General features: G+C 42.9%; 1 long non-coding RNA gene across 1 annotated transcript; it reads right to left on the reverse strand.

The window, feature by feature from the left end:
* Positions 1-28,207: 28,207 nt before the first annotated feature.
* LOC109737771 (uncharacterized) lies at positions 28,208-45,082 on the reverse strand. The gene is made up of 8 exons (XR_012187915.1): positions 44,739-45,082; positions 44,477-44,639; positions 44,266-44,387; positions 44,023-44,185; positions 42,174-42,253; positions 29,855-29,957; positions 28,981-29,777; positions 28,208-28,714 (listed from the first exon to the last, which is right to left on the reverse strand). It is a non-coding gene; the product is annotated as an uncharacterized lncRNA (long non-coding RNA).
* Positions 45,083-72,089: the final 27,007 nt, after the last annotated feature.

Raw genomic sequence — 72,089 nt, forward strand, 5'->3', positions numbered from 1 at the left:
TATATTATCTGTTTTGAATGTTTAATGGGCTTCAATATACCTTTTTATATTATTTTTTGGACTAACCTATTAACCGAAGGCCCAGTGCAAATTGTTGTTTTTTTGCCTATTTCAGTGTTCCGCAGAAAAGGAATATCAAACGGAATGAAACCTTCGCGAGGATCGTTTTTGGAACAAACGCAATCCAGGAGACTTGGAGTGGACGTCAAGGAAGCAACGAGGCGGCCACGAGGCAGGGAGGCGCGCCCAGGGGGTAGGCGCGCCCCCCACCCTCATGGGCCCCTCGTAGCTCCACCGACCTACTTCTTTCGCCTATATATACTATTATACCCTGAAAACATCCAGGGGAGCCACGAAACCACTTTTCCACCGCCGCAACCTTTGATAACCCACAAGTATAGGGGATCGCAACAGTTTTCGAGGGTAGAGTGTTCAACCCAAATTTATTGATTCGACACAAGGGGAGCCAAAGAATGTTCTCAAGTATTAGCAGCTGAGTTGTCAATTCAACCACACCTGGATAACTTAATATCTGCAGCAAAGTATTTAGTAGCAAAGTAGTATGGAAGTAGCAGTAATGGTGGCAAAAGTAACAGTAGCAGTTTTGTAGTAATTGTAACAGTGGCAACGGAAAAGTAACTAAGCAAAGATCAATATGTGAAAAGCTCGTAGGCATTGGATCAGTGATGGATAATTATGTCGGATGCGATTCTTCATGCAACAGTTATAACATAGGGTGACACGGAACTAGCTCCAGTTCATCAATGTAATGTAGGCATGTATTCCGAATATAGTCATACGTGCTTATGGGAAAGAACTTGCATGACATCTTTTGTCCTATCCTCCCGTGGCAGCGGGGTCCTATTGGAAACTAAGGATATTAAGGCCTCCTTTTAATAGAATACCGGACCAAAGGATTAACACTTAGTGAATACATGAACTCCTCAAACTACGGTCATCACCGAGAGTGGTCCCGATTATTATCACTTCGGGGTTACCGGATCATAACACATAGTAGGTGACTATTGACTTGCAAGATAGGATCAAGAACTCACATATATTCATGAAAATATAATAGGTTCAGATCTGAAATCATGGCACTCGGGCCCTAGTGATAAGCATTAAGCATAGCAAAGTCATAGCAACATCAATCTCAGAACATAATGGATACTAGGGTTCAAACTCTAACAAAACTAACTCGATTACATGATAAATCCTATCCAACCCATGACCGTCCAGCAAGCCTAGCTACGATGGAATTACTCACGCACGGCGGTGAGCATCATGAAATTGGTGATGGAGGAAGGTTGATGATGACGACGGCGACGGATTCCCCTCTCTGGAGCCCCGAACGGACTCCAGATCAGCCCTCCCGAGAGAGTTTAGGGCTTGGCGGCGGCTCCGTATCGTAAAACGCGATGAATCCTTCTCTCTGATTTTTTTCTCCCCAAACGCGATGAATCCTTCTCTATGTCGGTGGAGCATCAGGGGGCCCACGAGACAGGGGGCGCGCCCAGGGGGGAGGCGCGCCCCCACCCTCATGGACAGGGTGTGGGCCCCTGGTCTTGATTCTTTCACCAGTATTTTTTATAAAATCCAAAAATATTCTCCGTGAAGTTTCAGGTCATTCCGAGAACTTTTATTTCTGCACAAAAATAACACCATGGCAATTCTGCTGAAAACAGCGTCAGTCCGGGTTAGTTCCATTCAAATCATGCAAGTTAGGGTCCAAAACAAGGGCAAAAGTGTTTGGAAAAGTAGATACGATGGAGACGTATCAACTCCCCCAAGTTTAAACATTTGCTTGTCCTCAAGCAATTCAGTTGACAAACTGAAGGTGATAAAGAAAAACTTTTACAAACTCTGTTTGCTCTTACTATTGTAAATATGTAAAGCCAACATTCAAGTTTTCAATAAAGATTATGAACTAACCATATTCACAATAACACTTAGGTCTCATGTTTACTCATATCAATGGCATAATCAACTAGCGAGCCATAATAATAAATCTCGGATGACAACACTTTCTCAAAACAATCATAATATGATATAACAAGATGGTATCTCGCTAGCCCTTTCTGAGACCGCAAAACATAAATGCAGAGCACCTCTGAAGATCAAGGACTGACTAAACATTGTAATTCATGGTAAAAGAGATCCAGTCATACTCAATGTAAATTAATAGTAATGGATGCAAATGACAGCGGTGCTCTCCAACTGGTGCTTTTTATTAAGAGGATGACGACTCAACATAAAAGTAAATAGATAGGCCCTTCGCAGAGGGAAGCAGGGATTTGTAGAGGTGCCAGAGCTCGAGTTTTGAAACAGAGATAAATAATATTTTGAGTGGCATACTTTCATTGTCAACATAACAACCGAGAGATCTTGATATCTTCCATGCTACACACATTATAGGCGGTTCCCAAGCAGAATGGTAAAGTTTATCCTCCCCCACCACCAACAAGCATCAATCCATGGCTTGCCCGAAACAACGGGTGCCTCCAACTAACAACAATCCTGGGGGATTTTTGTTTGCAATTATTTTGATTTGGTTTGAGCATGGGACTGGGCATCCCGGTGACCAGCCATTTTCTCGTGAGTGAGGAGCGGAGTCCACTCCTCTTGAGAATAACCCGCCTAGCATGGAAGATACAGACAGCCCTAGTTGATACATGAGCTATTCGAGCATACAAAACAGAATTTCATTTGAAGGTTTAGAGTTTGGCACATACAAATTTACTTGGAACGGCAGGTAGATACCGCATATAGGAAGGTATGGTGGACTCATATGGAATAACTTTGGGGTTTATGGAAGTGGATGCACAAGCAGTATTCCCGCTTAGTACAAGTGAAGGCTAGAAAGAGACTGGGAAGCGACCAACTAGAGAGCGACAACAATCATGAACATGCATTAAAATTAATCAACACTGAGTGCAATCATGAGTAGGATATAATTCACCATGAACATAAATATCGTGGAGGCTATGTTGATTTTGTTTCAACTACATGCGTGAACATGTGCCAAGTCAAGCCACTCGAATCGTTCAAAGGAGGATACCACCCTATCATACCACATCACAACCATTTTAATAGCATGTTGGCATGCAAGGTAAACCATTATAAACTCCTAGCTAATTAAGCATGGCATGAGCAACTATAATCTCTAATTGTCATTGCAAACATGTTTCATTCATAATAGGCTGAATCAGGAACGATGAACTAATCATATTTTACAAAACAAGAGAGTTCGAGTTCATACCAGCTTTTCTCATCTCAGTCAGTCCATCATATATCGTCATTATTGCCTTTCACTTGCACGACCGAACGGTGTGGATAATAGTAATAGTGCATGTGCATTGGACTAAGTTGGAATCTGCAAGCATTTTAATACAAGGGAGAAGACAAGGTAATATGGGCTCTTGGTTAAATCAACAATAATGCATATAAGAGCCACTTCAACATTTTCATCATGGTCTTCTCCTCTCGACCCCCAAAGAAAAGAAAGGAAATAAAACTATTTACATGGGAAAGCTCCCAACAAGCAAAAGAAGAATGAGAAATCTTTTTGGGTTTTCTTTTAATTACTACTACTACAGGCATGGAAAGTAAACTAGCTAAAAGCTACAACTAATTTTTTTTCTTAAGGTTTTTCAAACACACAAGAAGAAAGCAAGAAAAGAAAATAAACTAGCATGGATAATACAATGAAAAAGTATGAGCACCGACAACTAGAATGAGCGTGTGAACATGAATGTAATGTCGGTGAGAAATACATACTCCCCCAAGCTTAGTCTTTTGGCCTAAGTTGCTCTAGTCCCATGGATCAAAGCTGCTCTCTCTGGGGTACTGAGGAGGGTCCTCCGGGAGCCACTGTTTGGCGATCTCCTCCAGATCCCACTGATAAACTGACTGCCGATAAGGGTCAAGTGGTGGCTCAGGCTCAGGCTCTGGAACTTGTGTCAGGTTCCAGTACGCATAAACGGCCTCCGGCAAGATGAGGTACGTGTTGTTCGCGCTGGTCGCGGAGAAAGTCGGTGAGGCCTGCATTCTCAGCCAAATAATAAAAATCATCATGAATCCCGGCTGCTCTCAAGAACTCATCACAAGGCCATTCACACGGACGAACATCCGTGGTGCGAGGAAGATTATATTTGGGCTTCTTATTCTCTTCACTTTGCTTATCCTTCGAGCCTCGGCTCGAAGAGCCTCTCAACAATCTTTTCTTCATTTTCTTTCTCTGAAAAATTTCTGAAATTTTTAGTAACTCAAAACAAAAGTGAACCAAACTCAACAAAATTGATAGCAACTACTCCCACAAGTGCCTAGAGACTATATCATGCATTAGAACTACTTGGGACCAAATAAATTTGACATGCAAACTCAAGAACAGGGTCACCTAAGCAGCAAAAATTTGCAATAAATAAAGCACTAGAACAAAAACTAATTGGACCATTGGAGGAGTCACATACCGAAGAACAATCCCCCAAAGCAGTTTTGTGAGTGGAGCTTTGAGCAAGGAGATCGAAAATCGCAACAAGATGAGCTAGAACACGAGTTTGAGCTGTGTGTGGATTTTTTCTGGACAAAGACGAATTGTGTGGGTGCTGGAATAAGTGGAGGGGGCCACGTGGGGCCCACGAGGCAGGGAGGCGCGCCCAGGGGGGTGGGCGCGCCCTGCACCCTCGTGGCCAGGTGGTTGCCCCCTCTGGTGTGTTCTCAGTGCCAGATATTCTTAAATATTCTACAAAAAATCATATTTCAATTTCAGGGCATCGGAGAACTTTTATTTTCTGGGTATTTTTTTATTGCAAGGATAATTCAGAAAACAGACAAAAAATACTATTTTTGCTTTATTGAATCTAAATAACATAAAGTAAAAGGAGGGTACAGAGAGTTGTGCTTCCTAACTTCATCCATCTCATGCTCATCAAAAGGAATCCACTAACAAGGTTGATCAAGTCTTGTTAACAAACTCATTCCGAATCGCATGAAACTGGAGAATTTTTGAGTAGCACTAGGTTACCTCAACGGGGATATGCACGTCCCCAATAATAAGAATATCATATTTCTTTTCGACAGTAGGACGAGGAAATTCAAAACCTCAAATAGTAATAGTTGGAATTTTTCCAATAGAATTGATACCGTGGACTTGAGGTTGTTTCCTCGGAAAGTGTACCGTATGCTCATTACCATTAACATGAAAAGTGACATTGCCTTTGTTGCAATCAATAACAGCCCCTGCAGTATTCAAAAAAGGTCTACCAAGGATAATCGACATACTATCGTCCTCGGGAATATCAAGAATAACAAAGTCCGTTAAGATAGTAACGTTTGCAACCACAACAGGCACATCCTCACAAATACCGACTGGTATAGCAGTTGATTTATCAGCCATTTGCAAAGATATTTCAGTAGGTGTCAACTTATTCAAATCAAGTCTACGATATAAAGAGATAGGCATAACACTAACACGGGCTCCAAGATCACATAAAGCAGTTTTAACATAGTTTCTTTTAATGGAGCATGGTATAGTTGGTACTCCTGGATCTCCAAGTTTCTTTGGTATTCCACCCTTAAAAGTATAATTAACAAGCATGGTGGAAATTTCAGCTTTCGGTATCTTTCTTTTATTTGTAACAATTTCTTTCATATACTTAGCATAAGGATTCATTTTAAGCATATCAGTCAAACGCATACGCAAAAAGATAGGTCTAATCATTTTAGCAAAGCGCTCAAAATCCTCATCATCCTTCTTCTTGGATGGTTTAGGAGGAAAAGGCATGGGTTTCTGAACCCATGGTTCTCTTTCTTTACCATGCTTCCTAGCAACAAAGTCTCTCTTATCATAACGTTGATTCTTTGATTGTGGGTTATCAAGATCAACAGCAGGTTCAATCTCTACATCATTGTCATTGCTAGGTTGAGCATCAACATGAACATCATCATTAACATTATCACTAGGTTCATGTTCATCACCAGATTGTGTTTCAGCATCAGAAATAGAAATATCATTGGGATTCTCAGGTGTGTCAACAACAGGTTCACTAGAAGCATGCAAAGTCCTATCATTTTTCTTTTTCTTCCTCCTAGAAGGACTAGGTGCATCAACATTAGTTCTCTGAGAATCTTGCTCAATGATCTTAGGGTGGCCCTCAGGATACAAAGGTTCCTGAGTCATTTTACCCCCTCTAGTCATAACTCTAACAGCATTATCATTTGTCTTATTATTTAATTCATTGAGCAAATCATTTTGAGCTTTAAGCACTTGTTCTTCTTGAGTGGTGACCATAGAAGCATGTTTACTAATAAGTTTAAGTTCACCTTTAATGCTAGACATATAATCACTCAAGTGTTCAATCATATAAGCATTATGTTTCAATTGTCTACCAACATAAGCATTGAAGTTTTCTTGTTTAACCATAAAGTCATCAAACTCATCCAAGCATTGGCTAGCAAACTTAGTAGACGGGATTTCAGCTTTATCATATCTATAGAGAGAATTTACCTTTACTACCTGTGTCGGGTTATCAAGACCATGTATTTCTTCAATAGGTGGTAAATTCTTAACATCTTCAGCTTTAATACCCTTTTCTTTCATAGATTTCTTTGCCTCTTGCATATCTTCAGGACTGAGAAATAGAATACCCCTTTTCTTCGGAGTTGGCTTAGGAATTGGTTCAGGAAGTGTCCAATTATTCTCATTACTCAACATATTATTCAATAGCAATTCAGCTTGATCAACGGTTCTTTCCCTGAAAACACAACCAGCACAACTATCCAGGTGGTCTCTGGAAGCATCGATTAGTCCATTATAAAAGATATCAAGTATTTCATTTTTCTTGAGAGGATGATCAGGCAAAGCATTAAGTAATTGGAGAAGCCTCCCCCAAGCTTGTGGGAGACTCTCTTCTTCAATTTGCACAAAATTATATATTTCCCTTAAAGCAGCTTGTTTCTTATGAGCGGGGAAATATTTAGCAGAGAAGTAATAAATCATATCCTGGGGACTACGCACACAACCAGGATCAAGAGAATTAAACCATGTTTTAGCATCATCCTTTAATGAGAACGGAAATAATTTAAGGATATAGTAGTAGCGAGTTTTCTCATCATTAGTGAATAGGGTGGCTATATCATTTAATTTAGTAAGATGTGCCACAACAGTTTCGGATTCATAGCCATAAAAAGGATCAGATTCAACCAAAGTAAGTATCTCAGGATCGACAGAGAAATCATAATCCTTATCAGTAATGCAGATAGGTGAAGTAGCAAAAGCAGGGTCATATTTCATCCTAGCATTCAAAGATTTTTCTTTCAGCTTGGCTAATAATTTCTTAAGATCATATCTATCATTGCAAGCAAGAAAATCTCTAGTAGTTTCTTCATCCATAACATAACCCTCAGGAACAACAGGCAATTCATATCTAGGGGAGAATCTTCATCATCACTTTCATCAATAGTATCAGTTTCAATAATTTCATTCTCTCTAACCCTAGCAAGTTGTTCATCAAGAAATTCACCTAGTGGCACAGTATTATCAAACATAGAAGTAGTTTCATCATAAGTATCATGCATAGCAGAAGTGGCATCATCAATAACATGCGACATATCAGAATTAATAGCAGAAGCAGGTTTAGGTGTTGCAAGTTTACTCAAAACAGAAGGAGAATCAAGTGCAGAGCTAGATGTCAGTTCCTTACCTCCCCTCGTAGTTGAGGGATAAGTCTTGGTTTTTTCGTCTTTCAAGTTCCTCATAGTGATCAGCAAATATAAATCCCAAGTGACTCAAAGAATAGAGCTATGCTCTCCGGCAATGGCGCCAGAAAATAGTCTTGATAACCCACAAGTATAGGGGATCGCAACAGTTTTCGAGGGTAGAGTATTCAACCCAAATTTATTGATTCGACACAAGGGGAGCCAAAGAATATTATCAAGTATTAGCAGCTGAGTTTTCAATTCAACCACACCTAGATAACTTAATATCTGCAGCAAAGTATTTAGTAGCAAAGTAGTATGGAAGTAGCGGTAATGGTGGCAAAAGTAACAGTAGCAGTTTTGTAGTAATTGTAACAGTGGCAACGGAAAAGTAACTAAGCAAAGATCAATATGTGAAAATCTCGTAGGCATTGGATCAGTGATGGATAATTATGTCGGATGCGATTCTTCATGCAACAGTTATAACATAGGGTGACACAGAAGTAGCTCCAGTTCATCAATATAATGTAGGCATGTATTCCGAATATAGTCATATGTGCTTATGGGAAAGAACTTGCATGACATCTTTTGTCCTACCCTCCCGTGGCAGCGGGGTCCTATTGGAAACTAAGGGATATTAAGGCCTCCTTTTAATAGAGTACCGGACCAAAGCATTAACACTTAGTGAATACATGAACTCCTCAAACTACGGTCATCACCGGGAGTGGTCCCGATTATTGTCACTTCGGGGTTACCGGATCATAACACATAGTAGGTGACTATTGACTTGCAAGATAGGATCAAGAACTCACATATATTCATGAAAACATAATAGGTTCAGATCTGAAATCATGGCACTCGGGCCCTAGTGACAAGCATTAAGCATAGCAAAGTCATAGCAACATCAATCTCAGAACATAATGGATACTAGGGTTCAAACCCTAACAAAACTAACTCGATTACATGATAAATCTCATCCAACCCATCACCGTCCAGCAAGCCTACGATGGAATTACTCACGCACGGCGGTGAGCATCATGAAATTGGTGATGGAGGAAGGTTGATGATGACGACGGCGACGGATTCCCCTCTCCGGAGCCCCGAACAAAACTACCAAAAATATTTATCTTATTATCTTTATCAGATCTCACTTTTGCAAGTGGCCGTGAAGGGATTGACAACCCCTTTATCACATTGGTTGCAAGGTTCTTAATTGTTTGTGCAGGTACTAGGGATTTGCGTGTAGTCTCCTACTAGATTGATACCTTGGTTCTCAAAAACTGAGGGAAATACTTACGCTACTTTGCTGCATCACCCTTTCCTCTGCAAGGGAAAACCAACGCATGCTCAAGAGGTAGCAAGAAGGATTACTGGCGCCGTTGCTGGGGAGGTTTACGCCAAGTCAAGTCAAGATTTGATCTCCCGCCAACGTGCGGATTTCTGGCGCCGTTGCCGGGGAGATCTACGCACAAGTCAAGACATACCAAGTACCCATCACAAACTCTTATCCCTCGCATTACATTATTTGCCATTTGCTTCTCGTTTTCCTCTCCCCCACTTCACCCTTGCCGTTTTATTCGCCCTTTTTTGTTCGCCTCTTTTTGCTTGCTTGTTGTGTGTCCGTGTGTTAGATCGTTTGTTTTGCCGTTATGGCTAGTCCTTCTATCATTGTAGTACCCCCGATCATGAAGTTCTTAATTTTAAACAAAGGGAGGGAGAAAATCTAAAAGATGCTTGGTACAGAATTTGCAATGCTCAGAATAGATCCACTAGGAAGCAATCTACTTCCGTTTCTTCTTCGCAATTTTTATGTAGGCATCACTCCTTGGAACAGATATATTCTTGACACCATTACAGGAGGGAATTTCTTGGGTAGCCATACTTTTGATTCTTATAATGCTATGATAGATTTGTTTGGCCCACCTCCTCTTTTGGTTAATGGAACTATTTTAACTTTGGAACACGTGATGCAAAGGCTTGAAATTATTGAAAATAAAGTTGCCACTTTAGAGTAGATTGAGAATTTGGATAAAAAGATCCACAACCAAATTACCCAATATGGATCTAAGGTAGGAGTTACTCTGAAATTTTTTAAAGAAAAAGAACCCATACTTAATGAAAAAATAGATCAAGATTCCACTAGAATTGATAAGCTTGAGGATATTATTACCAACTTAGGGTCTGCCTTTTCTGCCGTGAGAAATACTTCAAATCCTCCTACTACCAAAGTTGCCAAATTTATGTATGTTCCTAAAAATAAGGGTGAATCTTCAAGTAAGGAAACTGCGGATCTCAAATCAATAAGTGTTCACCCCAACTTTTTCGCTATCATTAAGGAACCTTTTGCTACACATGAATTTCTTGATTTCTTGCCGAGGAGCTTGATCATTAATAAAAAGAAGGAATCTCCTAAGGGTTATAAGTGTTCAATTGAAGAATTGCCAACCAAAGATGACAATACCTAGATCTATTCTTGTTTTTATGCCTAGCTAGGGGCGTTAAACGATAGCGCTTGTTGGGAGGCAACCCAATTTTATTTTTGTTCCTTGCTTTTTGTTCCTGTTTAGTAATAAATAATTCATCTAGCCTCTGGTTAGATGTGGTTTTATGTTTTAATTAGTGTTTGTGCCAAGTAAAACCTATAGGATCTTCTTGGGTGATAATTATTTGATCTTGCTGAAAAAGACAGAAACTTTCTGCTCATGAAAACAATTGTTAAAAATCACCAGAAAGTGATAAAATACTGATTCCAATTGCAGTAGATCAATAAACAAATTATCTAGGCCTTCCTGTTTTTTAAGATTTTTCTGAGTTACAGAAGTTTGCGTTTGATACAGATTACTACAAACTATTCTGTTTTTGACAGGTTCTATTTTTCGTGTGTTGTTTGCTTATTTTGATGAATCTATGGCTAGTATCGGGGGTATGAACCATAGAGAAATTGGAATACAGTAGGTTTAACACCAATATAAATAAAGAATGAGTTCATTACAGTACCTTAAAGTGATGGTTTGTTTTCTTACACTAACGGAGCTCATGAGATTTCCTGTTGAGTTTTGTGTTGTGAAGTTCTCAAGTTTTTGGGTAAAGATTTGATGGATTTTGGAACAAGGAGTGGCAAGAGCCTAAGCTTGGGGATGCCCAAGGCACCCCAAGGTAAAATTCAAGGACAACCAAAATCCTAAGCTTGGGGATGCCCCCGAAGGCATCCCCTCTTTCGTCTTCGTCTATCGGTAACTTTACTCGATGCTATATTTTTATTCACCACATGATATGTGTTTTGCTTGGAGCGTCTTGTATGATTTGAGTCTTTGCTTTTTAGTTTACCACAATCATCCTTTCTGTACACACCTTTTGGGAGAGACACACATGAATCAGAATTTATTAGAATACTCTATGTGCTTCACTTATATCTTTTGAGCTAGATAATTTTGCTCTAGTGCTTCACTTATACCTTTTTAGAGCACGGTGATGGTTTTATTTTGTAGAAATTATTGATCTCTCATGCTTCACTTATATTATTTTGAGATTCTTTTAGAACATCATGGTAATTTTCTTTGGCTATAAAATTAGTCCTAATATGATAAGACATCCAAGATGGGTATAATAAAAACTTTCATATAGAGTGCATTAAAAACTATGATAAATTTGATACGTGATATTTGTTTTGAGATATAAAGGTGGTAATGTTAGATTCATGCTAGTTGGGTAATTGTGGAATTGATAAATACTTGTGTTGAGGTTGGCAAGTCCCATAGCATGCACGTATGGTAAACGTTGTGTGACAAATTTGAAGCATGGGGTGTTCTTTGATTGCTTTCCTTATCAGTGGCGGTCGGGGACGAGCGATGGTATTTCCCTACCAATATATCCCCCTAGGGGCATGCGTAGTAGTACTTTGCTTCGAGGGCTAATAAACTTTTGCAATAAGTATATGAGTTCTTTATGACTATTGTGAGTCCATGGATTATACGCACTCTTACCTTTCCGCAATTTGCTAGCCTCTACAGTACCGTGCATTGCCCTTTCTCACCTCGAGAGTTGGTGCAAACTTCGCCGGTGCATCCAAACCCCGTGATACGATACGCTCTATCACACATAAGCCTCCTTATATCTTCCTCAAAACAGCCACCATACCTACCTATTATGGCATTTCCATAGCCATTCCGAGATATATTGCCATGGAACTTTCCACCGTTCCGTTTATTATGACACGCTCCATCATTGTCATATTGCTTTGCATGATCATGTAGTTGACATCGTATTTGTTGCAAAGCCACCTTCATAATTCTTTCATACATGTCGCTCTTGATTCATTGCATATCCCGGTACACCGCCGGAGGCATTCACATAGAGTCATATTTTGTTCTAAGTATCGAGTTGTAATTCTTGAGTTGTAAGTAAATAGAAGTGTGATGATTTTCATTATTAGAGCATTGTCCCATGTGAGGAAAGGATGATGGAGACTATGATTCCCCCACAAGTCGGGATGAGATTCCGGACTAAAAATGAAAAAATAAAATAAAAAAAGAGGCCAAAGAAGCCCAAATAAAAAAGAGGCCAAAGAAGCCCAAATAAAAAAAAAGAAAAAATGAGAGAAAAAGAGAGAAGGGACAATGTTACTATCCTTTTCCACAATTGTGCTTCAAAATAGCACCATGATCTTCATGATAGAGAGTTTCTTATTTTGTCACTTTCATATACTAGTGGGAATTTTTCATTATAAAACTTGGCTTGTATATTCCAATGATGGGCTTCCTCAAAATGCCCTAGGTCTTCATGAGCAAGCAAGTTGGATGCACACCCACTTAGTTTCTTTTTGATGAGCTTTCATACATTTATAGCTCTAGTGAATCCGTTGCATGGCAATCCCTACTCCTCGCATTGACATCAATTGATGGGCATCTCCATAGCCCGTTGATTAGCCGCGTCAATGTGAGACTTTCTCCTTTTTTGTCTTCTCACATAACCCCTATCATCATACTCTACTCCACCCATAGTGCTATATCCATGGCTTGCGCTCATGTATTGCGTGAGGGTTGAAAAGGCTGAAGCGCGTTAAAAAGTATGAACCAATTGTTCGGCTTGTCATCGGGGTTGTGCATGATGGGAGCATTTTGTGTGACGAAAATGAAGCATGGCCAAACTATATGATTTTGTAGGGATAAGCTTTCTTTGGCTATGTTATTTTGATAAGACATAATTGCTTGGTTCGCATGCTTGAAGTATTACTATTTTTATGTCAATAATAAAACTTTATCTAGAATCTTTTGGATCTGAACATTCATGCCACAGTAAAGAGAATTACATTGAAAATTATGTTAGGTAGCATGATAACCCACAAGTATAGGGGATCAATTGTAGCCTCTTTCGATAAGTAAGAGTGTCAAACCCAACGAGGAGCTAAAGGTAGAACAAATATTCCCTCAAGTTCTAGCTATAGACCACCGATACAACTCTACGCACGCTTGACGTTCACTTTACCTAGAACAAGTATGAAACTAGAAGTACTTTGTAGGTGTGATAGGATAGGTTTGCAAGATAATAAAGAGCACGTCAATAAAACCTAGGGGTTGTTTAGATAAAGACACAACTAAGTTAGTTTTAGTAGAGAGTTTTTGTCAACAAGAAAGTTATTTGTCCCTAGGCAATCGATAACTAGACCGGTAATCATTGTTGCAATTTTATTTGAGGGAGAGGCATAAGCTAACATACTTTCTCTTCTTGGATCATGTGCACTTATGATTGGAACTCTAGCAAGCATCCGCAACTACTAAAGATCATTAAGGTAAAACCCAACCATAGCATTATAAGGCATCAAGTCCTCTTTACTCCCCATACGCAAACAACCTACTTACTCGGATATGTGCTTCTGTCACTCGCGCCACCCACCATAAGCAAATCAAGAACATATTGCAAACCCTACAGCGGGGATCCCTCCCACTTGCGCGACACGGAGGGCACCATAGGACAGCACCAATAATAAAACATGCAACTCAAACCAATCACGATCATCAATTAACCCATAGGACAAAACGGATCTACTCAAACATCATAGGATAGCCATACATCATTAAATAATATATAGCGTTGAGCACCATGTTTAAGTAGAGATTACAGCGGGTAAAAGAGGGGTTACACCACTGCATAGAGGGGGAAGAGTTGGTGATGACGGCGGTGAAGTTGTTGGTGTAGATCTTTGCCGCGATGATGGCCCCGGCGGCGTTCCGGCGCCATCGGGAGAGGGGGGGAGAGAGCCCCCCTTCTTATTCTTCTTCCTTGACCTTCCCCCTAGATGGGAGAAGGGTTTCCCCTCTGGTCCATGGCCTCCATGGCGGCGGAGGGGCGAGAGCCCCTCCGAGATTGGATCTCTCTCTGGTTCCTTCTGTTTCTGCGCTCCCCGATTCCGCCCTTTCACCGTTTCTTAAATTCCCGGAGATCCGTAACTCCGTTTGGGCCGAAGTTTGGACACGATTTTTATCCGGATATTGGCTTTCTTACGGCGAAAGAAGGGCACCAACCGCCTTACGGAGTGGCCACGAGGGCCCAGGGCGCGCCCTGCCCCCTGGGGGGCGCCCCTCACCCTCGTGGGCCCCTCGGGCATCATCTCGCGTTGATTCCACTTCCCAAAATTCACATATATTCCAAAAAAATCTTCGTAAGTTTTTATCACGTTTGGACTCCGTTTGATATGGATTTTCTACGAAACAAAAATATACAACAAACAGGAACTGGCACCGGGCACTGGATCAATATGTTAGTCCTAAAAATAGTATAAAAGTTGCCAAAAGTATGTAAGAGTTGTAGAATATTGGCATGGAACAATCAAAAATTATAGATACGACGGAGACGTATCATAGCATTCCACATCAAAAATTCTGTTTTTATCATTTACCTACTCGAGGACGAGCAGGAATGAAGCTTGGGGATGCTTGATACGTCTCCAACGTATCTATAATTTTTTATTGTTCCATGCTATTATATTCATTTACCTATTAACCGAAGGCCCAGTGCGAATTGTTGTTTTTTTTGCCTATTTCAGTGTTTCGCAGAAAAGGAATATCAAACGGAATCCAAATGGAATGAAACCTTCGCGAGGATCGTTTTTGGAACAAACGCAATCCAGGAGACTTGGAGTGGACGTCAAGGAAGCAACGAGGCGGCCACGAGGCAAGGAGGTGCGCCCAGGGGGGTAGGCGCGCCCCCCACCCTCGTGGGCCCCTCGTAGCTCCACCGACCTACTTCTTTCACCTATATATACTATTATACCCTGAAAACATCCAGGGGAGGCACGAAACCACTTTTCCACCGCCGCAACCTTCTGTACCCGTGAGATCCCATCTTGGGGCCTTTTCCGGCGCTCCGCCGAAGGGGGATTCGATCACGGAGGGCTTCTACATCAACACCATAGCCTCTCCGATGATGTGTGAGTAGTTTACCACAGACCTTCGGGTCCATAGTTATTAGCTAGATGGCTTCTTCTCTCTCTTTGGATCTCAATACAAAGTCCTCCTCGATTCTCTTGGAGATCTATTCGATGTAATACTTTTTGTGGTGTGTTTGTCGAGATCCGATGAATTGTGGGTTTATGATCAAGATTATCTATGAACAATATTTGATTCTTCTCTGAATTCTTATATGCATGATTTGATATCTTTGCAAGTCTCTTCGAATTATCGGTTTAGTTTGGCCTACTAGATTGATCTTTCTTGCAATGGGAGAAGTGCTTAGATTTGGGTTCAATCTTGCGGTGCTCGATCCCAGTGACAGAAAGGGAAATGACAAGTATTGTATTGTTGCCATCGAGGATAAAAAGATGGGTTTATATCATATTGCTTGAGTTTATCCCTCTACATCATGTCATCTTGCCTAATGCGTTACTCTGTTCTTATGAACTTAATACTCTAGATGCATGCTGGATAGCAGTCGATGTGTGCAGTAATAGTAGTAGATACAGAATCATTTCGGTCTACTTGACACGGACATGATGCCTATATACATGATCATGCCTAGATATTCTCATAACTATGTGCTTTTCTATCAATTGCCCGGCAGTAATTTGTTCACCCACCGTAATATATGCTATCATGAGAGAAGCCACTAGTGAAACCTATGGCCCCCGGGTCTACTTTACATCATATAAGTTTCCGATCTACAATTTTAGTTTACTATTTATTTTGCAATCTTTATTTTCCAATCTATACAACAAAAATACCAAAAATATTTATCTTATTATCTTTATCAGATCTCACTTTTGCAAGTGGCCATGAAGGGATTGACAACCCCTTTATCGCGTTGGTTGCAAGGTTCTTAATTGTTTGTGCCGGTACTAAGGATTTGCGTGTAGTCTCCTACTGGATTGATACCTTGGTTCTCAAAAACTGAGGGAAATACTTATGCTACTTTGCTGCATCACCCTTTCCTCTTCAAGGGAAAACCAACGCATGCTCAAGAGGTAGCAGCGAGATGCTTGCCGAGTATGGTGCGATGGATGCCATGGAGCCCCTTCCCCAGGAGACCGTCGGGCGCGAGCTGGACATGGAGGCAGCGGCGGAGATCGAGGAGCACCAGCCATAGTAGTACTCTTTGTTTTGTTTAATTAAGAGTGCCGATCTTTAATTTGTTAGAGTAATGTTTAGGTCAGCTAGCTCTGTTTAATTGCTGAACTTGCTCGATTAAGAAGTGTGGGTGTGCTGTAGTCTCCTTTGTGTACCCAAATTATGCAATGACGTGGATGACCACTGTAACCATGGAAATTCGAACCAAAATTTTTGACGTTCAAACTCATCGCACACGGGTTAAGCTATGTGAATCGTTTGTGATGTTCACATATCGTACACAGTTCTGAATAAGGGACCGTGTCTGATGACACTTTGCGCGCCAGTTTTTTCGCTGAAGCGATTCCAAATTTTCGGCTTCTGCGGTTAAATCGTTTCCGCCTCCCTTTCCAAGTTTGTGGCCCCCCCTTACCAAAAGCGATTCCAAATTTGTGGGCCCTCCCTTACCAAAAGCCACATTTCCCCTGTTTCCGCCTCCCTTTCCAAGTTGAAACCTTCACTCCTAGCTTGCAACACCGCCTCCTCGTCGGCGACCCTCCTTCAAGCTGCTCGACCTCGTCTATTCAGGAAGGTAATCCACACCCGACCCCCATCCTCCTCCTCCTCCTTCCACATCCCACATGCCCCGACCGCCGGCGCGAGCGCGACACCTTCCACCCAAATCACCGACCCCTCCACCAAATAAGCGCCGCCCTAAGCCATGGTGCACGCAGTATAGCCAGGATCTCAAGGAGCATTTGGCAGCGGAGAAGCAAATCGCGGCCGCACGCGCGGATGAGGTCGCGATGGCTGCCATTCGTGCCAACCCCCAGATCTTGGAGGAGCACCTTGCCATTTGCTAGCTACGCCGGTTAAGCATGCTCGGTTTACCCGTTGTGTGTGCTGCTCCTGCCTTTCCTTCACAAATTCTAGTGAATTGTGCTATCTAAATTTACCATGCAATATGTTGCTCTAGTGTATATGTTCTATATGTCGTGCAGTATGGTGATCACTTATTAATTGTTTTGTTAATTAGTTGTCGTCTTCAGTTAACTGTTTGGTTCAATTCTGCAAATGTGATGTTCAATTCTTCAGGCTGCAATTTTGTATTGTCTTCCATGTGAGAAATAAATCGAATTTATCTTTACAAAATACATGAGAAACGAATATAATTGCTATATTTCCAAGTTGTCAAGCATGCTTGGTTTGGTTATACATTGTGCAATGTGGTGCTCAGTTAACGTTTGGTTCATCTGTGTTGTGGTGTTTAGTTAACTGTTTGGTTCAATTCTGCAATGCGATGTCCAATAGTTGTGGGTGCATTCTATTATTGTATACCACGTGAGGAATAAATTGCCACAATTGCCACAATTGGCTGTAGTTAACTATTTGGTTAACTGTCTGATCTTCTATTAGGAGTATGTTATATTATGCAATGTGGTGCTCAGTTAATGTTTGGTTCATTTGTTGTGGTGTTTAGTTAACTGCTTGGTTCAATTCTGCAATGCGATGTCCAATTGTCGTGGGTAGAATTTTGTATTGTTGTGCATGTGAGGAATAAATCGAATTTGGCTGCACTTAATACATGAGAAGCATATATAAATGCTATATTTCCTAGTTCTTAATCATGCTTGGTTTGGATAAATGGGTTTTCCATGTGGCTTGAATTAATCTGCTGAATCTGCAATGTGCTTATTTTTCATCAACATATTTTACTGATAGCATGCGAACCCTTACTTAACCTGATGACTAACTACCGTATATGTGTTGCAGGGAAACAATGGGAAGCACTAAGGTTTACAATCGAGGTTAGCACGTGCATGGTCCGTTGTCTAATAGCACATTATTGTGCAATTGTAGGAACCATTCTAATATTTAGGTTTTTAACAATTTGGTCTTGCACATGTAGGTCCTGCTGTCAGAGGTTTTGACCCACTGTTCGACCCTTTTTGCATATGGGGAAATGAGTTGTCCATGAATATCAATCAAATCAAGAAACTCAGAAAGATTGTTAGGATAAAGAAATTAGCGACAAAAAACAACAAGACCTTTGTCTGCACAATGAAGAAGACATCAGTTCACTACAAGATGGTACTAACTATTATACCTTGCCTTTTTTTATTCCTTTGCCCCATTTCCAATATAGAGAAGATATTTATGCACATCCTTGTTTTCAGGCTTTTCCAAAGCAGTTCACTGATGATTACCTCTCAAATCACCTCTATGGTCAAGAGGCGAGGAAGGTTTTTATACAACACCCACGGTTCAATATTGAAGTGTTCCTGAAGAGGATGAAGGACGGACGGTCAATCATCCACAAGAATTGGCCTAAAGTTGCAAAGACCTTCAACATGAATGAAGGCTCAATATTCGCCTTCCGCTTCAGCAGTTTTCCAGATGAGATGCATATGTCTATATACCGTCTATGATACTAATTTCGAAAGGTTCTACATGTTATATGTGAAACTTGGTGCTGGTGCAGTTGTGTAATGGGCTAGCTGAGTGCTAAAGCTATATCATGTTGTACTCTGATGTATTTCAATTATGAAATTCTGCTTTCTTAATATGGAAATGAAATATATTATGTGCTTAATATGAATGTCAATTAGATTAATAAATGGATTATTAATAATAGGGCAATTAGCCTGCTAATGGCGAATTAGCTTGCTAATTGGGTTTTGCTATTGCAAACGGTTATTGAAAAATACCATGGGCGATGACCTCAGGCAACGCACACAGTTTCTAGGAATAAACCGTGTTGGATCAATGAACAATCACACACGACCTTCTCTTGAAAACTGTTTGCGTTAGGCCACCTTGCGCAAACGTTTACCACATAAAAACTGTGTGTGATGGGCAGCCTTTGCCACACAGTTTCTTCTACGGACCGTGTGTGATACATTCAATAACGCAAACGATTTAACGGGAAAAATTGTGTGTGATGTATCTGTGAACGGAAACATTTTCCTTGGAGCGACTGTGTGGGATGTACATACGAACAGAAACGTTTAGCGGGGACTAACTGTGTGGGATGTACTTGCGACCGGAAACAATTTCACCTGTATAATTGTATCTTTTAGCTCTACTATACGTATTTCCGTATTTGAGCGCTCGCCGGTCGCACACGACCTCATTTTGCCGAGCGTGTGTGCCAGGAGGGTATATCCCCGACGGTTTCTGAGTCGTGTGGGAAGGACCCCCATATCGCCCACACTCACTGGGCGACGGTTCCAAATGCCGTCGCGGAAAGGGATTAAAAATCGTTTGTATAGCATCGACGCGTACCAGTGACCACTAAAGAGCACATGTGAGGCGCCTCAAACACCTTTGCATCCCCAGTCAACGGTGGATGGAGGGAAAGGTTTGGGTGTCCGACAGAACAAGGGCCTTGCTAAAGTTTTGGTGGTCATTGCCTATTATGATTAGCATAAGGACTAGCTGAACAAGAACAATACATCTACCATACTACCATGGACTGATCATTAAGTAGAACACACTACCACATGCCATACTAGCATGGAAAACATGTAATACTGGCGCACAAGCATCGATCTACCACATCACCATGAACATCATCATACCGACAAGCAAATCTACCATACTGGAATGGAAATGAAATGGAAATCATGCAATACTAGCACCCAAGCATCGATCTACCACAACACCATTACATCGACAAGCAAAACCTACCATAGTACTGCCTCCATCCTGGTTTATTAGTCCCCTTTGTATTATGTGCCAAATTTTGACCTTAAATTTGATTAACAAAATGTCAATGCATGTCATAAAGAAAAATATAGTTGAAAACTATGTTCAAATACGAGTCCAGCGATATAAATTTTGATGACACGCATTAATATTTTGTTAGTTAAATCTCTAGTCAAAATTTGGCACAAAATATAAAGGGGACTTATAAACCAGGACGGAGGTAGTAGCATAGAAAGTGACATGGAAAACATGTAATACAAGCTCATTATCATCGATCTACCACAACACCATGAACATCATCGTCGATAAGAAAAACCTATTGTACTACCTAAACGATACAACTAGCATATGATCTACCACTTCGTCACACAACGTCACGAGGCAATCCTCGCATAGCCTAGCATACTAACTGCTCATAGATCTAAGCTACACCGAGTAGGAAATGATATAACTTACAACCATCGAAGGAGCGGGCAGAAGGCAAGGATCAACTCAGAGAAGAGGAAGAAGAAGGATCGTCGTCGCCAACCACCGACAAACGGAGAAGATGGTGTCACTTACCTGCTCGTCGGTGAAGAAGCTTCCCAGTATGGAGAGCTTGAAGGGGGAGGGGAATGGTGGTGCGGGTTGGGTGGTGAGCCTATGGGGGGAGGCCTAGGCGGGAGCAATTGGCGGGAGGTGACAAAATTACTCCTACCAACATCTCAGGGGCGCGCGAGCTCGTGTCATCTCCCTGCTCGCACGAACTTGGCGTCGTGTTCCTCCTCCTTGCATGAGACGAGCCTGACTCGCTGGAAACTGATGAGTCAGGAGTTCCTCAAGGGACTGGATGAGCAATGAATTGATATTTGTGTAAACCCAGATTTTGATGGAGCCCAGCTAACCCCAAACAGGTCTTGCCCCCCCCCCCCAGCCTGCATGGGGGATGCAAGGAACCAAAAACATCCAAGATGGGAGTTCATGTCTGTTGCTCTGTGCAGCAAATTGGTGAGGAAACGCACAGCCCCCCCCCCCCCCCCCCGGGCGACTTGGCCGACCCAGGTAGCAACAATAGCGAACCAGCGAACCGAATATTGTAGCGGCATGTTTTCCTAGTATACGTTTTTGTTTACATTCGGACATGTTTTCCTAATATTTGGAAACAGTCATGGGAAAAGTTATTTTTAAAAGTGTGAATACGTATTCAAATTTTGAGAACGTTTTTAAAAAAAAAATTAAAACACATGAACATTCTATCAAATGTTTTTGAACAAATTTTTAAGAACACAAACATTTTTTGAAGAAACACGTTTTTTTAAAAGCTGGACATCTTTTTGAAATAATTAACATTTTTTCAAAAAGAACAATTTAAAAAAAATGGACAATTACTTAAAATTTGAAGAACTTTTGAAAACACAAATATTTTTTGGCTTTGATTTTAATTTGTATTATCTGAACATTTTTTGACATTATTAATATTTTCGAAAATATGATTTATTTATTTTTGAGAATTCTAGTTATTTTCTGAAAAAATGAAAAATATTAGATAACATAAATATTTTTTGAAATTCTATTTTTTGACAAATTAGTATTTTGGCAAACAGGAATATCTTATTACATCCACTATGTCAGTTACATCCAATATACTCACATATTGAATTTAATAAGATCTTATATTATGGAATGCAGGGAGTAAAAATAAAAAAAAGGATCAGAAAAGAAAAACAAAAACAAATAAAAATCTGTAAGACAACAACAAGAAAGATAAAATGAGAAGAGACTGAACCAGAATCTTCTAGAAGATCTGAAGCCGGATCCGTGTAGACACATGATTCCTCCTGACTGGGCTGGCCCATTTACCCTCTTTCACTCGGTCTGCCTGTGAGGTTGTCGGCTATTTGTCGCAAGGAGCGGGAAATAGGGATTGCCATCCTAGATGACTCCATGGACACACAGCTGTAGCTCGCTTTTAGCAAGTTGGAAGGACGGATCGCCTACAACGCTTCCGTATGTGGGCCAAGCGGCCCATTGCACGAGTGAGTCACGCCTCTCTCCTCCCCACGGGCAAATCACTTGTACATGTTATTTTTTGCCTCACTTGTGCATGTTATCTTTCCTCTCTTTTAATTTCATTTTCTTTTTTTTTCAATTTCATTTTTATTTTTATTTTGAAAATTATAAATACATGTACCCAGAAAAATGTCCACCACGAATTTGAAAAAACAGTCTAAATCTTTTGTAAGCGCAACTGTAATTTTATTTGATAGCACTAAAAAAATGGTCATGACATTTCCAAAATCTTCACGTGATTCAAAAACTGTATGTGACATTTTTGAAAAACATTATACAATGTAATTTCATTTTTAGTTATTCAAAACAAAAATTTGCATAACTATAAAAATATGTTTCAGATGTATAAAAATGTATATTGTGCATGGGAAAAATTATATCAAAGCATATTTTTTGAAAAATAGTGTACGTGTATAAAAACTATGTTTGAGATGTGTACAAAAAAGTAGACATCGAAGCAAGTATTTGAAAAAAATGTTAATAATGTATTTGAAAAATGATAAACATGTATAAAAATGAAGTTTAAATGCATACAAAAATGTATAATGTGTATGAAAAAATAGACATTAAGACATGTATTTGAAAAAGATCTAATGATGTATATAAAAATATTAAACTTGTATAAAAATGTTAAGCTTTACGAAACATGTTGATTATGTGTGAAATAAAGTACGTATGTGTTAAAAAGGGAAAAATCAAAATCAAATAAAACCGAAGAAAGAAACATATAATCTGAATAAAGAAAAGAAAGAAAGAAAACCCAAAGAATATCATGCAAAACGGTGAAAACAGATAATTGAGGGGATAACAGATAAAGAACTATAGGATAAAATGTGCGTGCTGCTACTCTATTGGGCCGAGCCAATTGATCTGGCCTATAGGCAAGACATATTACGTCTTGGTACTGGGTACATATAGCAGCCGCGCGGCAACGCAGCGCCACGCCCTCCGCGGCTCTGTGATGCCAGCTCCAAGCAGGAGGCGATTGACTCAGAAAAAAGACCTGGCTATGCGCGGTCCATCCATCCCTTAAAAAGAAAAAATATCCCGAATTTGCAAGCGGGACACACGCGCGGTCCAAGACGTGGGCCCGAGAGATCGACGAAATCAACACATGAGAGTACATGGGTTGTATCTGGTGCACCGGGCAATTGGTGCTATGGGTGCACCGGTCCCCCATTGCACATGCAAAAATGTTCGAAAAATCAAAAAAATTTATTGCGTTGACACATATTAATGCATGTTGGACTTCAATTTTGGCCCATTAGCGCATTGATATCAAATTTTTTTATTTTTGTATCTCGAGCAACATTTCACATTTTGATTTGAATTTTTGTGACACATATATTGATGTTGTGGCAATGCACTAAATGTTTTTTGGATTTTTTTGAACATTTTTAATGTGCAGCGGGGACAGGTGCACCCGTCGCACCAACTGCCCCGATGCACCAGATACGTTCCCCGAGAGTACAAGCTGGCCGTACACTAGCATGCATGCAATATTTTCTAGCCACCAATTCATTATTCCTTAAAAAAATTATAATGTTGATTTTGGTTTAGTTCATATTTCTTTCTTCTTTAAGGGTAATAGAAATACCACTAATTTGTTCATTTTGGGACTTTTTTGTGAAAATTCCACTATCATATGCTTATTCTTGCATATTCTTAAAAAATGCTAAATTTTTTATATTATATGTGCAAATTTTGCCTTTGTTTTGTTTTAGATTTTTTTTCTTAAAGGGTAATATCAATGCCACTAATTCATTCTTCATTAGAAACCCTCATTATTTAGATTTTGTTTTAGTTTTTATTTCATTTTATGTATTTTTAAAGGATCATACCAAAGTCACTAATTCCTTTTTCTCTTGGAAAACTTCATTATTTTGATTTTATTTTAGTTTTTTTATCATTTTCTTTCTTCCTTGATGGGAATACCAATGCCACTAGTTTATTCCTTCTTGTGAAACTTCCATTTTTTGCGAAAGTTTCACTATTATATGCTTATCCTTGCATATTATAAAAACGCAATTTCTGTCTAAATTGTGTGCAAATTTTGTTGTTATTTTTTTTCATTTTCCTTCTTTTTCAAGTTTAATACCAAAGCCACTAATTTATTCTTACTCAAAATTTATTATTTTGATTTTGTTTTACTTTTACTTTTTATTTTCTTCTACTTTATTGGTAATTCTAATGCCACTAATTCATTCCTTGTTAGGAAAGTTACTTTTTGTGAAATTTCACTATTATATTATTCTTGCATATGATAAAAAAGCACAATATTTCTGTAAGTTATGTGCAAAAAATTTCATTATTTCTTTTTTATTTATTGCATTTTCCCTTCTTAGAGGGTAACACCAATACCATTAATTGATTCTTCTTCGAAAACTACATTATTTTGATTTTGTTTAAATTCTGTTCATTTACTTTCTTCTTTGTGGGTAACTCAAATGCCAATAATTCATTCCTTCTTAAGATTTTTTTTTTCGAAATTTACATTATTATATATATGTTTGTAGTTGCATGTTATAAAATAGCGCAATTTCTATGTAAATTATGTGCAAACTTTGGGTAATGCCAATGCGACTAATCAATCCGTTTTTTAAACTTCATTTCTTTCTTTTGTTTTGCGAGGTACTTCATTTCTTTTTTAGTATATGATCGCGCACGCAAACGGCGCACGGCCCAACACACTCTGACGCACGCACACGGCACACCACACAAACATTGGTGCGTGCAAAAAGAAAAGTGACTGGCCCAAATTTCATCTTCAGTCAACTGACCACCAGCTGGCCACGTTTCATGGAGCAGGAGGCTACGTGGTGCTGTAGTGGCAGCAGGATGGCGGACGTTGCTGAAGGCAAATCCGGGCGGCGCGCTTGACGTGACGTGATTTGACAAGCACCACTGCGTCCTTCCGTCTCGTCAACCTCACCGCGTAGCCCGGACGGAGCTGAATGCTCTCCCTTCTTCCCGGTTGAAGATGAAGCATCATCGCATCGAAGCCGGCCGGCCGAGTTGCTGTGAGGCCGGGCACAGCGGGAGGCCAAGGGAAAGCGACGTGGCCGCCGTCGTCGGCATGGTAGGTCGTGCCACATGTGTCAGCTTATTACAAACATCCTACTTACAAATTTGAAAACGACAACTTTTTGTACATGAAGTGTTTGACTGTCTTCACTATTATCACCATACATGTTACTCAGAAAGAATTGTGTTTACTACTCCCTCTGTCCCACAATATAAGAACTTTTTTAATCTAACATAGCTTAAAAAACGTTCTTATATTATGGGACGGAGGGAGTACTAAATGCTAGGCCAAATCACAGTTGCAGGTCACCTACAGGATGCTTGAGCTCATGACTCTTGAGAAACTCACTGGATGATGAAACGTTCCAAGTCACCAACGGGAAACAAAATTTGCACTGCAGGCAACAGCTAGCTAGTTGATAGTAAAAGAAATAGAACAATAATACTACATAAGAACAAGTTACAGCCACGACAAGATTTTTGCTGTGTGTAACACTGGTTCTGACCTGAAACAAGTAATCAACGGATCCTGATACAATATATTGGAGAGTTTTTGGCTGCGACAAGTAAACGAACAAATCCTGGAACAAGAAATCATAGAACTAAAAGGCATTATCAACATTCAGCATTTGGTTTGAATGATTCTTTGATGGGCAAGAATCTGAATGAGCACGTAGCATACTGACAAACAAATACAGCTAAGTGAAAGGCATTGTTTCAACTCGGACATGACAAATACTGCATACCTCAACATCCTTTAGGAAATCGGAAAGCATGCGTACTTGCATTAACATAAAAGAGAAGAAACAGAGCTGAAGATGCACACATGCAAATACTCTTTCTTAAAATGCTAACTGTAAATTGTTGAACTACTGCCAGAAAAAAATTATGCAAAAGGTTCAAGTTGTCCAGGCATATATTCTGAATTTAGACTTTCGCCTGAGGCACTGGCTTCTCGCCTAGCAGGTGCCTCCTTATTCTGTACATGTCTAGAGCTTCAGATAATATAATCCCACACAAATAGTATGTACAACAGAATGGATGATTCAGGCCAAAAACGACAGAGGGTGGTAGCGGGGGTTGGGGTGGTGAGCTTGGGGGAGGGGGGGGGGGGCATAAGTAGGCAGGGCAATCTGCCGGAGGTGACAAGATTACTCCTACTGACTTCTTGGAGACGCGTGCGAGCTCGCACCATCTCCCCGCTTGCACTAGCTCGGCACCGTGTCCCCCACCCTGCACGAGACGAGCCCGGTTTCCTGGAAGCTGCCGATTAGTGGTGCTTTGAGGTTCATGTGGGCCAAGATTTCGAAGCAGCCCAGCTAATCAAACGGGTCAATTTGGTCCCACACAGCCTGCGTGGGGATGTGAGCTACCAAACACGTCCCGGATGGGAGATTGGCGCCCCCACCCTCGACTGGGCCCACCAATGTAGCAACAATATTGATCAATGAACCGGGCACTGTAGCGGCTCGGTATTGTAACCACAGTTTTGTTTTCTAGTATATGTTTTTATTTTCCTTTGGTTCTCTAAAAAGAATCATTGAGACTGTTATTTTGAAATGTGTGGACATATTTCGAAATTTTGAGTTTTTCTAAAATTTGTGAACATTATTTAAAAAGTTTGTGTTTTTTCAAAAACATGAACTTTTTTCAAAATATTTTTGAATTTTTTGAAGAACACAAACATTTTTAGAAAACACGGTTTTTAAACGTGAACATTTTTTGAAAACACAAACATTTTTTAAAATAGTGAACAATTATTTAAAATTTGAAGAACTTCTGAAAACACAAATATTTTCCTAAATTTCAATTTTCTGTAAAACATGTTTTTTTAAACGTCAACATTTTTTTGAAATAATGAATGAAAATCCAAACGTTTTTTAAAATTCTACTTGTTTTTTGAAAATTTGAAGAACTTTTGAAAACACGAATCTTTTTGAAATTACACATAGTTTTGAACATTTTTTCGGAACAGGAATATCTTTTGAAAATTCTAAACAACTTTGAAAATGGATAAAAAAATGGAAACCCATAAAGACAATGACAGGAAAAGAGAAAATGAGGAAAGAGAGAATAAGAACCATCTAGAAGATTCTAAAACTGGATCCATGTAGGCCACATGATGACTCGAGCCAGCCCGTGTACCCTCGTTGACTCGCTTTGCCTCTGCGATCGGTCGGCAATTTGCCGCAAGGAGCAGAAAATAGGGATTGCCATCCCAGTTTTTTTTTTGTTTGAGGTGGTTTGCCATCCCAGATGACTCCATGAACACGCGCCTGCCAGGTCATGGCTATAGCTCGCTTGTAGCCAGTTGGAAGGACGGATTGCCTACAGCGCTTCTGTATATGGGCTAGGCAGCCCATTGCTCGAGGGAGTCCGTGACTCTGCTCCCTGCCACGCGCAAATCACATGTACATGCCTAAAAAAATGTACGTGTTATTTTTCCTCCCTTTGATTTTTTTATTTTTTATATTATGAAAAATTATAAATACAAATATTCCCAAAAATTTAATTATGTCCATTGTGAATGTGAAAAAACAGTGGTTTTTTTGCAACCGTTACTGTAAAGAAATATTCACAACATTAAAAAAGTGTTCATGACATTTAAAATATCTTCAAGCGTTTCAAAAACTGTATGTGACATTTAAAAAAAATTAAAAGATGTTACATTGTAAAAATGATTGTGTAATTCAAATTGTTTTTTGCGTAATTGCAAAATACTATGTTTCATATGTATATGAAGAACTTACAAAACTTATGCAAAAATAGACATCAAAGCCTGTATTTGAAAGAAAATGGTAATCATGTATTTGAAAAAAAGTTGTATATGTATTTGAACTAACATACTACGTACCCGATAGATGATTAGGCAATGAATGGCAAAGAAAAGCGAGAAAAATAATGTGTTCACATTTTTTTCGTGATTGTTTCAGTAGACTAATAATCTCTGAAACTATCTAAATTTTTTCCTTACCATGCCAATAATCATCTACTCCCTCCGTTCGGAATTACTTGTCTTGAAAATGGATGTATCTAGAACTAAAATACATCTAGATACATCCATTTCTGCGACAAGTAATTCCGAACGGAGGGAGTAGTGTGCTTCAAGTTGGGTTTCTACCTAAACACTATAGTGGCTAATCTAAGTAATGACATGTATAGAGATCAAAAGTAGTGCAAATAGAGAAACAAACTTCTACATGTAAACAATGATCACTCTTAAAGAGTTGTTGCTTTAGAACATGTATATACCATTGTTCTTTGCTTCAGCATCACACATGACCAAAGACAACCAATGCCATGGGGTAACAGCACCAAGGCTTACACAGACCATGTACAGCTACTGCACACACACAGAGACACAACCTTTACGTCGCCGGATCAAAGAAGTGACCAGAGACAACACCAGTGCAGCAGTAGCAGTCAGCAGAGCAAGTCATTGTTCCCTGTCTGACTTGGCACCATCTCGCTTCGCTTGTACCCACATGTGTCCACCAGTTCAACAAACATCCTAGTACTGCAGTACTACAAAATTTGAAAACGACAACTTTTTGCAATATGAAGTGTTTGACTGTCTTCACTATTATCAGCATACATGTTACTCAGAATTTAGTTTACTATAAATGCTAGGCCAAACCAAAGTCCAAAATCACCTACAGGCTACAGGATACTTGAGCTCGTGACTGTTGAGAACCTCCTCACTGCATGAAACGTTCCAAGTCAACAACAGGAAACAAAATTTGCACCGCAGGCAACAGCTAGCTACTCCCTCCATTCCTAAATATAAGTCTTTGTAGAGATTCCATTATGGACCACATACGGATGTATATAGATGCTTTTAGAGTGTAGATTCACTCATTTTGCTCCGTATGTAGTCCATAATGAAATCTCTACAAAGACTTATATGAGGAACAGAGGGAGTAGTTGATAAAAAAAAAAAGAACAGTAATGCATAAGAGCAAGTTACAGCCACGAGAAGATTTTTGCTCTGTGTAACACTAGGCAAATTGAAGATCAGGTCCTGAAATAAGTAATCAACGGATCCTGATACAAGATACGTATTAGAGAGTTGTTGGCTGCAACAAGTAAATGAACAAATCCTGGAACAAGTAATCGTACAACTGAAAAGCGTTATCAAGATTAAGCATTTGGTTTGAATGATTCTTTGAACTCGGAGATGACAAACAAATACAGTTACATGAAAGGCATTGTTTAAACTCGGAGATGACAAATAATGCATACCTGAACCTCCTTAAGAAAATCGGAAAGCATGCGTCAATCACCTCATTTAAAATTGTAAGATCTTGCATTGACATAAAAGAGAAGAAACATGGCTGAAGATGCACATACAAATACTCTTTCTTAAAATGCTAACTGTAAATTGTTGAACTACTGCCAGTAAAAAATTATGCAAAAGGTTCAAGTAGTCCAGGCATATATTCTGAATTTAGACTTTCACCATAGGCACTGGCTTCTCAATAAGCAGGTGCCTCACTTTTCTGTACATGTCCAGAGCATCAGATATTGTAATCCCACACAAATAGTATGTGCAACAGAATTGATGATTCAGGCCAAAACAGTATTAGAGATGTCAGTTTGTCACACAAATAGCTTACCTTAGAAACGGTGAAACACCAAAGTCGACACCTATACAGATAACACCGTTCAATTCCTATCAAAGAACGTCTGCTCAGAAGCTTGTATCATACATTCCTAGTTATTTGTTTTCTTCTCTTTCTTGTCATGCTAACAAAATAGATATGCCTGACAGTAATTAGAGACAATATGTCAGTGCATTCTTAAAGATTAACAATAGAGTACTCAAGAGTGTCCAGCGGTACCATGCAGCCATCTATCCGAGTAGTTCATACTGGTCGAAAGACAAATGTTCACACTCGCTGCCGTTGGTGGCCTGACTGCATGACCATGAGAACATCCGTGTCTCTGAGCAAGCGAAGCGAGATGGTCAGACAAATGTTCTGTTCACACAGGCTTAGTGCACAGCCATGAGAATATGCGATCATATGAGACATGCCGGCGACGTCAGGTCTCCAAATGTTATGACCGTTGCTCCACGGAAACAGAAACAATAGCTGAGGGGCAGTGCAACGCTTATCATCTTCAGGACAGTTACACTTACTGATATAATTCTTAGTTATGATCACTTATTCCAAGTTCTCAAGGGACAATTCCTTTTTGGTCTTTTGCTGCAAATCAAATCAAATCACTTGTTTGACATGCCTGCAGCCGCTGCTGCATTTTTGTACAACGCTATGCTTGGGAGCAACACAGATTTGGAGGTAAGTAGCCTTTCTTTCCCTTAATCTGGTACATTTGAATGCCTAACAGTAATATATCAGACAAACCCAGTGCTTTGAGGTGCTCAAAGTATCCGCAAGATATATAGTGAATTGAAAACATTCATTGCCTCATAATCCAAGTTACTGTCGAAACAACTCTAGTCAAAAAGAAGAAGAAACACCCACTGCTATTGCTGTCAGGTGTCAGTTTCTATGGGGACGCACGCTCGCAACGAGGCTCGGAACAGCAAAGGCGGTCCTGTATCGTCAAGCATTGTGCATAACATCAGGAAGGAGGCTCATATTGATATGATCCAACAGCGGTCTTATTTTCCCGGTGTCTATCTCTAGGTGTGAGGCATCATTGTCAGTGCCAAGATGGTTAAAAGTAATGTTGACGCTGCAGTGTATAATTGATGATCAAATGATGGGCGTGGGGGTGGTGATGTCCTGGCTCGCTTTGACCACACTCTTCAAGGCGTCACCATCCCAGAACTGGCTCAAGCAATAGCGGTTTGACCAGGCCCGGACCAATTGATTTGCTCTCAGGCACAAAACTGACTGACAGAAATGTACTCCTATAACCAAACACTGACTGACATAGTAAACTTAATGCAGCTAAAAAGAAATCTGCAAGTAATCCAATCTAACAACAGAAATCTGCAACTACTCCAATCTTAAGAACAAGAGCCAGATGGACCTAACACATTAAGCTTCAACAATGAAGCTCAAATCATAAAGCATCAACTAACCAAGGATGAAAATACCAAGCGAAACTTGTCCTCTCCTCCTAGGCGGATGTAACATGTCCTCTCCCGTACCTCCAATGCAATGAAGCGCAAAGGTCCTTTGCGTTTTCTCGAAAAAAAACTTGTCCTCTCCTCGAAGATCTCTACCTTTGACATCCCTGATGAAGGTTGTCATGTTCATCATGTGAGCCACCCTTGCCTACGAATCATCAATGGACGCTTCGGCAGAGGCCTGATGTGCACACAGCACAACTTCCTCCATGATGGCAGCGAGCAGGGCATCCTTCGAGACTCTCCTTGCCGAGGCATGTAGCCACCAACACCTGCACCTAGCTACATCTCCTCTCATCACTCCATCTCCTATGTGCCTTCCTCCTTCCTCTGCACCACATGAACATCCATCATCCGACCGCATCGAATCATGGGTCCAATTCCAATTGGTACTCTCCAGCTTCCTGTTCGAGGTCGGTGACAGAAGATGACCCTGGACTCCTCACCACCTGCCATCTTCCTCCCAGGCAGCCACACGCAGCAGCTAGCCTTCCTCCTAAAACATCCACACGCAATAGCAAATTTTCCTTTCTCCCCCGGTAAACAAATGCACGCAGCAGCAACAACTCCTAGAAGCAACACACCTTCAGGACCACAACACCTACCAGACAATTTGGTCCCGATCTAGATTCCTAGGTAGCTTCTAGCACCTCTCCTTTCTCCAATCAGCAGCAGCATAGCACTGCACTCCATCACCAGTTGCAACAGCAAGCACCAAGCAAAAACCCCTCTTCTTCTTCCTCCTCTTCTTCAACCAGCAACACAACAGCAGATCCAGCATACAACAGATCACCCTCAAGTGCAAGCAGCAACAGCCTCCAATTCAAACAGCAGCAGCAACAACTCGCCTCCTTCCTCTTCCTCGGTCATGCACACAAAAAATATAATCATCATGCTCACCTATTAGACTTAAAATATCATAATCCACCATGAAGTTTGATTCAAAATCATAATCACCTAACAAAATCCAAATTGTTCCAGCTAATTAAAGATCTTTTTATCCACCACCGTAATAATCATCATGCTCACCTACTAGACCTAAAATCTCATAATCCACCGAACATCATTGACTATCTTCTCAACATCACAACCTAGCTAAATCCATTTAAAATCTCATAATCCACTATGAAATTTTGTTAAAGATCACAATCACCTAGCTAAATCCAAATTGTTCAAAATTAATCGAAGATTTTTTTATCCACCAATATAATAATCACTATGCTCACCAATTAGACCTAAAATCTCATAATCCACCGAACATCTTTGACTATCTTTTAAAGAACACAATCACCTAACTAACTCCACCAAAAATCTCATAATCCATCGTGAAATTTAGTTCAAGATCATATTCACCTAACTAACAAATTATTATAATATTAATTAAATATCTGCATATCCACCAATCTAATAATCATCGCAGTCACCGACAAGACCTAAAATCTCATAATGCATCGAAAATCTTTGACTATCTCCTCAAGATCACAATCACCAAAGTATATTCAACCTAAACCGCCTAACTAACAAATTATTGTAAGGTTAATTAAATATCTATTTATCCACCAATCTAATAATCACCACGGTCGCTTACTAGACCTAAAATCTTATAATCCACCAAAAATCTTTGACCATCTCCTCAAGATCACAATCACCAATGTATATTCAACCAAAATCTCAAAATTCACCATGAAATTTGATTCAAGATCACAATCACTTAACTAACTCAAATTGTTCCAAGATTAAATAAAAACATGTTTGTCCACTAACATAATAATTACATGCTCATCTACTAAACGTTAAATCTCATAACTACTTTGACTATCTCCTCAATATCACAATCACCAAACTAAATCCACATAAAATCATTATCAGGTGTTGCTTATGATCCTCCCCCGAGGGTGAATAAACCAAGAGGTCATCAATGATGACAACGACAAAGTTATCCAAGAACTCACAAACATGTTATTCATGATGTTCATCAAATCGCTAGGTGGGGTAAGGATTGTGTCAAGGGCTTCATATCCAACTCTGTTGTCGTGGCTCGACCAAGTCATGGCTTGGTGAGACTTAAGGTTGATAGGGTTTGGGTGTAAGGGTGAAAGTTCACCATAACACAATTAAACACCACTTCTCCGAATCCAATTGTTATGAGGCTCGCATGGCCCAACTCCCACAAAGGTTATCACATACCATCAAAATCGCCATCTCTTCTAATTAATCCAAACCATCCTCACATGATGATCTTGTACTCATAACATTCTTGAGGAGGGACAACAAAATCACCTAGGTCAAACAACTCACATCCACATGTATCATATCCATGATTATATCCATATGGGCACATGCAAGCTACTAAGCTTAGATCAAAACATCAGAAATCTGAGTGCCCAAGTTATCTCCATCCTATAATCCAAGTAGCTATATCATTTAACCTAAAGAAAACACACGCTATGCTACTCCAAGATCCCTGCTTCCTTACTACTAATCCAATCCCAGATGCTCCAATAATCCACCAATTTTCATAATCATGATTGGTGTTGCTAACTCTCATTCTGACCTAAAGGAAACACAAGTTGTGTCACTCCAAGATCCTTGTTTCCTTATACTACTAATCCAATCCCAGTTGCTCTAATAATCCACCAAATTTCATAATCATGATTGATGTTGCTAACTATCATTAATCTATATAAATCCGATATATCCAAGGTTGATCAAACTATACCCTAAAGTTCTTCAACTTCAATCTCCAATGGCATGAATTTAACACAAAGCAATCCACCAACATCATGACCATGATTTAAATAAACTCCGATTTCATGGCTATCTAAATCCAATATAAACCACAAGTTCTATTGACCGACTATGGATCTGTATATGTATTATTTAAGTTATTTATCCACCGTGAAAATTGGTTCAAAATCACAATCACCTAACTAAATCGAAATTGTTCCAAGATTAATTAAAGATCTGCTTATCCACCAATATAATAATCACCATGCTCAACTAGACCTAAGTTCTCATAATCCATCAAACATCTTTGACTATCTCCTGAATATCACTTCTACATCACCATCAAACTATCCCATCCAACCATAACTCTTCAAAACAATTTCCGCATGGCACCACCCAACTTGGTGCATGTTGGAGCTTAAGGATGTAACATGATTGACTCACACAATCACAAACTCATCTTGGCTTTTATTCCAGGCAAAAGTTGTTGGTGCTTAAGCGGTGCTCTTACATTCCATAAGTTAAGCACATCGATATAAGTCCATGCTATCAGAACTTTAATAGCTAGGTTGCGTTTCTTGGGCTAGGTTTGGATCAGAGAAAGGCTTAAGCTTGAGGGGGCAGAAACTCGGAATAAGTTGCACTTGGTACAGTTGAAGGCCCAGACTAGAGCGCAACACGACTTCTATCTCTCCAAACTAACCCACACAACACAATAGTTGTGGCACCTCACTCCACAACAACCATGTCATGCCATCCCGAGTAGTAGATCCACGTGAAGACATCGGAAGTGCCCACAATTGTCCACCATCGCGGCTGACACATAGGCATAGGGTGGATGATGCCTTTCTCCTCCAAGTGCCCTCTTCCTACCTTCCTTGCTCCCCCCTATCGTCATCCCCTCACCGCTCGACTCCAGGTTCAAAATCTGACGGCGGCGTCAGTCCGCTCCTGACAACATTTTCACCCCTTCCCCCACACCCCTCGTGCACTCCCTGCTCCATGCCAGTCCGGTTGGGCATCCTTTGCTTGGCTACGGGTTGCTTTGTGTGCTGCCTCGATCCCACAACCCGCGTTCCCCTGTTGGACGCCGCCATAGCCGAACGCTCGAGCACCACCCATCGGTGGAGCAAGAGCAGGGGCAGTCGGCACCGCAATGTCTAACCCACAGGATGTGTGCACGACGCTACCTGTCGCCGGGGCCAAGGGACCCCAACAAGGGAACGTAGGATGCGACATCAAGTCCGTGACACATAACACGCATACAAGGGAAGGACGCCAAGCCAAATCGACGAGGAACAAAAATTGCACGACTGCAACATCCACTTATTCTAGTTTCACCGTCTAGTGCTTCTTTGTCAATGAGCCCATAACCACACTGAAGATTACGCAACTTTAGTGCCTGATAGCTGCTTCTTTTGGTTCTCCATCGACAAGTTCTACTACTGATTCTTCTGGTAACGAGAGACCACTTTTTACACAACTAGGTACATCTCCATGGATCTTTGGTACTGGAGCATATTTTCATATAACTTATGATTCTTCCAATTTGTCGGCCATTTGACCTCCAGATTCTCATGTACATGTTCTTACTGTTGATGGAACTTCCCACTCAGTCAATAGTCAAGGCACTCTTAGCACTTTGTCTTTTCATGTTCCTACTTTTGCTCATGTTCCTCGACCCATGTAGCTCATTTCAGGTGCTTAGATTGTTGACTCTGGTTGTAGGATCATTCTCTTGTTCTGATTAGGACCATCACACAGATGCACGACTTGTCGCTGGCCCTCGACGCTATAACTCCTAGGTCCATTGGGAGCTTGATTGGCCTCACCTTCCCTCTGCTGACACCACCACCAGTCTCTTTGCCTCTCCTCGTCTACCGGCTCTTTGTCGCATCATCTTCTTGGTCACTTATGTCTCTCTCATCTGCCATCCTTAGTTCAATGTGGCCTTCTTGGATATGCCTCTAGCAGTGTGTCTTTAGACTGTCAGGTTTGTTGGCTTGGCAAACAGGTTCAATTACCTTATCTTCATAGCGAGACCGTGTCTCAGCATCCTTTTGATCTTGTTAACTTGATGTTTGGGGTCCACCTCCCTTTGCATCAAAAGGAGGCTATTAATACTATATTATCTTTATAGATGATTTCTCTCGACAAGCATGGATATATTTTATGCCTTCTTGTAGTGAGGTCTAATCTACCGTCATGCTTCAAACCCAGTTTTTCACTCCTATTTGTGTCTTCCATGCTGATTTTGCTCGTGAGTTCATCCATCATTTCCTGCGCAGATTCCTTGCTGACTAGGGGACACTTGCTAAGTTCTCTTGTCGTGGTCCTGATGCTCAAAATGTTGGTCCTATGCTCAGAAGGTGGCTCGTGCGTTGAAGATCGTTGCCTCTCTTCCACCTCACTTTTGGGTTGAGCTTGTTTCTACTTCCACCTACCTCATGAACATTCAGTCTTCCTTGCTCTGGAAGGTGATATTCATCTCAAGCGGTTCAAGATCACAATCACCCAAATTAGTGCAAGATTAATTAAAGAACTGTTTATTCATCAATCTAATAGTCACCATGCGCACCTACTAGACATAAATTCGCAAAATCCACCTCACATCTCTGACTATCTCCTCAAGATCACAATCACCAAACTAAATCCACCTAAAATATCATAATCCACCGCGAAATTTGATTCAAAATCATAACCACCTAACTAAATCCAAATTGTTCCAATTAATTAAAGATTTGTTTATCCACTAATGTAATAATCATCATGCTCACCTACTAGACCTAAAATCTCATAATCCATCGAACATCAATGACTATCTTCTCGACATCACAATCACCTAGCTAAATCCATTTAAAATCTCATAATCCACTATGAAATTTTGTTAAAGATCACAATCACCTAACTAAATCCAAATTGTTCAAATTAATTGAAGATTTGTTTATCCACCAATATAACAATCACTATGCTCACCAGTTAGACCTAAAATCTCATAATCCACCAAACATCTTGGGACTATCAAGAACATAATCACCTAACTAGATCCACCTAAAATCTCATAATGCGATGTGAAATTTGGTTCAAGATCATATTCACCTCACTAACAAATTATTGTATGATTAATTAAATATTTGTTTATCCACCAATCTAATAATAACCACGGTCACCGACTAGACCTAAAATCTCATAATCCATCGAAAATCTTTGACCATCTCCTAAAGATCACAATCACCAAAGTATATTCAACCAAAATCGCCTAACTACGAAAATATTGTAAGATTAATTAAATATTTGTTTATCCACCAATCTGATAATCACCAAGGTCAGCTACTAGACCTAAAATCTCATAATCCACCGAAAATATTTAACTATCCCCACAAGATCACAATCACCAAAGTATATTCATCCAAAATCTCAAAACTCACCATGAAGTTTGATTCAAGATCGCAATCGCTTAACTAAATTCAAATTGTTTCAAGATTAAATAAAAACGTGTTTATCCACCAACGTATTAATGACATGCTCACCTACTAAACGTAAAATCTCGTACCATCTTTGACTATCTCCTCAATATCACAATCACCAAACTAAATCCACATAAAATCATTCTCGGGTGTTGCCTATGATCTTCCTCCGAGGGATAATAGACCAAGAGGTCATCGCAAGAAACTTGTCCAGGTACTCACAAACATGTTATTCATGATGTTCATCAAATAGCTTGGTAGGGTAAGGATTAGGTCAAGGGCCACATCGTTCATATCCAGCTCTGTTGTCGTAGCTCGACCAAGTCATGGCTTGGTGAGACTTAAGGTTGATAGGGTTAGGATGTGAGGGTGAAAGTTCACCATAACACTTAAACACCATTTCTTTGACACCAACTGTTGTGAGACTCACATGGCCCAACTCCCACAAAGGTTATCACATACTATCAAAATGGTCATCTCTCCGAATTAATCCAAACCATCCTCCCATAATGATCTTGTACTCGTAACATTCTTTGGGAGGGACAACAAAATCACGTAGGTCTAACAATTCTGATACACATGTATCATATCCATGATTATATCCATATGGGGCACATGCAAGCTACTAAGCTTAGATCAAAACATCAAAAATCTGAGTGCCCAAGTTATCTCCATCCTGTAATCCAAGTAGCTATATCATTAAACCTAAAGAAATCACAAGTTGTGCTACTACAGGATCCTTATTTCCTTACTACTAATCCAATCCCAGATGCTCCAATAATCCACCAATTTTCATAATCATGATTGATGCTGCTAACTGTCACTCTGACCTAAAGGAAACACAAGTTGTATTACTCCAAGATCCTTGTTTCCTTACTACTAATCCAATCCCAGATGCTCCAATAATCCACCAATTTTCATAATCATGATTGATGCTGCTAACTGTCACTCTGACCTAAAGGAAACACAAGTTGTGTTACTCCAAGATCCTTGTTTCCTTATACTACTAATTCAATCCCAGATGCTCTAATAATCCACCAAATTTCATAATCATGATTGATGCTGCTAACTATCATCTAACCTATATAAATCCAATATATCCAAGGTTGATCATACTACACCCTAAAGTTCTTCAACTTCAATCTCCAAAGGTGTGAATTTAACACAGAGCAATCCACCAACATCATAGCCATGATTTAAATAAACTCCAATTTCGTGGTTATCTAAATCCAATATAAACCACAAGTTCTAATGACCGACTATGGATCTGTATATGTACTATTGAAGTTATTTATCCACCATGAAATTTGATTCAAAATCACAATCACCTAACTAAATCCAAATTGTTCCAAGATTAATTAAATATCTGCTTATCCACCAATATAATAATCACTATGCTCAACTAGACCTAAGTTTTCATAATCCACCGAACATCTTCGACTATCTCCTGAATATCACTTCTATATCACCATCAAACTATCTCATCCAATCATAACTCCTCAAAACAAATTCCGCATGGCACCACCCAACTTGGTGTATATTGGAGCTTAAGGATGTAACATGATTGACTCACACAATCACAATCTCATGTTGGCTTTTATTCCAGGCAAAAGTTGTTGGTGCTTAAGCGGTGCTCTTATAATTCCACAAGTTAAGCACATCGATATAAGTCCATGCTTTCAGAACTTTAATAGCAAGGCTGGGTTTCTTGGGCTAGGTTTGGATCAGAGAAAGGCTTAAGCTTGAGAACGCAAAAACTCGAAATAAGTTGCACATGGTGCAATTGAAGGCCTAGACTAGAGCGCAATGACTTCTATCTCTCCAAACTCACCCACACAACACAATAGTTGTGGCACCTTAGTCCACAACAACCATGTCATGCCATCCCGAGTAGTAGATCCACGTGAAGACATCGAAACAACCCACAACCGTCCACCATCGCAGCTGACACATAGGCATAGGGTGGATGATGCCTTTCTACTCCAGGTGCCCTCTTCCTGCCTTCCTCGCTTCCCCTATCGTCATCCCCTCACCGCTCAACTCCAGGTTCAAAATATGACGGCGGTGGCAATCCGCTCCCGGCGACATTTTCACCCCTTCCCCCACACCCCTCATGCACTCTCCGCTCCATGCCAGTCCGGTTGGGCATCCTTTGCTTGGCTACGGGTTGCTTTGTGTGCTGCCTCGATCCCACAACCCGTGTTCCCCTGTTGGGCACCGCCATAGCCGAACGCTCGAGCACCACCTATTGGCAGAGCAAGAGCAGGGGCAGTCGGCACCGCAATGTCTAACCCACAAGATGTGTGCACGACGCTACCTGTCGCCGGGGCCAAGGGCCCCCAACAAGGGAACGTAGGATGCGACATCAAGTTCGTGACACATAATCCGCATACAAGGGAAGGACGCCAAGCCAAATCGACGAGGAACAAAAATTGCAAGACTTTGACACCCACTTCTTCTAGTTTTACGGCCTGGTGCTTCTTCGTCTGATTCTTCAACTTTGTCGGCCATTCGACCTCCAGATTCTCATGTTCATGTTCTTAGGAACTTCCCTCCCAGTCGATAGTCGAGGCACTCTTAGCACTTTTGTCTTTTCATGTTCCTTGTTTTGCTCATGTTCATCGACCCATGCAACTCATTTCAGGTGGTTAGATTGTTAACTCTGGTTGTAGGGTTATTCTTGACTTTAACTCTTGTTCTGATTAGGATCCTCACGCGGATGGTCTACTTGTTGCTGGCCCTCGACGCTATAACTCCCAGGTCATTCGGGACCTTGATTGGCTTCACCTTCCCTCTGATGACACCGCCGCCAGTCTCTCCGCCTCTCCTCGCCTACCGACTCTTTGTGGCATCATCGTCCTGGTCACTCATGTGGCTCTCATCTGTCATCCTTAGTTCGACGTGTCCTTGGATATGCTCTAGAGGAGTGTCTTTAGACTGTCAGGTTTGTCGGCTTTCCAAAAAGGTTCAGTTACCTTATCTTCATAGTGAGACTGTGTCTCAGCGTCCTTTTGATCTTGTTCACTTGATGTTTGGGGTCCAGCTCCCTTTGCCTCGAAAGGAGGCTATTGCTACTATATTATCTCTCGACACACATGGATATATTTTATGCCTTCTTGTGGTGAGGTCTTATTTGTTTGTAAGAAGTTTGCAGCAAATCAGCAATGCTTCATACCGTGTTTTCCACTCCTATCTGTGTCTTCCATGCAGATTTTACTCATGATTTTATCTGTCGTTTGTTGCGCGGATTCCTTGCCGAGCAGGGCACACTTGCTCGGTTCTCTTGGCGTGGACATGATGCTCAGAATGTTGTTGTCGAGCGCAAGCATCGTCAACTTCTTGAGGCGGCTCATGTGTTGAAGATCGTTGCCTCACTTCCATCACACTTTTGGGTTGAGGTTGTTTCTACTTCAACCTACCTCATCAACATTCAGCGTTCCTTACTTTGTAGGATGACATTCATCTCGAACGTATTTCTGATCGTTCTCGTGACTACTCATCGCTTCGTTTGTTTGATTGCATTTGCTACGCTCTTGTTGCCCCCCACCCCCGTGAATGCACCGAACTGACTGCTCAGTCTATTGAATGTGTCTTCTTGGGTTACAGTGATGAGCACAAGGGCTATCAGTGTTGGGATCCTATCGGTCGATGGATGCGCATTTCCTCGGGATGTGACTTTTGACGAGTCTCGTCCTTTCTATCCACGCTTATCCTCTCCTTCGGCCTCCCCCATCAAGGATATTTCCTAACTTTTTCCTGATACACCTATCACCCGTCTACCGTCCCACCGTGTCTTCCCATACTACTGTTATAGACCCCACATCATCGTCACCTGCGGCTTTCCCGGTGATTCCCCCTCGTACTCTTCTTTACTACATTAGTAACTAGTGTGTCGTGGATTCTTTAGATGCGCCATCCTCAACTATTATGTCTCCTTCTGTTGGCAACACACCTCCTCCAGCTTAACCTGCTTATGGCTTCCGTGCTCGCCCGCTTCCGCCTATTGTCCGCTATGGGTGTTCTGACGTCGCTCTTCCCGAGACGACTTCTTACCGAGTCGTCGTGTTCTTCCCGAGCGACGGCATGTGATGTCATAGGAGATTGCTGCTCTTGAGCGCGCCGACATGTGGGATCACATTTCCCTTCCTCCCCGTGCCTATCCCATCACGTGTTAACTTGTAAGTGGGTCTACAAGGTTTAGACTCTGATGGTTCACTTGAGCGTTACAAAGCTCATCTTGTGACCCGTGGCTTTCAACAGAACATGGTTGTGATTACAATGAGACATTTGCTCCTATGGCACGCATGACCACTCTTCGCACACTTCTCAGTATGATATTTGTTCGCCACTGGTCTATCTCTCAGCTTGATGCCAAGAATGCATTTCTTAATGGTGAGTTGCATGAGAAAGCCCCTCGTGTCTGGTTTGTCTCAATGGTGACCGCAGCTAGTTTTTGGCGAGTGCTCATGATCCTGCACTTTATGTCCACCTTTCAGCTCGTGGTCGAACTCTTATGCTATATGTCGATGGCATGATCATCACTGGCGACGACGCTGAGTGGATTGCCTTTGTGAATGCTAGTCTTAGTGAATAGTTTCTATGTTTGATCTTGGTCTTATTTCCTACTTCCTTGTGATTCAGGGTTTCCTCTACCTCTGATGGCTTCTTTATTTCCCAAGAGGGTTAGAAAGGAGGGGTATTAAGAATGTCAAAGGGGGTGTCAATATCAAGCAGATAGGGCATAGCTTAACCCTAGCTAACTTACTTAGCATAGCAATACTAGTAAAACAATACTTTATGCATGAAAAATAATTCGAAGTGTGTAATGCAAATATGGGTTCAACATGATTAGCGTAGGTTGCTTGCCTCGCTCGGCAAAGTCTTCAATGCTTTTGGTCACTCCTTGAACATCCTTGAATCTTCCGAAAAATAACATTTTCTACTCGCTGAAAAAAAATAGCACACAATCAATAGACAGTACATGCAAATGGCTCCAAAATTTACAAAATTAGTATTAATGGAAAAACACCATCAGCATCCCGTGCGAGCACACACACAAAGCAAAGCTCGATGCTTTCACTCGCTGCACTATACTAGGGCAGGTGCAGTTTCTTCGCTAGAGAAACAATGCATATGGTTCAGACTTTTTCAGACAATTAAATTGCAACATCACAATCTAATATCAAACATCCGAGTGCAAAACATCAAGTCTGTTCAGGTTGGAATATGACTAGGATTACCCACAGCCATGTTTTAATTTTGTGGATTTTTTCACTCCATGCACTATGCTGAACGCAAACAGAAGTTTTTCACTCGAGAAGCATTGTACAGGTTTCAGACTTCCTCAGAAAATAGTTTGCCTGAGCGCAAACGTGTCATGTCTGTTCAATTAGGATTAGTCACAGCTAGAATCAAGATCGTGTTCGACTAGGATTACTCACAGCCAGAATCAAGACCTAAGACCGCACAGCAGGCCTCCGGATGGGAGGTTTAAGAGGGAGAAAAGCAACCACAGGATCAGCCATGACTTGGGACAGCTTTCCTCTAGTGCTTGTGATTGAAAGGGAGGACATCACTGGAGAAAAAGAGAGAATATGTCAAGACTCAAGAGGAAGGAGTAGTACTAGGTTTAACTACTTGAGAGTTTACAGCAATTTTTCAGTATTTTGTTTGCAATTATTCTTGCATTTCAAGTAGTTTTGTTTGCAATTTTGTTTTCCTGCCTGTGATTAGTTGAGATAGATCGGAGCAGTTGCATACTCCGCATAATTTCTCGCCTTGTTTTCTCACCATTTCGAAGGACTTGTTTACATAACCGCTCAAGTCGGTCTGCCTATACCTTGCCTGTACCTATGCCTATACCTTGTAAGCATAACCCGGTTCAAGTCGGTCTGCTTACAAGTCTGACGCCAAGGACCAAAGCTAGGTGCATGGCAGTTGGAAACCGGCCAAGACAGTGCAAGACCCAAGATAGATCCCTGCACCTAATCCAGGGCCTCAACCTGACAAACGCTGGATATTATGTCGCCCCAGAACGCTGCACCGTGGGCAGCAGCAGGCACAGGCAGGACCAGGGCACTCAGATCCTGCATGCAATGCACCCAAACATTATGCTATGCTATGAGCGGGCAAAACTGCACCACCGATCGAGCCATCGTCCAATAACAACAAGACATACATATACATCTCTATCTCCCTCCGTCTCCATCTAAGAGATCGGTGACATCGACATGAATGCCGCGAGGACACACAGCCCCAGTGGCCAAACGCCAGGACACACACAGTGAAGCGCTGGCTCATATATATCGCTCAGATCAGATGGGTGGGCAGCCCATGTCCTTGCGCAAGATGAAAGTGACAATACCGTTGAGCGAACGTTGATGGTCCTAGCAAAAACGTGACATGTCTAACCCATTATAGACTAGCCAAAGAGGCCCTTGACTTTGGTTGGGCACTGTTGGTTCATGACAGCAACCACTCATCCGTCGCGTCTCATCTCGTTTGTCCCACCTGTACGCATATCTAAGACAGTAACTATTTGGTTCTCACCGGGACACATCTTGAGTGTGACGCATAGTACTAGTTAGACCATGACACGGGCGTGCATTTTCATTTTCAGATGATACAACAAGGCCATGAGATGTGGCGAAGACACATACATAGGAAGGTAGAGTAGATAAATATCGCATAGGCATTCTGGCGACGAAATGCACACCTCAGGATGAGCACAGGGAGGCCTTCTGCTTTACCAGCAGCTGGTTCAGCTTGACCACCAGCTGATAGTTGCTGCACATGTAATCCTGGAACGATCCCCGGAGACTCCGGAGGTCGCCTACGTGGTTCCCGTTGGAGCCCGGGTTCAGCAGCGTGGTGAAGAGCTGAAGGACAAAAAGGTGGAGGGGTTATCACTCTGGGCATCACTTTTGTAAGCAAAATCAAGAGCTCACGGCAGCACAACCTTTTAAATGACAATTTGGGTTGGTGCATGTAGCTTCCACCTGTTCCGGGCACCTTAGCGATGCTCATCTCTTCCCCGTGCAGCATCATGAGTGCAATCACGCACAGACCAAAAGTGCCAACCTGCGCAAGAGACGAAACCAAATCGATTTGCAGACGACTTCTTTCCGTGATTGCTAATAAGGCTGTGAATAACTTTGAAGGGTACAGACTTGATATGTCCAGCTTCTCTCTTCTTGCATTTCAATGCAACTGATTTGGCTCTGATTTGTCGCATTGCAGGGAGAAGTGAAGATGAGGGCGGCGTTGGGCGTAGTGGATCAGGTAGGAGGGCTTCTTCACCTCAAACGACTAAGCCGCCAAGTTTGTGGCCGCCTGCGCAACAAGCACAGACGCAATTCCGTCGCCTGAATCCACGGCGTGAGACGAGACGGAACGAGAGGAGACGAGAGGAGGGGGGGACGCTAGCCGGACCTGCGGGGAGAGGTGGGCGACGTCGACGCCCCGAGAGATGAGGGCGAGAAGGTGCTTAAGGGCGTCCAGCTTGTCGCCGTCGAAGCGGGAGTCGAGGAGCGCCGGGATGGCGGCGCCGTCCGGGTCGTCCTAGAGGTGCGCGTCCGCCCCACTGCCCACGGCGGTGCCGCGCCGCTGGCCCGCATCCCGCACATCTCCGAATCAGACTCTCGATAGGCGGCGAGGCTGCGCGGCGCGGATCTTGCGTGCCCGAGCTCCCTCGTCGAACGCGGCGGCGAGGCTGCGCGGCGCGGATCTCGGCGGCCGTCGCGCCCCGAGACGAGGTCTGAGTCCGTCTCGTTCACGGGAGCGCGATGGGTACGAGCGGGCCTGTGTAACCTGGGCCGTCCACGAGAGGGACTGTGTCGTATTTTCTGTGGGCCTGATCCACGTACCGGGCTTGTTTGGTACCGGTGGAGCGGGAGCAGACGGCGGCCTGCTGCTAGTGCTACGGGTAAGCTGTACCTGGAAATTTGCCTCAAAAAAAAATGCTGTACCTGGAAATGTTTCTCAAAAAAAAAAACTGTACCTGGAAACTATAGCCCCACATCGCCAGTTTCATTAACTCAAAAATGATTAAAGAAATAAAAAATAATTCAAAAAACACACATTAAAAAAAATCTTTCTAAATCATCCTTCCTATAAAAAGATGAAAGGTAGCTTTGATATAGTTTTAAATATATATTCTTTGGATTAATATAGTTTTAAGTGAGCTTAGGCTTTGATATGAAATTGCATGATTTATTTGTGCTCTATTATAATGTATACATTTACAAAGGAAAATGATGATATTCCTACTAGACAGTATTTTGGGGATAATATTGTATAGGAAAGCGAATATCCATTTCTGAGCCCAGGCTCAGCTGCATCCGGCGAAGAGAAAATTCACAAAAAATGCTAAAAAAATAGAAAAATCCAAAAAAAATCATGGAAGATAATTGGGACAATTGCATTTTTACCCCTAGTTGGTTCCTACCCACGGGTTTTGCCCTTACTTTTCGAGCTTGCTCAGTTTTGCCCTTACTTTTTCCGTCATGGTCCCTCGAATGCCCTTTGACCGTTTGACCAAAACTTCGAAAATTCATAACTAATTCATATGAACTCAGAAAAATGCAAATAAGATATCAAAGTGTTCAGATAAACATTACCTTTATGTGCATATCATTTGCACTCAGGACAAAAGCAGCCTTTAAACTACCTGAGGTAATTAATGATATTAACATTATTAAAAATAAAAAGGTATAAACAATATTTTTTCATGAATAAAAATTACATGCAAATGTAGGTGATGTTTTCTGAACATCCAGATATCTTACTTGCATTTTTCTGAGTTCGTATCATCTTGTTAAGAATGTCCTAACGACTTTGACCATTATTTGGAAACTTCATAACAAGTTGATACGAACTCAGAAAAATGCAAATAAGATATCAGTATGTTCAGAAAACATCACCTACATTTGCATGTAATTTTTATTCATGAAAAAAATATTGTTTATACCTTTTTATTTTTAATAATGTTAATATCATTAATTACCTCAGGTAGTTTAAAGGCTGCTTTTGTCCTGAATGCAAATGATGTGCACATAAAGGTAATGTTTATCTGAACATTTTGATATCTTATTTGCATTTTTCTAAGTTCATATGAATTAGTTATGAATTTTTAAAGTTTTGGTCAAACGGTCAAAGGGCATTCGAGGGACCTCGACGGAAAAAGTAAGGGCAAAACTGAGCAAGCTCGAAAAGTAAGGGCAAAACCCGTGGGTAGGAACCAACTAGGGGTAAAAATGCAATTGTCCCAAGATAATTTGATGCATGAGGTGCGCGTAAAATTTCAGATCATTTGAACATATGAGCAGGTCTTGGCAAAAAGACAAAATAGGTCAGAACAATACATGAACAGTAAACTTTTCCACAGACCCCAAATTTGTCATTTTTGCCGAGAGCAGATGTCCGAATGGTATGAAATTTGGAGCGCACCTCATGCACCAAATTATCTTCCATGCAAAAAGAAATAGGAATTTTTTTTATAGTATTCTGTTCATTGCGGGTGCAGCTAAGCCTGGGCACTGAATCGCCTCATCTGAAAGGAAAGTGGCTATTCTCTAGTTTTGTTATATATCCCTGGTATTTCTCAACTCTGAAACAAAGCTTTGTAGCAGCTACAATAGTAGCCCGTTCTTGTAGTTCCGGTTTCACCTGTGCAAAGACGAAATTTTAGTAGATACAATTAATCTTTGTGATAATTACTTGATGAAGCTACCAAAATAAATTTACTAAACTATATCTGTTATTATCTATGTTTGACTATATCTGTCACGATGGCTATTCTCTATGTTGGGACTTTTTTGAAGATGTAAAAGGCATTTTTTGCATCACCAAATATACATCATTTATGGAACACCTACTTTTACATCTCGAATTATACATCTTCTATTGGAGATGCTCCAAGAGAGTACTTTTTTGTGTTAGTTGGGAAGAAAGGGATTGCATGCATCGATAATTCATTAATCAGGTGCATGGTGCACATATATAGATACAGGGGGTGGCCTCTACTTGTCTCCTAAGATGTACAAATATACGAGGGGAGAAAGAAGATACGGCAGGAATAAATACAAGTCCCTAGTCCTATACATGTTCAACACCCTCCCCCCCCCCCCCCCCGGCAGTCGAAGCGTCGTCGGAGACGCAAAGACTGGACTGAAACTCCTCAAAGGTCGATGTCGGTAGGCCTTTCGTCATAACATCAGTGAAATGCTGAACGATAGGCACATGCAAAACTCGAATACGCCCAAATGCCACTTGTTCACGCACAAAGTGAATGTCGAGCTCATTGTGCTTTGTGCGGCGGTGATGAACAGGGTTTGCGAAGAGGTTGACGACAAAGACGTTGTCACAACAGACAATCGTGGCCTTGTGAACCTCACAAAGCAACTCCTGAAGCAACTGACAGATCCATGAGCACTCACCAACGGCATTAGCCACAGCCCGATACTCCGCCTCAGCATTTGAGCGAGAGAGCGTGGGCTGTCGCTTGGATGACCCCGAAATCAGCGAGGGCCCGAGGTAAACGCAGTAGCCGGATGTAGAGCGATGAGTGTCGGGGCAGCCAGCCCAGTCTGCATCCGAATATGCCACAATGTCGGTGGAAGAGGAAGCCATCAAGGTGAGTCCCCGGGTCATAGTGCCGTGTATTTACCGGAGAATGCGCTTCACCAGAGTCTAGTGGGAGTCACGTGGGGAGTGCATGGGGAGTGCCGGCGGAGAAACTGCACCTACGGCGAGGTTGCAGAACCGGAGCTACCCCCGGTCTCCACCTTCGACCGCTCCAAGGCGATGCGGAGGGCAAGCTCATAGTCCAGATCCAGGTAGGAGTCGGAGCTGCTATTGGAGCTCGACATTGCACCGGATTCAATCGGAAACTGTGCGGGGAGAGGAGAGGACGGAGCGAGAGGAGAGAGTGAGTGAGCTAGGGTTTCGGAGCGATGAGCCGGATGGAGTTTTTTGTGGGACAGCTGTGGGGTCGGTGGTGGCCCGGGCTTGTCAGGCGGACGCGCCCGGGCATGCCCGGGTCACCCCATATCCGCCTCATATTTGGGCTGGATATGAGGGGTGTCGGTCAGCCCGGCGTTTGAGGCCCGTTTGAGGCGTCCGTCTGGGTCAAAAAATCGTGACCGGTCAGTGACCAGACGGGCAGCCCGGGCGTTTGAGGCCGATTTGAGGCGCCCGGTTGTAGATGCTCTTAGCCTATGGAGGCCCTTGCAGATGCCAATGAAACTGCTTACCAACAGAAAACCAGCAACGCCAAGGCTTGCATCGAAGAATCATCGGATTGAATCCACCATTGCATATGGGCATTATGAGTCTGTGAACAGGGCCGACATGAACACCATAGCCCTCGTCTTTGTAACGAGTCAACAGGGGGATTTTCCCCATGCTTCCCATATCCTTCGCATCAAACCAAACTAGTCGGGGAATGACATCGAATCCACCTTCCAGCAACCACTTGCCCAATTCCAACATAGTCGAAAACTCGCACGAGCCAACCCCAACATTAATTAGGACATCGATCACCTAGTGGGGTTGAAGTTTATGCAACTGAAGGATACGATTTGGGTTTGGGGAGCATAAGGAGTCCCACGGCTGACGAGGTCAGTGGTGTCTGCACACCCTATACGTTGTTGTGCGCCTTCTGCGAGCCATGTTTAGTAAGACTGAATTTGGTAACAATATGCTTCTTATGGCAAGTTTGTTTGCACACTTGATGGTATTTGTCGTTCATCCATTTATGCAGAAAAGCTTCCACATGTGTGACGGACAAGTGTTCCTTGGCTATCAAATCGGATAAGTATCTGCTTTCAATTCTGACCCAAACATGTTTTTGGCAAGAACCTCAACCTGTCAAATGGCTGGGGTTTACTAATGCTTCTGCATTGATAATAGCAATTTGTATTTGTGGCCGATGTTGGGTTGGTAAATTGACAGATATCTTGGCTTGCAAAATTTTAGCGGTGAAATCGACCTACAGATGTTTAGGGCGTGTTTGGTTGCCTGCATATGGCCCAGCCTGGCCCGTGCGGGAAGAACTTGGCCCGTTTGGTTGCCTGCATTTACTGTGCGGCCCGCATCGCACGAAAGTTAAAGCACGTCCAGGCCAGGCCCAGGGGAAACGCCCGAATCGGCAGTAACTCGTCAGCCTGGCTCGGGCGAGGTAGGGGAGGGCGACGCGCTTCTCCCCTCGTGCGAGCAGGGAGATGGCGCGAGCTCGCCCGCGTCACCGAAAAATCGGCGGGAGGATTTCAGCTCACCTCCCGCTGAGTCCACCCCTATTTATCCCCTCCCTCACCGCCCCAACTCCCGCCACCATTCTCCCTCTGTTCGAGCTTTCCCGCCGATGCGCATCGGCACCAACGAGCAGGTAAGCGACGCATCTTCATCGGTCGACGGTCCACGGTGTTGGCGCTCCTTCACCGGCCGACGTTGATCTTCCATGACCGTCCCCCCTTGTCCTCGAGCTGCAGCCATGGCCTCTGTGAGTTCAATCCCCCTTTCTCTCTGTTCCTTCTAGCTAGATCTGAGCTGCAGCTAGGGTTTGATCTAGATGCATGGTTGATTAGTGGTCTGATATGTGAGCTGATATGGTTGATTGCTATGTTGTGGTTGCAATTTGTGGTAGGGCTAGATGTTCAAGCATGTGGTAGGCTAGATTAGTAGTAGAGTTTGAAGTTGAACCTTGTGCTTGTGTTGATTCGCGCTTAGATCTGTGATTTGTAGCTATTGGCATTTGTAGCATGTTGTTTGTTGTAGATGTATGCTCCTGCTCATAGATTGTCTGGTATGCTTAGTATGATAGCGATGAAGCATGTGCTTGCTATGATAGTGATGAACCATGTACATGTATGCTCCTGCTTTCATGGATTGTCCGGTATGTTGTGTGCTATGCTTACTGTCAATGCATGCTATGATTGTAGGACATGACCACGTAGACGCAAGATCTTAGTCAGGCCCTTGTCCTGTCCGATGGCCAGTTTGCTCCATCGTTTGTCGAGGACTCGAAGCCTATGTCCGAGATGGCACCTGATTCAGAGGTGTTCGCGTCTGATTCCCTCTATGTGCCAGTAGTGCTCGTTGAGCCAACTCCCGCTGCTGCTGCTACTGCCGCTGCACTCAAGGTAGCAGCAGCAAAGGCAAAGAAGGATGGTAGGTCGAACAACATGAAGTGGCAGCCGTTCATGTCCATGTTCGTGCTGAACAAGATGTGTGAGCTCACCTCTAGTGGAGTTAGGACTGACAAGGGCTTCAAGGAGGTGCACTTGAACACCGTTGCGAAGCAGGTGTTAGAGTTCTGTGGGCAGGAGGTGTCTGCCACCCAGGTGTACAACCACCTGAGGAAGTGGAGAAGTCGATGGATCCAAGTGTCCAAGCTGAGAGACCTTAGCGGCGCCTCATGGGATGACAACAAGGGCCAGGGTGTTGCGTTCGTTGTCATGGCCGACGCTCACAGGGTGCTGTGGCTCAGGAGCTGGCTGAGCAAGCACTACTACTAGAGTAGTGTTGCCTGTGAGCGTGCATGATCCCCGACGGCGATGGCGGTGGCGACGACGTTGACGATGACGATGACGATGTACATTCTGTGTAGCTAGGGCTCAAAAACTATTTGATGGTATGTATATTTTGGTGAGGTGGTATATACTAACCCCTCATGCTGATGGTGAACTTGCGGTGGTAGGACGACACCCTCTTTTGGATGTGGTGGTAGGTTAACACCAATGTAGTGCTAGGTAGAACTTGCTATGCCGTATGATCATGCATGCTTTACTTATTCTCTTCTGCTCCATTGTTGTTTGTGTGCTACTTTGCTTGCTAATTGTGTGCTCCATTGATTTGCTGCTTCAACTCTTGCTCTTGTGCATTGCTAGGGAAAGTGGTATGCCGTGTTCATCGGTAAGGCTCCAGGGGTTTCTAGTTCATGGGAAGAAGCCAGTGCACAAGTGGCATTGTATAGCAATAGCAGCCATAGAGGGTTCAAGACTAGGCAGGCAACAGAACAAGCTTACTCCGGCTGGGTGCGAAAGCACGGAGGCAGCAGTGTTGACAGTGGCAAGGTTGGAGGTGTCAAGGTGGATCGTCAGTTTGGGCTGAAGCTGAAGAACTTCATCATCTTCGCCCAGTTCATCGCCATTGATGTGTTGTGGCGTTGGTGTGCTAGGTGTGATCATTGTGGGTAAGCTTACCAACTAGGGTACAAGGTAAGCACAACATGTACGCCATATGCAACCAAACGCCATGTTTATGTGCCGCTTGGGCCAATGCAGGCAACCAAACAAAGTGCACTTGCGTATTACCTAATGCAGGGACACTAGATACAGGCAAGCAAACAACTTGCAGATAGCGTATTAGGGCTTGTTTTTGCTCAACCAGGCTGGGTTGAGAAGTGTATGCGATTCAGGAACTGTAGCAAACGGCAACCAAACACGCCCTTATTTCCTCACCCAGATTTCTTACAGGGTAAGCAAATGTCCCTGGGCTGGGGCTTAGTAATGCTTCTGGCGAAGAGAAAGGTGCCCCAGCCCATTTTATTCAAGTGAAGCCACATGTATCATGCATTTTCTATTAAAAAAACAGGTATCATGCTTTCCGGTTCAGTTTTTTAGCTCACTAGATGCACCTGACTTGTTTGGATGCCGCAGTGAAATGAATTTCTGTGAATCAAAATTCTGGGTTGATGGAGAGGGTATGTGCAGGACTGCGTATGTGTTTGCATTTGGTTTTCCATCCTTTAGTAATTCTTTCTTGAGCTAGTACTTTTTATGATTTCCGGTGTATTGAGTGAGTTAAAAACATATCCCAACTTTATAAAAAGGCAAAGTAACTTTCCTATGATTGTAATTATGATCATGCCAATGAGAAATTAAAATAAGCATCTTTTAGCTCCAGTTGGCTATGCAGTACTCAAATAAGTACATAAGATCTTTAAATCTAAAAAAAGGTACATAAGATCTTTTCATCTAATGAACAAGTGGATCTTTTGTACCCAGTAGATCAAACTGTCTTTTCATCTAAATGAAGAAGTGGATATCTTGTATCCAATAGATGAACTACATAATATCTTTTCACTGTATTGTTTGATTAAATCCTCCAACATGCATACATTGCATCCGTGAATCTTGGTATTTTTTAGATACTTTCAGTTGACTCAAAAAGAACTAAGATAAAATGAGCTCTTTGTGCGACTTGCGGTAAACGTCTTAGCCTTCCTGGCCGGATGTGTTGCGTGTTAAATAGCTGGGTTGCAAGCCCGGATACGCGTACAGGTTGTTGGGATACATCTTGGAGAGAAATAATACTAGAGATAAGAGAAGATAAAGATTACAAAGTATCCTAGCTAACTAACTACTCCACGATTGATGATCCTCCTGGTTGTGTGCGCATCTCCTTGTTGTACACGCAACAATATCATGTTTGACACCCTCCCTTGATCACAACTTCATCAAGTTGAGATTATGCTTGAAGTCTTCAAAACTTCTTGTGGGTAGAGCTTTGGTGAAACCATCCGCAACTTGGTCTTGAGAATGAATAAACTGAATATCTAAGAGTTTATCTGCAACTCTTTCTCGGACGAAGTGAAAATCTATCTCAATGTGTTTAGTTCTAGCATGAAAGATTGGATTTGCTGATAGGTAGGTAGCACCTAGATTATCACACCATAGACATGGAGCTCTAGTGTTTTTCATACCTAGTTCCTTCAAAATTGACTGCACCCATATGATCTCTTCTGTTGCATTTGCCAATGCTTTGTACTCTGCTTCTGTGCTGGATCTGGAAACAGTGGCTTGCTTCCTTGCACTCCAAGATATCAAATTGGGTCCAAAAAATACTTCAAAACCACCAGTTGAGCATCTGTCATCTAGACAACCTGCCCAGTCCGAGTCAGAGAAGGCACTAATAAGTGTAGAGGATGACTTTCTGAAATTTAAGCCAATGCTCAATGTATTCTTCACATATCTTATTATGCATTTTGCAGCAGTCAAGTGGACTGTAGTAGGTGCATGCAGGAACTGACATACTTTGTTAACAACAAATGAAATGTCTGGTCTGGTAAGTGTTAAGTACTGAAGTGCACCTACCAGGCTTCTGTATTTTGTACTATTTTCTAAATCCAAAAGCTCTCCTTCAGCAAGAGATAATTTTTCTGTGCTAGATAAAGGAGTGGGTGCAGGCTTACAACTTTGCAGACCAGCCTTTTTTACTAAGTCTGTTGCATATTTTTCTTGAGAGAGGTGAAGACCATCTTTGTGTTGCTTGACCTCAATACCAAGAAGTAGTGTTGATCTCCTAGATCCTTGAGAGCAAATTCTGCACTTAAGTCCTTCAACAGTGTTGTTATTGCTTCATCAGATGAGCTTGTCACAATTATATCATCAACATAAGTGAGGACAAATATGGATATATTTGACCTGTTATAGATAAATAACGAAGTGTCAGACTTTGAAGGAACAAAACCAAGTGCTTGCATCTTTTCACTGAGGCGAGAATACCATGCTCTTAGCGCCTGTTTCAGTCCATACAGGGCCTTGTCAAGTTTGCACACATGAAGTGGTGCTTGTGCATTTACAAACCTAGGAGGTTGTTTCATGTAAATCTCTTCTTCCAGAACACCATGGAGGAACGCGTTCTGAACATCTAGCTGTCGTAGACTCCATCCCCTGGACACAGCAATGGACAAAACAAGACGAATAGTAGCAGCTTTAACAACTGGACTAAACGTGTCCTCATAGTCAATACCATACCTTTGTTTAAAACCCTTTGCAACAAGTCTAGCTTTGTATCGGTCAATGGTTCCATCAGCTTTCCTTTTTATCCTGAAGACCCACTTACAGTCAATAAGGTTTTTACCTTGTCGTGGGGGAACCAGGTGCCATGTTTTGTTTTTCTTGAGTGCCATAATTTCATCTTGCATTGCCTTTCTCCAATTTGCATCACCAAGAGCCTCTTCGAGAGTGTTGGGTTCTCCAGGTTCACCTGTCGAACATACCAGCCCATATTTTGTAATATGTTTGTAATCAATAGGCTTAGTTACCCCTTGTTGTAGTCGTGTGCAACATGGAGTAGTAGCAGGAGCCACTACAGAGAGCTCCGGCGCAGAGGATCCCAAGCCTGGATCGGGTTGATCCTCCCCCGATCCCGAGGAGAATCCGTGAGCAGCTCCAGAACCAGCGGTGTCGGCAGCAGGTGTCGGGGTCGGATCTTCTGCGGTCGCCAGTTGCGGTGCAAGGGACGAATCGGCCACAGAAGATCTCGGCCGAGCGCGTCATCATTGCCCCATGATTGCCTGGGCCCCGTGTCGACAGGGTCTGTCCCCGCGCCCATCCGACGAGTCGCGAGCCGCCGCTTGTACACGCGCGGTTGGGCCTCAAGCCACGCATGGCCCGGGCCAGCGTCGGCCTGCCATCTGTTGGGCGGCGATTGGCGTGCGCGAGGGGAGGCGTCGTGGCCCGCCAGGTTCTACCGCGTGGCTGGCGCGGGTGACTCCTGTTGGGGAACGTAGTAATTTCAAAAAATTCCTACGCACACGCAAGATCATGGTGATGCATAGCAACGAGAGGGGAGAGTGTTGTCCACGTACCCTCGTAGACCGAAAACGGAAGCGTTAGCACAACGCGGTTGATGTAGTCGTACGTCTTCACAATCCGACTGATCAAGTACCGAACGCACGGCACCTCCGAGTTCAGCACACGTTCAGCCCGATGACGTCCCTCGAACTCCGATCCAGCCGAGTGTTGAGGGAGAGTTTCGTCAGCATGACGGCGTGGTGACGATGATGATGTTCTACCGATGCAGGGCTTTGCCTAAGCACCGCTACAGTATTATCGAGGTGGACTATGGTGGAGGAGGGCACCACACACGGCCAAAGTATCAAACGATCAATTGTTGTGTTTCTAGGGTGCCCCCCTACCCCCATATATAAAGGAGCAAGGGGGGAGGTGCGGCCGGCCAGGAGGGGGCGCGCCAGGAGGAGTCCTACTCCCACCGGGAGTAGGACTCCCTCCCTTTTCCTTGTTGGATTAGGAGTGGAGGGGGAAAGAGGAGGGAGAGAGGAAGGAAAGGGGGGCGACGCCCCCCTCTCCTTGTCCTATTCGGACTAGGGGAGGGAGAGTTGAGGGAGAAATCAGCACACGTTCAGCCCGATGACGTCCCTCGAACTCCGATCCAGCCGAGTGTTGAGGGAGAGTTTCGTCAGCATGATGGCGTGGTGACGATGATGATGTTCTACCGACGCAGGGCTTCGCCTAAGCACCGCTACAGTATTATCGAGGTGGACTATGGTGGAGGGGGGCACCGCACACGGCTAAAGGATCAAACGATCAATTGTTGTGTCTCTAGGGTGCCCCCTGCCCCTGTATATAAAGGAGCAAGGGGGGGTGCGGCCGGCCAGGAGGGGGCGCGCCAGGAGGAGTCCTACTCCCATCGGGAGTAGGACTCCCACCCTTTTCCTTGTTGGATTAGGAGTGGAGGGGGAAAGAGGAGGGAGAGAGGAAGGAAAGGGGGGCGCCGCCCCCCTCTCCTTGTCCTATTCGGACTAGGGGGGAGGGGCGCGCGGCCCTGCCCTGGCCGCCTCTCCTCTTCTCCACAAAGGCCCACTATGGCCCATTAAGCCCCGAGGGTTCTGGTAACCCCTCGGTACTCCGATAAAATCCCGATTTCACCCGGAACACTTCCGATATCCAAATATAGGCTTCCAATAAATCAATCTTCATGTCTCGACCATTTCGAGACTACTCGTCATGTCCGTGATCACATCCGGGACTCCTAACAACCTTCGGTACATCAAAACTCATAAACTCATAATATAACTGTCATCGCAACTTTAAGCGTGCGGACCCTACGGGTTCGAGAACTATGTAGACATGACCGAGACACGTCTCCGGTCAATAACCAATAGCGGAACCTGGATGCTCATATTGGCTCCCACATATTATACGAAGATCTTTATCGGTCAGACCGCATAACAACATACGTTGTTCCCTTTGTCATCGGTATGTTACTTGCCCGAGATTCGATCGTCGGTATCTTAATACCTAGTTCAATCTCGTTACCGGCAAGTCTCTTTACTCGTTCCGTAATACATCATCCCGCAACTAACTCATTAGCTGCAATGCTTGCAAGGCTTATAGTGATGTGCATTACCGAGTGGGCCCAGAGATACCTCTCCGACAATCGGAGTGAAAATCCTAATCTCGAAATACGCCAACCCAACAAGTACCTTCGGAGACACCTGTAGAGCACCTTTATAATCACCCAGTTACGTTTGTGACGTTTGATAGCACACAAAGTGTTCCTCCGGTAAACGGGAGTTGCATAATCTCATAGTCATAGGAACATGTATAAGTCATGAAGAAAGCAATAGCAACATACTAAACGATCAAGTGCTAAGCTAACGGAATGGGTCAAGTCAATCACATCATTCTCCTAATGATGTGATCCCGTTAATCAAACGACAACTCTTTGTCCATGGCTAGGAACATAACCATCTTTGATCAACGAGCTAGTCAAGTAGAGGCATACTAGTGACACTCTGTTTATCTATGTATTCACACATGTATCATGTTTCCGGTTAATACAATTCTAGCATGAATAATAAACATTTATCATGAAATAAGGAAATAAATAATAACTTTATTATTGCCTCTAGGGCATATTTCCTTCAGTCTCCCACTTGCACTAGAGTCAATAATCTAGTTCACATCGTCATGTGATTTAACACCAATAGTTCACATCTTTATGTGATCAGTTCACATTGCTATGTGACTAACACCCAAAGGGTTTACTAGAGTCAATAATCTAGTTCACATCGCTATGTGATTAACACCCAAAGAGTACTAAGTGTGATCATGTTTTGCTTATGAGAGAAGTTTAGTCAACGGGTCTGCCACATTCAGATCCGTATGTATTTCGCAAATTTATATGTCTACAATGCTCTGCACGGAGCTACTCTAGCTAATTGCTCTCACTATGTATCTAGATCGAGACTTAGAGTCATCTGGATCAGTGTCAAAACTTGCATCGACGTAACCCTTTACGACGAACCTTTTGTCACCTCCATAATCGAGAAACATATCCTTATTCCACTAAGGATAGTTTTTGACCACTGTCCAGTGATCTACTCCTAGATCACTATTGTACTTCCTTGCTAAACACAGTGTAGGGTATACAATAGATCTGGTACACAGCATGGCATACTTTATAGAACCTATGGCTGAGGCACAAGGAATGACTTTCATTCTCTTTCTATCTTCTGCCGTCGTCGGGCTTTGAGTCTTACTCAATTTCACACCTTGTAACACAGGCAAGAACTCTTTCTTTGACTATTCTATTTTGAACTACTTCAAAATCTTGTCAAGGTATGTACTCATTGAAAAAACTTATCAAGCGTCTTGATCTATCTCTATAGATCTTTATGCTCAATATGTAAGCAGCTTCACTGAGGTCTTTCTTTGAAAAACTCCTTTCAAATACTCCTTTATGCTTTGCATAATAATTCTACATTATTTCGATCAACAATATGTCATTCACATATACTTATCAGAAATGTTGTAGTGCTCCCACTCACTTTCTTGTAAATACAGGCTTCACCGTAAGTCTGTATAAAACTATATGCTTTGATCAACTCATCAAAGCGTATATTCCAACTCTGAGATGCTTGCACCAGTCCATAGAAGGATCGCTGGAGCTTGCATATTTTGTTAGCACCTTTAGGATTGACAAAACCTTCTGGTTGCATCATATACAACTCTTCTTTAATAAATCCATTAAGGAATGTAGTTTTGTTTATCCATTTGCCAGATTTCATAAAATGCGGCAATTGCCAACATGATTCGGACAGACTTAAGCATAGATACGAGTGAGAAACTCTCATCGTAGTCAACACCTTGAACTTGTCGAAAACCTTTTGCGACAATTCTAGCTTTGTAGATAGTAACACTACTATCAACGTCCGTCTTCCTCTTGAAGATCCATTTAATCTCAATGGCTCACCAATCATCGGGCAAGTCAATCAAAGTCCATACTTTGTTCTTATACATGGATCCCATCTCAGATTTCATGGCCTTAAACCATTTTGCGGAATCTGGGCTCATCATCGCTTCCTCATAGTTCGTAGGTTCGTCATGGTCAAGTAACATGACCTCCAGAACAGGATTAACGTACCACTCTGGTGCGGATCTTACTCTGGTTTACCTACGAGATTCGGTAGTAACTTGATCTGAAGTTTCATGATCATCATCATTAGCTTCCTTACTAATTGGTGTAGGAGTCACAGGAACAGATTTCTGTGATAAACTACTTTCCAATAAGGGAGCAGGTACAGTTACCTCATCAAGTTCTACTTTCCTCCCACTCACTTCTTTCGAGAGAAACTCCTTCTCTAGAAAGGATCCATTCTTAGCAACGAATGTCTTGCCTTCGGATCTGTGATAGAAGGTGTACCCAACTGTCTCCTTTGGGTATCCTATGAAGACACAATTCTCCAATTTGGGTTCGAGCTTATCAGGTTGAAACTTTTTCACATAAGCATCGTAACCCCAAACTTTAAGAAACGACAGCTTAGGTTTCTTGCTAAACCATAGTTCATACGGTGTCGTCTCAACGGATTAGACGGTGCCCTATTAACGTGAATGCAGCTGTCTCTAATGCATAACCCCAAAACGATAGTGGTAAATCGGTAAGAGACATCATAGATTGCACTATATCCAATAAAGTACGGTTATGACGTTCGGACACACCATTACGCTGTGGTGTTCCGGGTGGCGTGAGTTGCGAAACTATTCCGCATTGTTTCAAATGTAGACCAAACTCATAATCAAATATTCTCCTCCACGATCTGATCGTAGAAACTTTATTTTCTTGTTACGATGATTTTCAACTTCACTCTGAAATTCTTTGAACTTTTCAAATGTTTCAGACTTATGTTTCATTAAGTAGATATACCCATATCTGCTCAAATCATCTGTGAAGGTGAGAAAATAACGATATCCGCCACGAGCCTCAATATTCATCGGACCACATACATCTGTATGTATGATTTCCAACAAATATGTTGCTCTCTCCATAGTACCGGAGAACGGCGTTTTAGTCATCTTGCCCAAGAGGCATGGTTCGCAAGCATCAAGTGATTCCAAAAGCCCATCAGCATGGAGTTTCTTCATGCGCTTTACACCAATATGACCTAAACGGCAGTGCCACAAATAAGTTGCACTATCATTATTAACTTTGCATCTTTTGGCTTCAATATTATGAATATGTGTATCACTACGATCGAGATCCAACGAACCATTTTCATTGGGTGTGTAACCATATAAGGTTTTATTCATGTAAATAGAACAACAATTATTCTCTAACTTAAATGAATAACCGTATTGCAATAAACATGATCAAATCATATTCATGCTCAACGCAAACACCAAATAACACTTATTTAGGTTCAACACTAATCCTGAAAGTATAGGGAGTGTGCGATGATGATCATATCAATCTTGGAACCACTTCCAATACACATCGTCACTTCATCCTTAACTAGTTTCTGTTCATTATGCAACTCCCATTTCGAGTTACTACTCTTTAGCAACTGAACCAGTATCAAGTACCGAGGGGTTGCTATAAACACTAGTAAAGTACACATCAATAACATGTATATCAAATATACTTTTGTTCACTTTGCCATCTTTCTTATGCGCCAATTGTTTGGGGTAGTACCGCTTCCAGTGACCAGTCCTTTTTGCAGTAGAAGCACTCAGTATCAGGCTTAGGTCCAAACTTGGGCTTCTTCACTTGAGCAGCAACTTGCTTGTCGTTCTTCTTGAAGTTCCCCTTCTTTTCCCTTTGCCCTTTTCTTGAAACTAGTGATCTTGTTAACCATCAACACTTGATGCTCTTTTCTTGATTTCTACCTTCGCCGATCTCAACATCACGAAGAGCTCGGGAATCACTTTCGTCATCCCTTGCATATTATAGTTCATCACGAAGTTCTACTAACTTGGTGATGGTGACTAGAGAATTATGTCAATCACTATTTTATCTGGAAAATTAACTCCCACTTGATTCAAGCGATTGTAGTACCCAGATAATCTGAGCATATGCTCACTGCTTGAGCTATTCTCCTCCATCTTTTAGCTATAGAACTTGTTGGAGACTTCATATCTCTCAACTCGGGTATTTGCTTGAAATATTAACTTCAACTCCTGGAACATCTCATATGGTCCATGACGTTCAAAACGTCTTTGAAGTCCCGATTCTAAGCCATTAAGCATGATGCACTAAACTATCAAGTAGTCATCATATTGAGCTAGCCAAACGTTCATAACGTCTGCATCTGCTCCTGCAATAGGTCTGTCACCTAGCGGTGCATCAAGGACATAATTCTTCTGTGCAGCAATGAGGATAATCCTCAGATCACGGATCCAATCCGCATCATTGCTACTAACATCTTTCAACTCAGTTTTCTCTAGGAACATATCAAAATAAAACAGGGGAGCTAAACGCGAGCTATTGATCTACAACATATATATGCTAATACTACCAGGACTAAGTTCATGATAAATTAAAGTTCAATTAATCATATTACTTAAGAACTCCCACTTAGATAGACATCCCTTTAATCCTCTAAGTGATCACATGATCCATATCAACTAAACCATAACCGATCATCGCGTGAAATGGAGTAGCTTTCAATGGTGAACATCATTATGTTGATCATATCTACTATATGATTCACGCTCGACCTTTCGGTCTCAGTGTTCCGAGGCCATATCTGCATATGCTAGGCTCGTCAAGTTTAACCTGAGTATTCTGCGTGTGCAAAACTGGCTTGCACCCATTGTAGATGGACGTAGAGCTTATCACACCCGATCATCACGTGGTGTCTGGGCACGACGAACTTTGGCAACGGTGCATACTCAGGGAGAACACTTTTATCTTGAAATTTAGTGAGAGATCATCTTATAATGCTACCGTCAATCAAAGCAAGATAAGATGCATAAAAGATAAACATCACATGCAATCAATATAAGTGATATGATATGGCCATCATCATCTTGTGCTTGTGATCTCCATCTCCGAAGCACCGTCATGATCACCATCTTCACCGGCGCGACACCTTGATCTCCATTGTAGAATCGTTGTCGTCTCGCCAATCTTATGCTTCTACGACTATCGCTACCGCTTAGTGATAAAGTAATGCATTACAGGGCGATTGCACTGCATACAATAAAGCGACAACCATATGGCTCCTGCCAGTTGCCGATAACTCGGTTACAAAACATGATAATCTCATATAATAAAATTTAGCATCATGTCTTGACCATATCACATCACAACATGCCCTGCAAAAACAAGTTAGACGTCCTCTACTTTGTTGTTGCAAGTTTTACGTGGCTGCTACTGGGCTTAGCAAGAACCGTTCTTACCTACGCATCAAAACCACAACGATAGTTTGTCAAGTTGGTGCTGTTTTAACCTTCGCAAGGACCGGGCGTAGCCACACTTGGTTCAACTAAAGTTGGAGAAACTGACACCCCGCCAGCCACCTATGTGCAAAGCACGTCGGTAGAACCAGTCTCGCGTAAGCGTACGCGTAATGTCGGTCCGGGCCACTTCATCCAACAATACCGTCGAACCAAAATATGACATGCTGGTAAGCAGTATGACTTATATCGCCCACAACTCACTTGTGTTCTACTCGTGCATATAACATCAACGCATAAAACCTGGCTCGGATGCCACTGTTGAGGAACGTAGTAATTTCAAAAAAATTCCTACGCACACGCAAGATCATGGTGATGCATAGCAACGAGAGGGGAGAGTGCTGTCCACGTACCCTCGTAGACCGAAAGCGGAAGCGTTAGCACAACGCGGTTGATGTAGTCGTATGTCTTCACGATCCGACCGATCAAGTACCGAACGCACGGCACCTCCGAGTTCAGCACACGTTCAGCCCGATGACGTCCCTCGAACTCCGATCCAGCCGAGTGTTGAGGGAGAGTTTCGTCAGCATGACGGCGTGGTGACGATGATGATGTTCTACCGATGCAGGGCTTCGCCTAAGCACCGCTACAGTATTATCGAGGTGGACTATGGTGGAGGGGGGCACCACACACGGCTAAAGTATCAAACGATCAATTGTTGTGTTTCTAGGGTGCCCCCTGCCCCCATATATAAAGGAGCAAGGGGGGAGGTGCGGCCGGCCAGGAGGGGGCGCGCCAGGAGGAGTCCTACTCCCACCGGGAGTAGGACTCCCTCCCTTTTCCTTGTTGGATTAGGAGTGGAGGGGGAAAGAGGAGGGAGAGAGGAAGGAAAGGGGGCGACGCCCCCCTCTCCTTGTCCTATTCGGACTAGGGGAGGGGCACGCGGCCCTGCCCTGCCCGCCTCTCCTCTTCTCCACAAAGGCCCACTATGGCCCATTAAGCCCCCGGGGGGTTCCGGTAACCCCTCGGTACTCCGGTAAAATCCCGATTTCACCCGGAACACTTCCGATATCCAAATATAGGCTTCCAATATACTCCCTCCGTTCCAAAATAGATGACCCAACTTTATACTAAAGTTAGTACAAAGTTGAGTCATCTATTTTGGAACGGAGGGAGTATCAATCTTCATGTCTCGACCATTTCGAGACTCCTCGTCATGTCCGTGATCACATCCGGGACTCCGAACAACCTTCGGTACATCAAAACTCATAAACTCATAATATAATTGTCATCGAAACTTTAAGCGTGCGGACCCTACGGGTTCGACAACTATGTGACATGACCGAGACACGTCTCCGGTCAATAACCAATAACGGAACCTGGATGCTCATATTGGCTCCCACATATTCTACGAAGATCTTTATCGGTCAGACCGCATAACAACATACGTTGTTCCTTTTGTCATCGGTATGTTACTTGCCCGAGATTCGATCGTCGGTATCTTAATACCTAGTTCAATCTCGTTACCGGCAAGTCTCTTTACTCGTTCCGTAATACATCATCAGACCGGCGTGCTGACCTCTCTGTTGTGCCTAGGTGGGGTTGCGACGTGTTGATCTTCCGCGGCCGGGCATGACCCAGAAAAGTGTGTTCGGCCAAATGGGATCGAGCGTGTTGGGTTATGTGGTGCACCCCTGCAGGGAAGTTTATCTATTCGAATAGCCGTGTCCCTCGGTAAAAGGACGACCCGGATTTGTACCTTGACCTTATGACAACTAGAACCGGATACTTAATAAAACACACCCTTCCAAGTGCCAGATAGAACCCGGTGATCGCTCTCTAACAGGGCGACGAGGAGGGGATCGCCGGGTAGGATTATGCTATGCGATGCTACTTGGAGGACTTCAATCTACTCTCTTCTACATGCTGCAAGATGGAGGCTGCCAGAAGCGTAGTCTTCGACAGGACTAGCTACCCCCCCTTATTCTGGCATTCTGCAGTTCAGTCCACTGATATGGTCCTTTACACATATACCCATGCATATGTAGTGTAGCTCCTTGCTTGCGAGTACTTTGGATGAGTACTCACGGTTGCTTTTCTCCCTCTTTTCCCCTTTCTATACCTGGTTGTCGCAACCAGATGCTGGAGTCCAGGAGCTAGAGATCCCGAGGATGATTCTACATGGAGTTCGGCTTCGAGGAGTAGTTAGGAGGTCCCAGGCAGGAGGCCTTGCCTTTTCGATTGTTGCTACTTTTGTGCTAGCCTTCTTAAGTCAAACTTGTTTAACTTATGTCTGTACTCAGATATTGTTGCTTCCGCTGACTCGTCTATGATCGAGCACTTGTATTCGAGCCATCGAGGCCCCTGGCTTGTATTATGATGCTTGTATGACTTATTTATGTTTTAGAGTTGTGTTGTGATATCTTCCCGTGAGTCCCTGATCTTGATCGTACACGTTTGCGTGCATGATTAGTGTACGATTGAATCGGGGGCGTCACAAGTTGGTATCAGAGCCGACTGCCTGTAGGAATCCCCCTTTCCACACTCCTTGGCCGAAGTCGAGTCTAGACATTACAAAACTTTTACTAACATGGTTGTGTGTCTTACGGGCCCACGTCGCCATTGGGTGGCATTAGGATCTTTTATTCCTCATCTATACTCTAGGACTCAAAGCTCTCTTCTATTCGGGTTAAATGATTTTGCTAAAAACAAAACTAACTTTAGGTTCTCGAAAATACTATCTCCCGGAGAGCCCCTCACTTCAGATGATCGTCTGCTGCACATGAAGACCCTGAAGATACTCTCCGCTGTTAACCCGATATCCCCTTATGGATAACTACCTACAATTGTCGTTCATACCTTCATTCTCAGTTGCTCTTGTTATTACAAGATGCCCTAAATTGCTCTCCGTTGTTCCGAAAATCCTTTAAGCTTACTGCCTTGCAGTTCTTTACCACATGAATACCCCTATTGAAGATTCCTCGCACTTATTGAGTATCCGTTCATCCCCAGTTGTTCGTATGCTTCATAAGATACTCTGAAATACTATCCGACCTTCTGAGCATCCTCTTCGAACTATTGCTCTGCAAATACTTGTATGCTTACATTATGGATGCTCCCATATCACTAGCAATATTCATTAGTATCTTTTGACATTATCATTTTGAACCTATTGATTCAAGATGTGTGCGAAGCACACAATCATCAATCGACCCTTCTAAATTATCTTTCCGGCTCAGACGTCATTTTGAACATGAGCTGGTTCTCGACCAAACTATTTGTCGTCGATTGTGCATCGGGTCTATTTAGTTTATCCATCATTGATCAGAGCGTCTGCTTCTGATCCTTCGTTTTGGAAATCATAATTCCTTTGTTATCTAAGCATCGAATTATTCAGATGTTCTATAATCTGACGCCCTTGCATTATTTCTTCCTTTGATTGAGTACTGATACTCACATCAGCTTCGTTGTGGATCGCCCGATCCATTGTTGGATTTCATCCGACATCGTCCTTCATATTCAATAACCTTGTGAGCCTTTCCATGGGTATATAATGCCTTTGGTAAATTGTATCGTCTGCTTTGTCAACCATGCTCTACTTTTGAGCTTGTGTTATTTACTTCTGAAGTTCGTGGTATATGTTCTAAGAAGCCCCGATGGCTTGAACCTATGCCTTCCTTAATATGTGTGAACTCGAAAGTTTTCACGAGTCATACTCTTCTGGTATTTTGCCATATAAAATTTGAACACTACAACTTCATCGAACGCGAGAAGTAAATGAAAGGATATGCATTGGAGAAGTGGGAGTCGACCTTGAACTTTGTGTTCATGCCCATGGACACGATGTAGATCTTCTCATCGAAGCTTCTTTTAACATTAGTTATTCCCTTGGTATAAGTTCATCTTATATCCGGGATTTGGCCTTTTGCAATCGTGGTTCCGACCACGTTCTCCTTTAAATACCATTTCTCATGCAAGTTTAAGCACTTGTCTTCTGCAGAGCAATACCCAGTCCAACCTCTACTTTGATCTGTCGTCGAGTATTACCCCCCTGGTATCTTGAGATTATCTTGGAACTGCATAATTTCTTATGAGTTCTTCATCAAGTACTACATTCTCACTGATTACAATTTTTCATGGGCTCTGAGTTATTAAACACCCAAAGACAACGATAACTGAACCGAGTCTGCACTACGGTTCAACGACACTTGATAATCTTCTTTAAGTACGAGTTTGTACCCGATCACGCCATTCCTAGCCTGTATGGCTATATCATTGTCGTGGTGATTTTAACTGTGCTACCTGGTCCTTATTCTTGGAGCACCACTTCGATGATGAGCTAAGCTGATGTCGATTTTCCTTGTCATATCATTTCACCTTGAATAGCAAGCTTGATTTCAAGTTTGTGTCGTACCCTTGGTTCCAATAACTTTTCGCTTCACCATTCCTTTGACTTGATGTCATTACCGATCGATTACATCTTCAAGAAACCTCTCGACAAGTGTGTCGTGATCATCGTCAACATTTTAACTTCTTCCGAGATATCAATTGAATTCATGATGAGAAATTCCATGCTTGTCCCTCGATGATCTGTGTTATCATCGACCACATCCATGCCTTCCTTTCAAACACAGACTTGGTCTTGTTTTGAATGAACTTTAAGTTCCTCGCTATCCATCAATTGTTCTTCTTTACCTTGGAACATTAACATCTCTTTTGTCCTCAATGTTGTGAGAATTTCACCACCTCTTAAGAAATCTTGGTATGGTGATACTTCTCACCATCACCATTCCTTCTTGGGTCCTCGTGTTGATTCCAACCGGGGTACCAACGAGTGAGCGGTGCTGTTTGGATCCTGCCCTTCTAGCAACCCTATTGCTTTGAAGTTAATGGTCGGCCGTTCATTCTTAGACTATTGATTATTGAATCACCATTCCGACGTTGGTCGTGCAACCCAGCCCATATTTCGGGTGCACCTTTCAACCAATGTTTAATTGTGTATGTTTTCCTCGGGCATACATCATTATACCATTTGATCTGACAAATGTTATCTCCTTGTTCACATGATTGTGGAAATCCATCTTTTTGGAAATCTCGAGGAATTGTCGCTGAGTCCATCAGCCACCCCCTCATCCTCTCCTTGATTTAATGATGAACTCTTGTTTCGGAACTCGCTTCCATGGTTTAATTCCCGAGAATCATACAATGTCACCTCGACAATTTGTGTTGCACCTTTCTTCTTAGGCATCCTGAGTCTGAGGTATCCTGACACCAATCTGATCTGAATCTTGGTCAGAAATGATGGTTGGAACATAATTCCAAGAGTTATAACATTGGTCTTTATATAACCCGGTAAGATGATGTCATGCCTAGCACACCTGGCCGGATGACCTATTGATATAGTATCCTCTTTACCAAGGTTAGCCATTCTTCCATGAGGAAATTGTAAGACTTATTCCATAAGTTGTTCCTGATGGATCCTTTGTGTATCCATAGCCTGATCTTTACCTAATGACCATGTCAATGCTATCTCGAAGCATGTCTGTGGTACTCCGATTTTCAACAAGAACATTTGAAGCCCAATGCTAAATGTTTCTTGCTCAATTATCCAAACACCGTTGTTCGGGTAATGACATAAAATTCCTCTCCCCTTACCTAAATGGTTTTCTACATTATATCCTGTCACGGATATCATGCCCCGCTTGCTCTTGGGGAAGGATATATCCCTGAAATATGTGCTTAAACACATTTTCCTTTCCATTGTTCTGTTTACTCTGATAAACATATTTTCCTTTCCATTGTTTGGTTTAACCTTTCTTGTGATCTATATAATCTAAGCATTAATATTCCCTGCTTATGTAAACACCTCGGTGTACAATTCTGTCAGTAAGACCCTGTTACTTTTGTTGATGACATTCCGGTAACCGCCGATGGACGAGAACTTTGCCTACTGGTCCGCCTCGTTTCAACGAGCAGGAAAATGGTTCTCTTCGTCCCTCGCCCTTGGTACCGACGTTGTTGCCGACATAATCGACAGGCTACCCTCTAACATGTCTTGCTATCATGACCGTGCAACATGTCACCGTTCCTCCTACTTTTAATCCACATGGTGGGCCCATAACCCACAGTTCCACAGGATCGAAACCTGACTCTCCTGTACACCCCCTGTTCCCAAGGTTGTTCCTCACGCGTGGCCTCGTATGTAATTCACGGACCACCTTCCTAGTGATCTATTTTGGTAACACAAGCAATACTTATTCCCGTTGCTCTGGACCCCTTTCACACTTTGTTTCAGGCAACGAAAGATTGCCTACATGCTTGAAACTTCCCATGATACCTCCTTACTTTACTCTCGATATCTTCTTAAAGTTCCAGTTCGAGAGTTACTTTCCGCCACCTTCCCCGATATTAGCTACCAGATAGTCAACCTTGCAGAGGTCCGTTGTCCCGGAATACCCCCTTTATACATTCGTAAGTACGATTGAGTTCCAGAAGAAAGGATGCCGACTTCAGCATGATGACCTGAAGCAGAGAAATGAAGACATCAACATAATGGATCGACCTCTCTAAGAATAGCAACCAAGACCGAGAAGACTCGTTAGAATTTCGCGACCAAATCCCTTCCCCCTTACTCCCCCTCTTAAATCTCGGGACGAGATTCTTGTAGAGGAGGAGAATTGTGACGCCCGGGTAATTAAGCTATAGCAATCCCACGCTAATGGTGCCACGTTACCTCCGTTACTGTTGCTAATCTATCGTTAGATCAAAACCGGTCCAAATTTCAAATTCAAAATTTGGTAAATAATAAAAGTTTTCAAACATTAAAATAAAAATGTTCGGTTTGTACTAAATATTACATAGATAATTATGGTGTAGAAGACACAGTTTTATAAAATGCATAAATATTTTAAATTGAATTAAAACAGAAGAGAAAATAAATAAAAGAAAGAAAATACAAAAGACAAAAAAAAGAGGAACCCCCCGGGCTTCGGCCCAGCTGACCACAGGCCCAACTGGGCCAACCCACCAGGCCCAGCCGGCCACTCCTCCCCCACTCCCTCTTATCCACTTCCCCCCGAAACCCTAGCACCCCACTCCCCACTCGCTCCTCCCATGTTCCCCTCTCTCCCTCGCTCCTTCCCCCCCCGACCCGATCTGGATCGGGGCAGCCGGCGCCCCCGTCCCCCGACGCGCTCGCTGTCCCCGTCGCCAACGCCGCCACTCGACGCCCACCCCCAGCGCCGCCCCGCCTTCCTCCACTCCTTCCCCTCTCTGTGCTGGATCCGGGCGATCCCCATCGCCCCTGACCCCGGCTCCGCCGACCCTGCCTCTCCCGCGCTGGCGCTGACCAGCGCCTCCCATCGCCGCCCGACGGCGACGACCTTCCCCGACGCGCCCGACCCGCCGGCCTGGAGGCCCCGTGCGCCCGCAGCTTCACCTCAAGCAGGACCGCCTCGCCGTCGACGTTCGCCGGAATCGCATCCTCGACCTCCCCCTCGACGGACTCCGTCAACCCTCATCGCCCGTACCCCTGCATCGGGGGTGAGCTCTCCGTCGTTCCCCCCTCTCCTGCTGCTGGCTGCACCTGCGCCCGCCTCTCGCGCTCTGGCCCCGCGCTCACCGCGGCCAGGTCGCGCCAAGCTCCGTCCGGTCGTGCCCGTCGCCCCCGTGCCGACCGCACCCCCCCTCCCGGCCGGCCTGCCCGCGCATGCTGCGACCCCGTGCGGCCGTCGCCCTCGTGCCCGACCACCGGTGCCTGCCTCCGTCGCGCGCGCCACCCAGCGCCCGAGCGCCCTTGGGCGTGCGCCGATCGGGCAGCGCCCGTTGCCCGTTTGGCCCTATGGGCCACTGCCCAGTGGGGCCCCCCGCCCACGCCCCTCTGTTAAAAAAAGGGGTTTAAAAAATGATAATAATAAATAAAAATATTAAATAGTTAATTAATTAATTAACTTAATTAACTTAATTAATTCTATAAGTTATCTAATTAAACCTAATTAACCTGTTAATAAAACTAACTACTGATAATTAGTTAGCTGTCAATGACAAATGGACCCCACTTGTCAGTTGACTGGTCAACGGTCAACTTTGACCGCTGACGTCATGTTGTCATCATGATGATGCAGTAATTCCTTTTTGAATTAATTAATTAATAATAATCCCAGTAAATGATTAAATCTTTATAAAATATTATAAAATAAACCGTAACTCGGATGGAAAAACTTTGTACATGAAAGTTGCTCAGAACGACAAGACGAATCCGGATACGCAGCCCGTTCGTCCACCACACATCCCTAGCATAGCAAACACGCAACTTTCCTCTCCGGTTCATCTGTCCGGAAACGTGAAACACCGGGGATACTTTCCCGGATGTTTCCCCCTTCGCTGGTATCACATATCCCTGCGTTACATCACCCCTAGCACAACGTATTGCCGCGTCTTGCTTTGTGTTACATTTGATTGCTTTGTTATTTATTGTGTTCCCCCTCCGTTACTTCTTTCCGGTAGGCTCCGAGACCATTGCCGATACCCCTGTGATCGGCTACATCGATGACGACCCCTTCTTCTTGCCAGAGCAACCAGGCAAGCCCCCCCCCCCCCCCCGTGATCACCAGATACCGCCTATTCTTCTCTATACTGCTTGCATTAGAGTAGTGTAGCATGTTACTGATTTCGGTTAATCCTATTCTGTTGCATAGCCTGTCATTGTTGCTACAGTTGTTACCCTTACCTGCTATCCTACTGCTTAGTATAGGATGCTAGTGTTCCATCAGTGGCCCTACACTCTTGTCTGTCTGCCATGCTATACTACTGGGTCGTGATCACTTCGGGAGGTGATCACGGGTATATACTATATAATTTATATACATGACACATGTGGTGACTAAAGTCGGGTCGGCTCGAGAAGTACCCGCAAGTGATTCTGATGAGGGGGCTGAAAGGACGGGTGGCTCCATCCCGGTAGAGGTGGGCCTGGGTTCCTGACGCCCCCCGACTGTTACTTTATGGCGGAGCGACAGGGCAGGTTGAGATCACCTAGGAGAGAGGTGGGCCTGGCCCTGGTCGGCGTTCGCGGATACTTAACACACTTAACGAGATCTTGGTATTTGATCTGAGTCTGGCCATTTGGTCTATATGCACTAACCAACTACGCGGGAACAGTTATGGGCACTCGACGTCGTGGTATCAGCCGAAGCTCTTCTTGACGTCAGCGACGGAGCGGCGCGCGCCGGATTGGACTGGAACGCCTGCTAGGCTAGGTCTGCTTCTGGCCACGGACGCAACGTGCAGGTGTGCAATGGGCGATGGGCCCAGACCCCTGCGCGCATAGGATTTAGACCGGCGTGCTGACCTCTCTGTTGTGCCTAGGTGGGGCTGCGACGTGTTGATCTTCCGCGGCCGGGCATGACCCAGAAAAGTGTGTCCGGCCAAATGGGATCGAGCGTGTTGGGTTATGTGGTGCACCCCTGCAGGGAAGTTTATCTATTCGAATAGCCATGTCCCTCAGTAAAAGGACGACCCAGAGTTGTACCTTGACCTTATGACAACTAGAACCGGATACTTAATAAAACACACCCTTCCAAGTGCCAGATACAACCCGGTGATCGCTCTCTAACAGGGCGACGAGGAGGGGATCGCCGGGTAGGATTATGTTATGCGATGCTACTTGGAGGACTTCAATCTACTCTCTTCTACATGCTGCAAGATGGAGGCTGCCAGAAGCGTAGTCTTCGACAGGACTAGCTATCCCCCCTTATTCTGGCATTCTGCAGTTCGGTCCACTGATATGGTCCTTTACACATATACCCATGCATATGTAGTGTAGCTCCTTGCTTGCGAGTACTTTGGATGAGTACTCACGGTTGCTTTTCTCCCTCTTTTCCCCTTTCTATACCTGGTTGTCGCAACCAGATGCTGGAGTCCAGGAGCTAGAGATCCCGAGGATGATTCTACATAGAGTTCGGCTTCGAGGAGTAGTTAGGAGGTCCCAGGCAGGAGGCCTTGCCTTTTCGATCGTTGTTACTTTTGTGCTAGCCTTCTTAAGGCAAACTTATTTAACTTATGTCTGTACTCAGATATTGTTGCTTCCGCTGACTCGTCTATGATCGAGCACTTGTATTCGAGCCCTCGAGGCCCCTGGCTTGTATTATGATGCTTGTATGACTTATTTATGTTTTAGAGTTGTGTTGTGATATCTTCCCGTGAGTCCCTGATCTTGATCGTACACGTTTGCATGCATGATCTTGATCGTAAACTTGTCGACCGATCCCGCCACCATCGGGAGCCCGCACGCTGCTGGGAATCCCATCTGGGCGCTCGTGCACCGCCGCGAGCCCGCTGCCTCCGAGATCCGCCACAC

This window comes from Aegilops tauschii, chromosome 1 (genome assembly GCF_002575655.3).
Source record: "Aegilops tauschii subsp. strangulata cultivar AL8/78 chromosome 1, Aet v6.0, whole genome shotgun sequence".
Classification (NCBI taxonomy): Eukaryota; Viridiplantae; Streptophyta; class Magnoliopsida; order Poales; family Poaceae; genus Aegilops; species Aegilops tauschii.